The 72,089-nt window shown below is 40.6% G+C and overlaps 3 protein-coding genes across 5 annotated transcripts; 1 reads left to right on the forward strand and 2 right to left on the reverse strand.

Annotated features, from left to right (window-relative positions):
* Window positions 1-16,801: 16,801 nt before the first annotated feature.
* CLN5 (CLN5 intracellular trafficking protein) lies at window positions 16,802-24,037 on the forward strand. The gene is made up of 4 exons (XM_072135366.1): window positions 16,802-17,031; window positions 17,402-17,576; window positions 20,880-21,105; window positions 22,756-24,037. The coding sequence occupies exons 1-4, from the start codon at window positions 16,889-16,891 to the stop codon at window positions 23,247-23,249; spliced, it is 1,038 nt and encodes a 345-aa protein (XP_071991467.1). The 5' UTR covers window positions 16,802-16,888; the 3' UTR covers window positions 23,250-24,037.
* A 2,535-nt stretch (window positions 24,038-26,572) lies between these two features.
* Window positions 26,573-39,998, reverse strand: LHFPL5 (LHFPL tetraspan subfamily member 5). Its single transcript, XM_072135367.1, has 4 exons — window positions 39,719-39,998; window positions 31,634-32,085; window positions 31,211-31,447; window positions 26,573-29,868 (listed from the first exon to the last, which is right to left on the reverse strand). The coding sequence occupies exons 2-4, from the start codon at window positions 32,043-32,045 to the stop codon at window positions 29,852-29,854; spliced, it is 666 nt and encodes a 221-aa protein (XP_071991468.1). The 5' UTR covers window positions 32,046-32,085; window positions 39,719-39,998; the 3' UTR covers window positions 26,573-29,851.
* Window positions 39,999-42,540: 2,542 nt separating this feature from the next.
* FBXL3 (F-box and leucine rich repeat protein 3) lies at window positions 42,541-59,063 on the reverse strand. Of its 3 annotated transcripts, none has more exons than XM_072135370.1 (5): window positions 58,700-59,063; window positions 51,489-51,855; window positions 49,260-49,382; window positions 47,913-48,084; window positions 42,541-46,994 (listed from the first exon to the last, which is right to left on the reverse strand). In XM_072135370.1, exons 2-5 carry the CDS (start codon window positions 51,852-51,854, stop codon window positions 46,351-46,353), a joined length of 1,305 nt encoding a protein of 434 aa, XP_071991471.1. In that variant the 5' UTR covers window position 51,855; window positions 58,700-59,063; the 3' UTR covers window positions 42,541-46,350. The 3 variants fall into 3 exon arrangements, with proteins under 3 accessions (XP_071991471.1, XP_071991472.1, XP_071991469.1); XM_072135371.1 differs by lacking the exon at window positions 58,700-59,063 and adding an exon at window positions 58,623-58,644; XM_072135368.1 differs by lacking the exon at window positions 58,700-59,063 and adding an exon at window positions 53,701-53,732.
* Window positions 59,064-72,089: the final 13,026 nt, after the last annotated feature.

Below are 72,089 nucleotides of genomic sequence, written 5' to 3' on the forward strand. Positions count from 1 at the left end.
ATATTTATGTAGCCGTCTGGTTTCCTAGCAATCCGGACGCAGAGTCATGCGCATTACAGCGCGCCTTAGTTTGCGTTCCACCACTGCGTTCCAGCTTTACCACGGACTGGCGCGCCAATTACATTGGCGTGCGATCGGACGCTCTTTTACCATAATATGTGGATGAGGTGGTGAGAATCCCGTTTTTAACCTTGTTTTCTTATATAATCATTTCACGTTGTTCACAACAATGATGCACTGATAGCACTTTTGCACTACAAGCATACTTAATGTTGATGTTCCACCATTGATTGTACTGTATATGCACTTGCACTTTATAACATAACACATTGTTGTATTAAATGATATGTTTTTTATCCATGCTACACTTCATCATGTCACTTTGGCATTTAACATGTTAATGAAGGGGAGGGACTATCTAGATCATGTGATCACCCAAGTTTGCTATATATATGTAATGTTCACCCTTGTTACTTTGCTTGAAAAAGGCTCCAAGACGAGCCGAAACGTTGCACTTCTTTGTACTTGGCATTATGGAATAAAGACTTCACCTTTAAATTGAACCTTTTTTGGAGTGCTGCCCAATTTCCTTACTCTTATATATATATATATATATATATATATATATATATATATATATATATTTATATACAGAATAAGATAAATTGGCAGCACTCCGAGATTCAATGTGGTCAAAAACGTACTATTTTATTCCAGCATGTGCCATGCAACGTTTCAGCTCCCAAAGCCTGGAGCCTTTTTCAAGCCTTGAAAAAGGCTCCAGGCTTTGGGAGCTGAAACGTTGCATGGCACATGCTGGAATAAAATAGTACGTTTTTGACCACATTGAATCTCGGAGTGCTGCCAATTTTTCTTATTCTATACGTTGGATGAACTGTGATCCCGGTTCTGGGAGCGTGCACCTGAGTAATATTTTCCCTTTTTTTGAGTGCTGCTATACTCTTTTTTACTATATATATATATATATATATATATATATATATATATATATATATATATACACACATTTCTTTAATTCCATGTTAACTTAACTAAATCACACTTGCAGCCAGTTGAAATGGATTAAAGTTGACTCAACTTCTGTCCTGTTTCCTTGTGTGTACCACATTGAGCATGGAGAAAAAAAAGAAGACCAAAGTCTGTGGACTTGAGAATCAAAATTGTGGGGAAGCATGAGCAATCTCAAGGCTACAAGTCCATCTCCAAAGACCTGAATGTTCCTGTGTCTACTGTACACAGTGTCATCAAGAAGTTTAAAGCCCAAGGCACTGTGGCTAACCTCCCTCCCAGTTTACAGGAAAAAAAGAGGCCTTCAAAGAAAAGAACACGGTCCCTACAGTCAAACATGACGGAGGTTCCCTGATGTTTTGGGGTTGCTTTGTTGCCTGGACTGTTGCCTGGCACTGGACTGCTTGACCGTATGCATGGCATTATGAAGTCTGAAGACTACCAACGAATTTTGCAGCATAATGTTTGGCCCAGTGTGAGAAAGCTGGTCCTCCCTCAGAGGTCATGGGTCTTCCAGTAGGACAATGACCCAAAACACACTTCAAAAAAGCACTAGAAAATGGTTTGAGAGAAAGCACTGGAGACTTCTAAAGTGGCCAGCAATGAGTCCAGACCTGAATCCCATAGACCTGAATCCCTGTGGAGAGATCTCAAAATGGCAGTTTGGAGAAGGCACCTTCAAATCTCAGGGACCTGGAGTAGTTTGCCAGAGAAGAATGCTCTGAAATTCCAGCAGAGCATTGTAAGAAACTCATTGATGGTTACCGGAAGCAGTTGTTCAGTTATTTTGTCTAAAGGTTGTGCTACCAAGTATTAGGCTGAGGCTGCCAATACTTTTGTCAAGCCCATTTTTGGAGTTTTGTGTAAAATGATCAATGATTTGACTTTTTTTTCATTCTCTTTTGTGTTTTTTCATTGCAAACAAAATAAATGAAGATATTAATACCAAAGAATTTGTGATTGTCATCATTTTCTGGAAGAAAACGGTATTATCCGACAGAATTGCAAGGATACCAATACTTTTGGCCACCACTGTACATCGTAGTACTGCCTGTGAATGTCAAACACATATTGAATAATTAGTGAAGGTACTTTTTTTGCCCAATTGCCTAACTGTAAAGTGCCAGGTGAAAGCATAATCAGCACTCCCATGACTTCTATGGAGGTCATTATAGTGAATAGAGCACTGGTCACCCCTGTGCACCAAAACTTCATTCATAGGAGGAACTAAGACAAACCTATGGCCATGAAGACAGGGGATATCTGTCTTTGGCGAGATAACCCATTTAAATCTTATCCACTATGCTTGTACTGTACATTACAGTGGGTTAGCCAACAGTCATTCTTCCTTTCCGCAGAGAAAACCCAATGAAGAAGCTACAAGCAAATAGGGAAGTTGGATTGTCTACATGGCCCACAGTCATTTTGTTAAGCTTGTTGCAACATGAGCTAATAAAAAAAACTATTTAGGAAATTACAAATATGTGATTCATGCAAAGTTGTTAAATGGTGTGGGGTTTAGGGGCTACTTAGCATCAAAGGTAGAAGCTTCTGGACCTTACAGGCGACTTTTGTGGTGCTGAGCGCCAAAGCAATAACGTAGGAGTTTGTAGCAATCCAAAACGGCTTTATTCAGCTTTAAAACTATTACAGGAGCAAAAATAACAAATAACTCAGCCTCTACTTAGGGCACTACTTCACTACTTGAACCCTGGCTACCTTCTAGATTCAAGGAACAATGTTGGGGTTCCTCCTCAATGCTCTGGCTCTGCGTGAGCTCAAACAAAACAATGTCCTTCCTGGATCCCAGTCCTCTTGGGACAGACCACCTGTCTGTCTGTCTCCAACTGGTCCCCAGTCCTCATGCTGACTGCAGGACACACAGCACTGGCTTGCTGTGAACTCTCCCTCTGGAGTTGGCGAGGGATGGGAGTGGTCAAGGTCCTTTTCAACCCTGGTTGTAGGTCGTTTTCCAGCGCCCCCTAGGTTTACACTCTTACATATCCTCCCCCTCAGCTCACCACTTATGTGGTGAGCGACCCTGGGACAAGACATGCAATGACGACGTCCCTTTTCACTTAAGTAGACATGTACAATGTCTGTCCACATTTTCTCAACTGTAGCACACATCTTGTCTGGTGGTCTCATCTTCCAAGTTCCTGTCATTCTACTTTTCCTGGTTCTTGGCTTTTCTGTTTCTTTGTTGAGGTTCTCCAACTGAACATTAATAATGACTTCCAACCATCTTACCACCTACAACCTAGGGTAGTGTTGGCAGTTAGGCAGGGACAGCTGAGAAGGGGGTTTACTTTAAAGGGGTTTTTACCACAAAAGAAAATTCTCACATCTCAATCCCCTAGTGATGTTAACACAATAAAGATCATTTTAACCCTTTACTTTACAATGTTACTCAGTTTTATTGCTGTTTTAGCTCCTATCCTTCCTTAGGCTGCTCAGTGCAAAATTCCAGAATGTGGGCGGGTCCTCTCTAACCAGACACCTTATAATCCATCTAGTTCTGCGGGGTGATAATGTGGTTAGATTATCAGGGTGCAGGTGTAGAAACACTTTCATCTGTCTTCTGGCATTGTACTAACACATTGACACATAGACAGAGAGATAAGACATGAGATGCATGGGATTCCTTTTATACAGAGGCATGACAGACAGAGGCTGATAGACCATTACACTGTTAGGCGGTGGACAGTGGCTACATCTCACAGATATGTGCCTGCCTCCCCCTTCCCCCGGATTACTTATCTCCTTGTAGTTTGTAGCTTCTCTATACTCACAATGTCCTGACAGGAAGGGAATCAATGAGTGTCTGTAAGCTCCATGCAGGAGCCATGGCTACAGGCTCAGAGCAGAAAGACACAGAAACAGAGCAGCACAGAGTCACACAGGAATACAAGATTGCGGCCCGACCCTAAAGTCAGAAGTTATATATATATCGTGTCTAGGGGAAACTGAAATTGTATACACCAGGGATGATAGAGACAGGTTGTATTTAAATCTGTGAAATGCTGCATTTTTTGGTAATAACAGTGAACTAGAGAATGTGTTATTTTGCTATCCTGAGTACATGTAAGAACCTGCTCCAGCCACCAGCTCCAGCCACTTAACACCTATGGAGCTTGGAGCCCCTCAGGCTCATTTGCATACAGTCTTTTTCATCCTGAGGGCAGATGCCCTTTAAGAGCTCACTGTCCTTGTCTGTCCTTTCAGTCAAGCCGTTCTCTCCCAGCATTACAAACTGACTGCATGGGTGCCACCTCTAGAACCACAAAAAAAAACAATATTTTTATTGTCCACTACTTCAATATGAAGACATTATTTACAATAAAGAGAAGTCAGTTGAAAATAAATTGCTAAAAAAACTGAGAATAGACAAAAAACCACATTTCTGTTTTCATTCTTTTTACATGAGGAACACACAGTAAATCACAACATTACAACACATGGTAAGAATTGTGAAATTGGAAAATCTATTTCTACACACTTCAGTCAGTAAAAGACTATTGTATCATCAGAAATCTTTGTAAACCAGTATTAAGTAAAAATATCTTTATGTCTGGCTGTCTGGGGACCCTGCATTGGGGGGGACACCTTTCACCATGATAAAACATCTTTAAAGTCAAGGAAAGAGGCTGCAGCGTCGCGGAGGAACGTGCAGCAGGTGTAGTTTGATGCAGTTGCAAAATCAATTCCAGAACTTTAATGTTCCATTTATACAACAGCTTTCTTCAAATGAGCAAGATACACCTTATGGACCTGAGCTTGTGTTCAACTGCAATCGCTGTGCCCCCTCAAGTTACACTACAGGTGACAGGTGAGAGAATTAGGGAGCACGGTAACTTCCATCTGATACCGCAGTTCCTAATTATCTACATGTGACACATAATGGCTTGGACTACAAAATGAAAGCTCAATAAATTGTGACTACAAATGTATTATATACCTTACAGTCCTCCCAAACTTTCTGGGACTGATCAAACCAGCGTCCATATTAGACAGTACTGCTCCATTTGACAACAGAATTTAATATAAAAGACTCTAGAGAGGTGTAAAATTATAGTAATGATGATTTGTGACCTCAAGCTTATACATCTCAAAAGAAAAAAAATATGCTCAGGTGGTGATTAGGAAAACCACAGTATATTGTATATCAACACGTTGTCTACATAAACTCTGTTTGATCACTATATGTATTGTGCAGAATCTAGTGCTCTTCCTGTACTATTTGCACTTGACTATTCTTTACATATACCCGTCATAATTACTGATTCTTCACTGTGTTGTGGTCTCATACCACAATACATTTATGTCAGTAAATCCTGGAACAAAGTTCTATTGTGGAAAGTGATGCCTAAAGTGTCAACTGCACAAAGTTTAGCCTGTTATATTCCCAAGATGGGAAAATATGCAAAGTTTTCCAGGATAGGATAAGGAAAACCACACCTCTTTTAGCTGCCTTGTAAGGCATCTCCCTTGACATCAAGCATGACCTACAAGAGGCCTTATGACATGCTTGATGTCAATGGAGCTGCCTTGCAAGGTAGCTGAAAGAGGTGTGGTTTTCCTTATCCCATCGTGGAAAACTTTGCATATTTTCCCAGAATTCCTTAGTGGAGCATGTGGTGGCCTAATTGGCAGTCTCCGTAAGGAGAACTCTTATTTCCTGACCCTTTTCACAAGCCTCTCACGCAGCCAAACCAGTTCCCTCAGTTGTACTGAGGAGACCCAATCAGGTTGAAACAGCGCTGTCTACATTTGGGAGTCTGTTCCTTTTGGAATAGATATACTGGTTAGATTTTAATCCCGTATCATGTCATAAGGCCTCTTGTAGGTTATGCTTCATGTCAAGGGAGCTGCCGTGCAAGGTAGCTAAAAGAGGTGTGGTTTTCCTTATCCCATCCTGGAAAATTTTGCATATTTCCCCAGAATCCCCCTAGTAGAGCATCCATGGCTTCAATAACACTATACTGAGGAAGTAGTTCCTGCTTAAAAGGGTTGTCCACTTTCAGCAAATATTTGATATGATTTGTGAATGAAAAAGTTCTACAATTTCCCACTATACTATTGATTCCTCATGGTTTTCTAGATCTCTGCTTGATGTCCTGCTATAGAAAGTTTCTATGTTTACTTCCAGTGCATAGAGATCGCATTTCATTAAATGAGGCTAAGACCAAATCATTAAACCTTTCCTGCCCCCATGGCTAGTGACTGGTGTTTTGTGCACAGAGGTTGTTGTAGACATTCCATGCAACGAAAAATTTTAAGTTATTAAAGGGAATCTACCATAAAAATCCATCATGATGGACTGGGGACGCTTAATCGTGGATCCGGTCACCGTGACTGTGGTAATCTTCTTGTATGTGCTGTCCATGGCCTCCTTCCTTTTAGGGTCAACCTTTGAAATTATGCACAAGAAGGGCTCTTGCGGGGATATTACCCTAAGTGCTGCAGACTCACATGCTGTTGCAATGAGCAGCATAGATATTCCCCAACCTCCTGCTCATTCCCTCCTCCCCCTGTCTTTCCAATCTAGCAGGAGGAGGAGGGACCCCAAGTGAAAAGACATAAAAGAGGAGCTCTGGAAAAAAAAACACAGAGCCCTTCAGGCTCATTGGCAAAGTTTTGGAGGTTGATTTCGGAATGAAGGAGGCCTTGGTTTACAGATATTAAAAGAATTCCTTGGTTGCTGTGCCTGTATCTGTGGGTGGGTGTCCCTGGTTTATCATTTGATTTTGATTATAGATTTCCATCAAAGAGGATTGCTCCAACCTCTAGTTGTTCGGAAACTCCGAACTCCCATCATACCCTTCAATTCCTGTCCATGACCCACCATAAGGTTCCTCTGGAGAAAAGAGTCCTACATAGGATAGTAGCAAAGGGAGATTGTCCAACTAGGATGAGCCCCCTCTCTCCATGGACCCATAGCAGCTGCCTGTATAGAAAGTCAGCCATATTGTATAGATCCTGTTCCAAACTACAATATACCAACCACGTATGTACATAGTGTTTCCTGTACACTGTTCCGGCGCGGGCCTTATTTCATGGATTTCTTTTCTCAGCGGAACACAGCAGGGAACTGAACATCACAGTGAAAATTATATTATTATTAGCAGTAGATAAGAACATAAAAGAGAGGAGCTCCACTTTTAACACCAGCCCTACCGGCTGTGTGACTGATAATAGCCGTCTACTAGTCTCCCCATGTATTCACACGTATGAAGGTTGTGTGGAAACCTCCTACTGCCTCATGGCTGGCTAATCTAGACCTAGTCTTATGTGCTGTATGCAGGTAAATCTGAAACCTTTAGATATTGAGGTCACTGAGCTTCTATAAAAAGCATTGGAAGCCTAAACATGGATGATGATATAGGAAATCTAAATATAATGCATAAGCTTCACCCATTAGTAGCAGGGTCTGTATACAGTATATAGGCAGGTGGATACTTTGTACCTTCCTTTCTGCAGATGCCCCCTTCACACCTGTAGAGCACATCCTGCGATAAGGTAGTGCTGCCGGTGCTCAGCTTCTCTTACCCAGAGGTCACCAGGTTTCAGTGCAACCTGCAGTGCACCCTTCTCGCTCCTTTCCCTGCAAAATTTGCTGTAGCTTAGACTCGTTTAAGGCACCGTACTACACGGGACGTTGCCTGAGAAAAAGGTTCCTAGTCGCCTATTGTTTATGCAATTTGTGTTCTACAATTTTCTTGTATCTTGACTGTTGCCTGGATACCCATCAGAACCTGTACTTCTGCCCTAACTTCTGCCTGCATAGGCCGGGGGGTTTGGGGCGGGATAATAATAATAATAATAATCTTTATTTATATAGCGCCATCAAATTCCGTAGCGCTTTACAAATCATAAGGGACATATACAACTATATTACATTACAAAGAACAAACACTCATATGGAACAATAGGAGTGAGGGCCCTGCTCACAAGAGCTTACAAACTATGAGGATGAGGGGGTGACACAAGAGGTTGTATAATGGTCCAGCCATTCTTTATAAGGGAACAATATAAAATAATTTAATAAATAATTTACTAAACAACGATGTTGCTGCTTGAACCAGCCATCAGCCGCCATCTTATTTACAGGGTCCTAGGAGAAAAAGACTGCAGAGAAGCCTGGAGCTTGGTATATATCAGCTGTTTGCCAGATAACAGATGGGAGATAGGACATGGGATGGATTAGTAAAGGGAGAGTTGACATTTCAAGCAGTTAGCGAGTGTGATAGGCTTGCCTAAAGAGATGGGTTTTAAGAGCATGTTTGAAGCTTTGGAGGGTGGGTATTAGTCTCAGAGTCTGGGGAAGGGCATTCCAGAGAATTGGTGCAACTCGGGAGAAGTCCTGGATACGTGCATGGGAGGTTTGAATTAAGTTAGAGATTAATCTAATGTCACTGGCAGATCGAAGAGCACGGGAAGGGCGAGTGATTTGGTAAGCTTTGTGCATAATCTGTGTGCTCTATATAAATAAAGAATTATTATTATAATTATCTAATCATGTGATGTGATGGAGGTCCTCCATCCACTGTGCATCAGGCATCTGGATGCATGGCTTTCATTCACTGATTCATCATAAATGTACTTTAACTGATTGGCTTTAGATAGGAGCTCACAAAACTCCTTTAAAAATTAACATAAAAAGTTGTTACGTGCTCTAATACGAAAGTGATTGTTTTGTGGTTGGTGGGAAAAGGGTTTATTTAAAAGAAAACAACACATAGAAATATATCCATTACAACTGCCCAAGATTCATCAATGGATTCCTTGTATCGTTCTCCCTTCCATGAGTGTAGACAGGTGACTTAGCAGATACAGGCAGTCCCCGGGTTATGTACAAAATAGGTTCTGTAGGTTTGTTCTTAAGTTGAATTTGTATGTAAGTCGGAACCGTATACTTTATACTTGTAACCTCAGCCAATTTTTTTTTGGTCTCTGTGACAATTGGATTTCAAAAATGTTGGGTTGTCTTCAGAACCAGGATTAACAATAAAGCTTTGAAGCTGACACCTTTAATAACAGTTACAGTTGTTTATTGTAGCTCAGGGCTAAAGTACAGTAAATTACCAAAGGTCCGTTTGTAACTAGGGGTCGTCTGTAAGTCGGGTGTTCTTAAGTAGGGGACCGCCTGTATTATATGGCAGCATTACGTTAGCTGTAAATCAGAAATCTCACATTTTGCTATGTATCTTTTTCATACTCACCCTTGAAATTTGACATCTGACAAGGTTCCACTCCAGTTTAGTTCTTATTTTCATTGCATGACGGTGAGTTGTTTTGCAGCATTACAGATCACATAACCATGACAGCTCACTGCTGCTTCATGCTGTGACCATGAGCAGTTTTATGTGTCAGGGCACTTTGATGACAAGCCATCATTGCAGTATTCTGAATTTCAAATGTGAGCTTATTATAAAGTTAGTTAAAAAATATCTGTGATATTCATGAGTTAAATACTGTACATTCTTGGAGGGACTCCAGTGCATCCAGGCATTGGTAGGCCCATTTAAAGGGATTGTCCATTTGCAGAAAATAATTGATATGGTCTGCAAAAGGAAAAGTTATACAATTTCCCAATATACTTTCTGTATCAATTCTTCATGATTTTCTAGATCTCTGCCTGCTTTCCTGTTACAAAAAGCTTTTCTGTTTACTTCCTGTGCATAGAAATTTGTCCATGGTCATGGTGCATACGCCATTATTTTTGGGATAATCTTCTTACTTTTGTTTTCCATGTGCTCCTTCCTTCTAAAATCAACTTTTAAAACTATGCTAATTAGCCTGAAGGGTTCCTAGGGTCATTAACAGAGTCTCTCCATGCTGCAGCATTATAGGCTCCTTCACTATCTCCCCACTTGCTCCTGCAGGAAGTGCTCCTTGTAAACTGTAACAGCCTGTGAATCTTTGGCATGAAGGGGCTCTGGTAAGACCCCCCCCCCCCCCAGGGCCCTTCTGTCCCATTAGCATAATTTTAAACATTGATTCTAGAAGGAAGGAATGAATATGAATAACAACTATTACCACAGTCATGGTCCCTGGATCTATGAGTAAGTGTCGCTGCTTGATTATGCCTTTAAGTGGTTGTGGAATTTCCACTAGTGGGGTCCCTAAAATCACTTTTCTTATATATAAGTCATAAATAAGAACTCACTAAGCACCACAGAGCAAAAATAAAGCAACCAATACAATACATTTACCGTAAAAAGAGAGAACTGAAAATTGTGGTGAACTTACTACACTATTTCTGTTTAGAGCGCTCAGATTTTATTCTTGGAAATATTCAGGACAGCTGAAGTTCCCAGTAATCAAATCTATCAAAGTAAGCATAAATTATTCTAAACTGATTCAGGCTCCCAGTGATTTGCATCTTAAGGATCCGGTGAAATTTGTACATTTTCTGGAAGAGTTCTTTTACAGTGGTATTCTCACAAAGACACACTTCTTAATTATACTCCGGGATAACAAAATAACACACTCTTTTTCAATGTTATTAACAAAAATACAGAATTTCAGAGATATAATTACAACCTGTCTCTATCAGTCCTGATGTTTTATATTTAGGTTACTAAATACAGTGTCTAGCTAACCAGTATTATTTCCACATTCTCAAAAAAACTGCTGTTTTTTTAGCTTCTTGCCTAATTATGGGAAATCTTACTTGTTTACCTATGAAAAAAAAAGTCATGTGAAAATTAGTAGTGTTCCACCTGTATCTGTAGCTTACAGAACCACACATGTGATCTGAACAATGCATTTCTTATCTTTAATTGGACACCAAATTCATGTTTCTAGGTACTGTAGAACATATGATATGGGTGTCTGCAGACGTTACACTTGACTCATCTTAGGTTAAATAAGACTCTTCTCTGATCATTTTCACATGACCTTGGGAGCAATTTAATATGGTTAAATGGAATATGTGTCAATTAAAAGAGGGAATTCTAGAAAGGATATTTCATACTGTACCTTTGGAGGGCTAGTAGTTATATGGGGTAAAAGCTGGTGCCAGAATGTTATGATATGGCAGTACACATGAATGGGCACCCATCTTAACTACAACGAATGAGAGTTAATCCATGCCCTATTTTGAGTAGAAAAGAATATTTTGCAAAAATTTTTTTGCATAAACTTGAGTTTTTTAACTTCCTCACCACTATCAAAAAAGAGGCATGATGATGATTGGATAAAGGCAGGACCACAGGCCTCTGTTGAATTATTACTATCTTTACAGCCAGAGAATTGGTGTGAAAGCTCAGTAATACAGTATGTACTCCAGTCCTCTGCTGCAGTAGATTGATGCGATGTCCACCAAGGCTATGCAAATAAAGCCACTGCCTTGCCGTAGATAAGGCACATGCTTATCTAGGAGTATCAAGACCAGTGTGAAAAATTCAGCCCTCCCCAATGAGTCTCTAAGGTGAAATACACTACTGAGGGCCAGGAAAGATACATACAAAGCCTTATCTAAACATATTTTAGAAGTGTTTGAGTAAATAAAAACATTCCCACAGGTCTCCCATAGATCATTTATCAATGACTCTATTGTGTAGCCACTTGCCCTTCTGGGTAGTCACTGCTTGTCCAATTACTGGCCTCAGTGCTGACCTTTCTAGTAACATGGCTGAAGAAGAGATAGTAAACTAATGGACTGACACTTATCTTATCTGTACAGCCAATTAATTCCATCAGTAACTATCTATCTATTACTAAGGCAGTAATAATGTTACATTTCACTAAAGGTTCCGCAGTTTAGCTTTTCCCCATGTTTTGGGTAGCATTTTGCACTGACATCTAGTGGCCACAATGCAAACTGCTTTCTCATTATTTTATCTCCAAAGCTTCATTCCCACTGGATTTTCAAACATGTTGCATAAAAAAACATAATGGGGCATATATACTTACAAAGTCACTAGAGTTCACTAAAAGTGCATTGTCCGTCTATTATGCTGTGTGGTGCATGTCTCTTCCCCGCACTGGTCCGATAGAGGTTTGTGTGGTGCACCTTTAACATAGGGTGTGCGACACAATTTTCAAGTTAAATACGGCGCTCGGTCCGGTCAGATTGACTAACGGCGCACCCCCTAATATGTGTCACATGGAAGCCAGCGCAGACTGTGTGGTGCAGCGCAGTGCAGCTGGTCCACTATGTCGGAGCAGTGCAGGAAGCACCAGATTCATAAAGAACGTGCGGCACAATTCTTGAATCTGACGCCCTCTGCACTGCACACAGACATCAGCCCTTCCAGAGACCTTTAGGACTGTTGCTAAGTTAGCAGCACTCTAGCTTTTTAGTTTATCTCCCACCTTAGTAAAAGTATTTAGTCAGCCACCAATTGTGCAATTGAGAGAGGCCTGTAATTGACATCAAAGGTAGACCTCAACTATGAGAGACAAAATGTGAAAATAAATCCAGAACATCACATAGTCTAATTTACAAACAAGCAAGATTTGTGGCTTCTATAATCCCTTAACAACATGTAACATATAGTTACATCACGCATCGGCTGCAGGTGCTTGGAGAGGGCTCACAAGCTAAGCCCCCTCCATAGCCAGTGAGCGTTTGCTGCATATTGCAGCAAACACGGACCGGTAACACCAGAGATTGGTGCTAGCACTGATCATGAGTGTTAACCCTTCGATTGTCGACGGCAAGGCTGCTGGTGGCATTAAAAAGCCAGCGGCACGTGTTCGGCGCCATGTTGGGCAAGATCATCACTCCCTCGTGAAATCTCCTTCCAACAGCACAGGCGTTGAAGATTCAATGTGGCTGGGGCTTTTTGCATGACAAGGATCCCAAACACACCAACACAAAGGAGTGGCTTCGTAAGAAGCACGTCAGGTCCTGGAGTGGCCTAGCCAGTCTCCAGATCGATTAACCCCATAGAAAAACTTTGGTGGGGGTTGAAAGTCTGTGTTGCCCAGTTACAGCCCCAAAACATCAAAGCTGTAAAGGAGATCTGAATGGAGGAATGGGGTCAACATAACAGCAACAGTGTGTGCCAATCTTGTGAGGACTTACAGAAAATGTATGACCTCTGGCATTGCTAACAAAGAATATATAACAAAGTATTGAAATCAACTTTTGTTGTTGGCCAAATACTTATTTTCTTCCATAATTTGCAAATAAACTCTTCAAAAATCAGACAATGTGATTTTCTGGATTTGTTCTGACATTTGGCTCCCATAGTTGAGGTCTACCTATGATGTCAGTTGCATTCCCTCTCTCTTCTTTTTAGGTGGGAGAACTTGTACAATTGGTGGCTGACTAAATACTTTATCCCCACTGTATCCGTTAGGGTGCTGCCACACATCCCATTCTTGGACCGTCTTAAAGAATGTGTTTTCAGTCTGTTTAAAAATGGTCCAAGAACGCCTTCAATGGTGTGTATTCTCAATGCACAATTCAAAATTAACCCCTTAAAGGGGTATCATCATCTGGGCATTCACATTCAGTTTCACTAATCTTCCATATATAAACATTTCTTCAATTGGATGTTATTAAAAAAAAATGTTCCTGTGTGAAGATAATTTCCCATAAACATAGCCATGTTGTCCCTTAGAAACAAGATAGCTTCCTCGGATACGACCACCTCACATTTTGGCAGCAGTGGCCAGACATGCGCTATTGAGCCCTGCCTGACCTCCTGGATTCAGCGATCATTACTACAGGACGGCTTCGGCACATACAGTAACTCCCAGACATTTCATATACAAAATCTTTTTGTTTCTTTGTGCAATCCCTCCAGCAGAGGTGGCCGTATCCAGGGACACAGTCTTGTTTCTAAGGGACCATATGACAACATTTATGAGAAATTATCTTCACACAGGAACATTTTTTTTGATAACATCTAATTGAAGAAATGTTCATATATGGCATATTTATCAAACTGAATGTGAATGCCCAGACAAGAATACCCCTTTAACGCTGAAGCCACTTTTCACCTTCCTGATACGGCCCATTTTTTCAAATCTGCCCTGTGTCACTATAAGTGGTTATAACTTTGGAACGCTTTAACATATCCAAGTGATTTTAAAATTGTTTTCTCGTGACACTTTGTACTTCATGTTAGTTTTGCATTTATTTATTCATGAGAAAATCAGACATTTGTTAAAAATTTGGAAAAATTTAGATTTTCGAACTTCAAAATGTTCTACTTTTTCCACACATAGTCATAAAAGCAAAAAAACTTAAAGGGAACCTACCACCACAAATCTACCTATAAAGGTAGATCGGGTGGTAGGTGGATCAATGGGACATGAGGATAGCCCTTTTAAGGGCTAATCCATACGTCACCACACTTTTTTGTTAACTTTTATTAAACTTGTATGCAAATTTACTTATGTGGCTACCGGGGCGTGGAGTAGCCGCATCTGAGGTTACACGAGGCGGCTACTCCACGCCCCGGTAGCCTCTTTTCCCCTCCTACTCACCATCTTCGGCGCGCAGCTGCGCGCCCTCGTCCGGCGATCCTGCCGTCTGCGCATGCGCAGAAGAGCAGGCCCGCGCCTGCACGGTCACTGCTCCGAAACAGGCGCGGGCCTGCTCTTCTGCGCATGCACAGACGGCAGGATCACCGGACGAGGACGCGCAGCTACGCGAAGCTGCGTGCTGAAGATGGTGAGTAGGAGGGGAAAAGTTTTTCATTTATTTTTACAATTTTACTGGAAAAAAACTAATATAGAGTAAATCTCATTTGTTTTTGCATCGCCATCTTTTCGGAGACGTAACTTAAATATTTTTTGGTTGCCAGAGCTAGTTTAGGGCTTATTTTTTATGTGTTGAGTTGTCCTTTCAATTGGTATCATTTTGGCGCACATATCTTTTTTTGATCACTTTTTAGAACATTTTTGTTAAGAGATTTTATGAAAAATGTAAATTTTTGGTGAGTTTTTCGTGTTTTGTTTTTACGGCGTTCACCGAGCGGGCCCAATAAGGTTTCTGAGTTATTGTACGGATTGTTACGGACAATCCAAATATGTGGGGTTTTTTGGCGATTTTGTGCTTTTTTTACTTTATTACATGTGTATAGAGAATGTTTGTGTTTAGGGGACTTTAAAGGGGTTGTCCGAGTTTTGAAAAAAAAATATATGTGGCCCAGGAGCGGGCTGCCTAAAACAATAAAGCTGTACTTACCTTCCGGTGCCCTCCGGTATCCAGCGCTGCATTCAGCTTCCGGCCGGACCCGACAACCTCCCGGCCTCCATACACAATGTGTGTGTATAGGGACGGATAGGCGCGTACACGGCCACGGCCAGCAGCTGAGTGCAGCGCTGCTCCGGTGACCATGTTTGTTTACATGGAGCCCGGACCGGAGCGACAGCAGCGCTGGATACCGGAGGGCACCGGAAGGTAAGTACAGCTTTATTGTTTTAGGCAGCCCGCTCCCGGGCCACATATTTTTTATTTTTTTTTTAACTCGGACAACCCCTTTAACTTTAATTCTTTTTATTAAAAAATGTTTTTATTTAATGTTTTTAAATGTTTTTATTCACTTTTACAGGTTAGCTGATCGCTTGTTCAAGCTATTCTTCACCTTACACAGTGTAATACAGGTGTATTACACTGTGTAATGTAACACACTGAGCATACTGCACATGCTGCGCATGCTCAGTGTGTCACAGCCGGGTCCTGCCAGAAGGCACGATCCGGGCACCAGAAAGCAGATCGCGCAGCCCCGGGGACGCGACTGTGGCGTGTTAGGGGTTAACACCAGTGATCGGAGAGGCAGGTGTCGGCTATAATATATGATGTGAAGTTTGATGTAACAGTACTGCATTTTGCGGGAACGCACCTCCCGCGATGCAGTACTATTACATCAAATGTAGGGAAGGGGTTAAAGGAAATCTACCATCAAAATCAAGCATGGAACAACCAGGGACACTTACTCATAGATCCAGTAACTGTTATTGTGGTTCTTATATTTGTCATTCAAGGCTGCCTTCCTTCTAAAATCATCTTTTAAAATATGCTAATTATCCAAAAGGGTTCTGGAAGTGTTACCAAAGCTCCTCAGTACTGCAGTGTCACAGGCTATTACAATGAGCAGAACATGTCTCGCCCAGCCCCCTGCTCTCTCCCTTCTACCTGTGTAAAATAGCAGAGGGGAGATATGCTCTGCTCATTGTAACAGCTTGGGAAGCTAGAGCACTGGGGGGTGGGTGGCTAGAAACACCAGACAGCACCCTTAAGGTTCATTAGCATAATTATAAAAGTTTATTTTAGAAGGAAGGTGCCCATGAATAACAAATATAAGACGATTACCACCGTCACGGTGCCTGGATCCATGAGTTACTGTCCCTGGTTTATCATGCTGGATTTTGATGGTAGATTTCCTTTAACAGCAGTTTTAGGGCAATTTGGGACACTAAACCCCCACTGTCTAGGTAAATCGGGAAAGAAACTAGAGGTTTCCATGCATTTTCTGCTGCAGTCCTTCCACTTGCCTCTTCCTCTGTAATCAATCATTGCAGCGCTGGAAGCTCAGGTTATCTACAATTACTGACATGCCATGATCATAAACATGATGATCTCTAACCTTACTATGAACATCCCCATAGGGCCACTAACGATAAATGACTGCCATTTCTTCTAGGGTAAATGGTTTATAGGAGAACTGTCAGCAGGGGGAAGATCTTCCCGACCGCTACAACATTACCCAGAGACTGTAATAGCGCCTCAATGACTCTGTGTCATGTGACGGTCACATGGGCACTGTGTCATGTGACAATGATAACAGCAGAGGCCATGTTTGATTGGGGCATATGAATAATAATATAGAAATACTGCAGGGCACGCATGCTGTTCATGTGACATGGAGCTGTAGGCAGGGCTGTCTGTCACATGGCCGTCTTCCTGTCTCGTCTTCCCGGTCATGTGATAGCGGGTGCCCCGGGGATGGCTCGCAGGGTGCAGGCGGCCTCGGTGCTGCTGCTGTTAGTGTGGTGCATGGAGGGAGAGCTGAGGCAGTGGCCGGTACCGTACAAGTAAGTGCCCCCCTCACTGCTGGGCTCATGTATGGGCTTCAGCTGCCCCTTCATGACTGAGTGCTGTGAGTATAGAAAACTCCTGGATTGCCAAGGCATTAGGGAGTGATAATAATAATAATCAGTACTGGCTCTGGCTTTATTTTCCCATATCACTGGGTCCGGTCAGTGGCTTTTACAATCACTGAGGCAAGAACAAGAAAAATCACCTTTCCATGGATCTGAGAACATCCCTATCAGAATTGATATCTGTTGACCTCATTAGGTCACTGTATGTTGAAATAAAACCCAAAACAACTGACCTATAACTGAAGCAATCAAAATAAAATGTATAATTTCCCTCTGCATATTGAAATGTCTTTATCTCCAGGCGCTTTGACCATCGTCCAAAGTCTGATCCGTTCTGTGAAGCTCAATACACATTTTGCCCTACTGGATATGCAGATGGGTCTATTCCCCTAATGAAGAATGAAGATGTCATTGAGGTCTTCCGGCTGCAGGCACCTGTCTGGGAATTCAAATACGGAGATCTGCTTGGTCACTTTGTATGTATTATGTTGCTGCACTTTGCTGCGATCACATTGGGTTCACATCTATTAACCCACATGAAGCCAAAGTTGTGTGGCCCTAAAAAGTAAATGTAATTCCATTGTCGGTGGTAACAACCTGGTTAAAGTCCAGCCAGGTTTCCTTACCACTATGTTGCCCTCAGTTAAAAATTGTTTCAAATTAGAGCATATGACTAGTTGCAAGAAAACCCCCACAAATGGCAACATGTAATTGCTTGACAAAAGGTTACAATCCTGAGAAATTACACACAGAACATGAAAATGGAAAACTGTCTCGCATACCCTGGCTTGTCCTGAAAAGGCGGAGGCTTGTATGGGCGGAGTGCATACTCCGACATACAGAACATACACTGGACGTACATACAGATCATACACAGGGCAATCCTGCCTAATCTAGTTTTTCTGATCTCTCTAGCAGTTTTAAGACAAATTCAGATATTCCCACGCTGCTGATCTCTAGGAGAAGAGCTTTACTACTGAGCATGAGAAAAAGTGCCTCCACATTCATCTCAACTAAAAGCCTACATCCTTATATCAGGAATAGAACACACATTTATAGGACATTCAATTATTTCCCCAAAATTGTGATAAAAATATTCAGCACATACTTGTTAAATAATTTTTTTTCTAAACCCTTGATGCTCTTTGCCGTAGCTATACGGTGCAGAGGTGATGGGGGTGTATGAAGATGGCTCCAGGGCTGAGCCCTCTTCATACACAGGTGGGGTTTGTTGCATGCTGCAGCAAACCCCCACCGCTAATTACTGCGGTCGTGCTTGCACTGATCACGTGGCTATTAACTCCTCTGATGCTGCTGTCAAAGTTGCCACCGGCATTTAAAAGATGGAGGCGTGTGGCTCATTGTAATGAATACTGTGCAAAAATGCCATATACTGCAATACAGGCAGTCCCCGGGTTACATAAAAGATAGGGTCTGTAGGTTTGTTCTTAAGTTGAATTTGTATGTAAGTCAGAACTGTATATTTTATCATTGTAATCCCAGACAGAACTTTTTTGGTCAATGCGACAATTGGATTTTAAAAATGTTGGGTTGTCATAAGAATCAGGATTAACAATAAAGCTTCATTACAGACACCTGTGATAACTGTTACAGCTGATCATTGTAGCCTAGGACTAAAGCACAATAAATTACCAATATCCAGAGGTCCGTTTGTAACTAGGGGTTGTATGTAAGTCGAGTGTTCTTAAGTAGGTGACCGCCCGAACATGGATTTTTGAAGGTGGAGAGCTAAAAAATTAGCGAAAAAGCCTTGCGTCGTTAAGGGGTTGTTTTACTCCATGGACACCAGAACTAAACTTACTATGTGGAGAACAAGAACAAGCCCTCCTGCACACAGTACTAGGACCAAACTTAAAACAAGCCTAATTCATTGATACTGTACCAGAACAAAGCTTACTACTTAGATGTGCTACCAGAGCCTAGCTTACTACCTTAGACCCTATGTCTGAACTACTACATCGATACAATGCCTTTTACATAGATTCATTACTTGTACTAAGTATATTGTGGAAGTACAGTACAAGAACCAAGCTGACTGGATTTACAAGATAAGAGAAGTGTTTCTCTTCAGTGCCCCTATATGTAGTATAAAAAGTGGTGCCCATAAATACTGCACAATAAAAGGATTACTGTGCAATGTCCATATGTATGTGATAAAAGAAGATGTACTCTGCATTGCCAGCATATACAGAATAAGAGTAGATTTGCACACAATCATTACACCTTTTCTGGAAGGCTTCCTTTCTGTCAATGTCATTTAATTGGCCCCAAGGGGTGCCAATGTGTTCAGGGCTGGAGTCATCCACTCTTGGATGATCTAGTTCCACATGATATTAAAGGGAACTTGTCACCAGGGACCTCATTTTCACTAATAACCAGTTGCATTACAGCTGTAGTGCAAAGATGCCTTTCTGCCTTTTCTAAGCATTTGGATTACGATACAAGTATGTATTTTATGCCCAGCGGCATTCGTTCGTGTGAATGTAGCCTTAGGCCCCTTCTACACTGGCGTTTTTCACGCGCGAGTTCTGCGCGTGCATTTGACGCGCAGAACTTGCATTGCACTCTGTCCCATTGTATTCAATGGGTCTTTCTTCATTTGCGTTGTTTTGCACGCGCGTGCTTGCGTTCGTTTGCACGCGCGTCAAAATCGCAGCATGCTCTATTTTTGCGATTCACGCGCATTTTTCACGCCCCATTCAAGTCTATGGGGACGTATCAAAAACGCATTGCACTCGCAAACATTGCAAGTGCAATGCGAGTGCAATGCGTTTTAAACGTAAGGGTTGCTAGGTGACCAGTATAACAGTATTTCCCCTGCTCGCGAACGATCATTTAATTAAAAAAACACAATGAAGAACAGTGAAGAATAGAATAAAAACAGTGAACACAGTGAACACAGGATCATTTAAGATAAAAACACAGTGCAGAACACAGTGCAGAATAGATTACAGATGTTCCGCACATCTGCTTACTTGTCGGGAGATACGCGCGGAGCGGTGCGAACAAAATAGCATGTGAAGAACAATATATATGTGTGAAGAAGACATTGCAGATGTATGGAAACATCTGCAATGTGTTCTTTACACACATATATATTGTTCTTCACATGCTATTTTGTTCGCAGCGCTCCGCGCGTATCTCCCGACAAGTAAGCAGATGTGCCGAACATCTGTAATCTATTCTGCACTGTGTTCTGCACTGTGTTTTTATCTTAAATGATCCTGTGTTCACTGTTTTTATTCTATTCTTCACTGTTCTTCACATCTGCTAACTTGTCGGGAGATAATATACGCGCGCGGAACAGTGAAGAATAGATCGCAGATGTTTGCAACTTATCAGAAGACATTATTTTTCAATTAAATAAAACATTTTATTCCCGAACCTTGGTCCCTTTGAAAAAGTCCCATTGACTTAAAAAAACGCGCGTGAAAAACGCACCGAAAACGCAAAAAAACGCGAACAAAAATGAAACAAAAACGCAGCAAAAACGTCAGTTTTTCACGCATTGCACCCTGACGTGAAACGCAACGCTAGTGTGCAAGAGGCCTTAGGCAGGGTAGCCATAAAAACCATTGTCAAGTAACCCTGTTGTGATTTGGCCATGCTGACAGCAGCAAAGGGGAAAATCTGTTTTACCCTGACATAAATGGGTCCTAGTGAGTGTTGGATCATTAGATTATTATAAACAGTTTTCTTTTGTTGTCATGAAATATATGAATTAACTTTTATGATACATCTGTTTTAATTTTGCTTAGAAAATAATGCATGATGCCATTGGTTTCCGGAGTGAATTAACTGGAAAGAATTACACGGCGGAATGGTATGAACTCTTTCAGCTGGGTAACTGCACATTCCCGCATCTCAGGCCTGGCATATCGGCGCCATTCTGGTGCAACCAGGGAGCAGCATGTTTTTTTGAAGGAATAGATGATCAGCACTGGAGAACTAATGGGACTTTAGTTCCTGTAGCAACAATATCAGGTAAATGGATGAACAAACATCACTGTAACTTGATGTTAAAGGGGAAGTCCTGAACTGAATCAGACAATACAAGGACTGACGTTACCCAAAAATGAGTTACTGGTGACTAAGCAAATTTAATGTGGTGGTCTGCAAAGGCTTTCCCCATAGAGTTTAATATTATGCAATGAAAGGAACGATTTTCCCAGTGGATATTTTTTACAAATATTATTTCTGTGCAGTGTAGCAAGTTGTAGCGAAATTGCATTGTATTTACTACTAAACGTTGTCACCTAATTTTTAGTTTACATCCATCCCATTCATCTGGTTTGTATCACTGATCTTGTTACCGGGACCCAGAATGGTTGAGTTTTATTGACGCGCTAACTCTAGAGAGCGATGGTGCATGCACTTCTCTTTCCATACATGCATTTCCATTTCTCTGGATTGAAATATATGATAAAGTTCTGCTTCCTTCATATCGTTTAGTAGTGTTGTCCATCACTTTCAAAGTGACAACATAAGATTGATGATTTGTTTGAAGAGTTGGTCATCTGTCAGTATCATTGATTTTACTGTATTTCACTGCCCTTGTGAGTAAAGGGTTGTCTGGGACCACTGATATTTTGCAGACTGGCCCTGGGTGCTGTAGAAACAATAAAGGATTTATACTTGCCTTTCTCCAGGGCTCCAGTCCAGCGCAGCGCCTCCTGTCAACCCCAAGCTTCTATTGGTATACCAAGGATTAGCAGTGACTTCACAACACATGCCGCAGCCAGTGACTGTTGTAGGTGTGTGCTCTGATTGTAAGATCACTGCTGAGCTTATGTATAGCAAATGACCAGAGGTGATCAGAGATGCAGTGCTGGACCAGATCACCGGAGAAATAAGTTCTTTCTTGCTTTTACAGCACACAAAACAATAACCCCTTTAAAGGACACCTGTCATCAGGTCTGTGTCACTTGTCCTGTCACTACTACCTGTTGGAGCAGCTCACATGGATCCCATCCCAGCCTTTATCTAGTTATTTCATACATTATTCATTGTAAAATCATCTATCTTTATTATGTAAATGAGGCTGGTCACATGGTCAGAGGCAGTGATGTCACCCCTGTTACCCCTCCCCTCTCCTCCCCCTGCTCATGTCTGTGTGTAATGTATAGTAAAGCATGGCTAGTGTGTGTGCTGCATCTGCTGACATGCTGCATCCTCCTAATATACAGGTGAGAGACACAGACATGAGCTACACATGAATCTGACATGTTCTGCTGTAACATGGCTGCCTGGAGCTGCTGTATCTCTCCTATACACACACACAGGCTGCAGGGGGCGTGGCCACCAGCACCAGGAAGCACATCATTATACAGCCTCACATCATTACACAGGCTGTCAGTCATGCACTGGGGGTGTGGCTGTGCCTCCCACTCATGAATAGAGTGGACAGCTTGAATATGCTAATGCTTCATTGGACATTTCACAGGTCATTTGCATACAGCTTTAGGACCTCATTGCTTAGGTTTACAGGCATGTAGAGGGACAATGAAGGGATAGAGGCAATGCTCTCTAATGGCAGTTTATGAAGATATATTTAGTTTAGGGGGGTTATTTTGCATGACGGGTTCTCTTTAAAAAAAAAAAAAGATGTGTAAATATTTTTCTGGTTTTTTTTAGGTTCTATCTTTAATCAGCTGGCCAAATGGATACAAGAGGATAACAACACTGGTATCTACTATGAGACGTGGACTGTGCAGGGATCTTTGGGACCCAATGCATCAGTGTGGTTTGATTCCTATGACTGCAGCAAATTTGTGCTCCGAACTTACGAAAAGCTTTTTCAGCTTGGTGCCACATTTAAGAGAAATATACAAACAAACTACACTCGCCTGTTCTTGTTCAGTGGAGAACCCGTGTATCTAGGGAATGAAAGCACCATCTTTGGCCCACTGGGAAATAAGTCATTGGCTTCTGATATGCAAAAATTTTACTTCCCCTTTAGGTCCCATCAGTCATATAAAGAACTCGTCTTGAGCATTCTAGATATGTATGGGAAGGTTGTTTTAGACAAGATTTTTTATCTGTACTACAATTTTGAATACTGGTATTTACCTATGAAACCTCCTTACATTAAGATAACGTATGAGGAAATTCCTCTCCCATTCAGATAACGCTGGTAAGAAACCGCACATCTTCCATTATGTGGACTGAACCTTCTCTTTATATCTTTTGAAAAAAATCTTTTAACCGCTTAACCCCTTTTGCCGGTGCATGGAGAGGGCTCCCGGGCTGAGCCCTCTCCATAGTCGGTAAGTCTTTGCTGGATATTGCATACCGGTAAAACCCGGTAAGCACTGACCAATGCTTCCAGAGGCTTCAAAAAGGGGGTCTGAAAAATAGTAAAAATTAAAAAAAAATTATAATAAAAAAAAAAAAAGAAAAATTCCAATCACCCCCCTTTCCCTAGAAGTCATAAAAATACAAATAAACAGTAAAAATCATAAACACATTGTACAGCAGATATAAACTTTCTTTGACCACTTCAAGCTTCAGGAAACTTTAGCTATGAAATGTAAAGAGGATTGGCTTGTTAGTTGTAGTAAATAACATTACTGCAGAAAATATTCTCCCAAATTTGTGTTTTACAGTTTTGTTCTGTAAATAAAATGTTCCTGTAGACATACCCAGTGGAGCTCTAAGTTCTCTTCAAAGATATACTGTATAGTAATAGATTTTATATACTTTTATAATAAAGAGGCTTTCTGAAAAAAAAAAAATGGCCTAATGCAGAGCAATACATGTGGGATACATAACCCCCACAGCTAAATCTGTGCTGAACATTATATCAATATGTAAATTGTTTCACTTTACATAAAATGTAGCTGAATGGAAAAATTTAATATTTAAATGTTTTCTAATTTAAATCTTTACTTGTATATAAACCTATTTTTGTCATTGTTATAGTTGTCGTTTCTCAAATATGAAGGCCATTTTTCTACATCCTATGTTTGCTTATATGGCCAAAGTCCGCTTTAGAATAAAGATAAATATTAATAATTATAAAAGCAGTTTCTGCAATGTGTCCACTGTATCCAAGTCATGAATCATTCTGGAACTAATAGGAATGTGTTTAATCGGTCATTTCATGTCTGGAATAGATTTTGGAGAAACATTAATGGATGCATTGTAGAAAATAGCAATCACTATACCCCTCTCTGTAGTAGCCAGCCAATCAAATGTCACCAAATTACTTGGATTTCTCTGTTTTAGTAATTCAGGGAATCTGCAAATGTGTCATGGCATCTGAAATATTACTCTCCAGAAACTCAAAGGCTCTCCTCCCTTTTGCACTGGGTGTCCATATGTGGGTATTTCTGTACTCCAAAGAATCTGCACAACACAATTTGAGATGTGTTGTCTGATTTTATATGAATGTGTACTTTTTAGCGAAAAATTGTTTTCATTAAAGGGGTTGTGGCAAATATGATTATTATCCCCTATTCACAATAGGCGGTTGAATACATGAAAATAAATTGATTCTGAAACGTAATTGAAAATAGTTTTTTGAATTCTAAGCCTAGAATTAAATGGGGTTGTCCACTTTCAGCAAATAATTCATTTTGTTTTTAATGAAAAGTTCTACAATTTTTCAATGTACTTTCCGTATCAATTCCTCCTTATAGACAGCAAGCATGGATTTGGTAAACCGTAAGGAACTGATAGAGAAAGTAGATTTTAAAATTGTATAACTTCTCATTGCACAAACAATATCAATCATATGTTAAAAGTGTAAAAAGTTTTGAGGAAGAACTGAGCAAGGATAAGTAGAGGTGGGGTGGGGCAATAAATGAGTGCTTGAAGGGAAATGTTAGCTGAAGGAGTTGATGTTGTTTCATCCCTCTACACATAACATAGTTTCATAGTCTCCGGGGTCTGCTATGAACCAGTGTGGCATATAAATGTATTGTTGACAAGGCCAAAGACCTAATGTCTAACAGTGGGGCAGATTTACTTACCCGGTCCGTTCGCGATCCAGCGGGGCGTTCTCTGCGCTGGATTCGGGTCCGGCCGGGATTCATCAAGGTAGTTCCTCCGCCGTCCACCAGGTGGCACTGCTGCGCTGAAAAGCATCTGAATGCGCTGGAGTTCACCGGGCCGGACCAAGTGAAGGTAAGCGCGTCCCAAGCGACACATTTCTTTTTTTAAATGCAGCGGGTTTTTTTCGAATCCGTCGGGTTTTCGCTCGCCCACGCCCCTGATTTCCGTCGCGTGCATGCCGGCGCCGATGCTCCACAATCCGATCGCGTGCGCCAAAATCCTGGGGCAATACAGGGGAAATCGGCGCAAATTGGAAATATTAGGGTAACACGTCGGGAAAACGCGAATCGGGCCCTTAGTAAATGACCCCCAGTGTCTCACATTCGTCAAAAGGCCACATTTGGCAAACTTAAAGGGCTTTTTCCCCAGTTTCAAGCTGCGTTCACATGTGGCATTTTTTTTTATGCGTTTTGACTGCACCAGAAACTGCAATGGGAGGGAGTTTGTCAGAACGCATATCAATTTTCCCTGAGGGTGCAGTCACATGTTGCAGTTAAAGCTGCCTCACAATCAGCTTTACGGTGGTTCTAGGTGCAGTTTTGTTAATTTAACAGGTAAAACACATTTGTTGAATAGGTTTTCACCTCAAAAGCAAATTCAACTGATCAGTTTGTGTCTTTCACCAATTAAAGGAAATCTAACAGATGGGTGCAGTGCTTCTAAACCAAGTACACTTACATGCTGGGGTGGTCCTCCTGAAACAAAATCTGTTGTTCTTTTTGTGTCTGATGATGCAAATGAGCCTCCGGGGCTCCTAAATACATCACAGAAGCCTTGACTAGCTCCATCGTCTGTTAATTTTTCACACCTCCACTCAGCGTTGCTGCCCACCTCCTCCACACCCCGAGAGCTGAATGGAGGCGTAAATAATTATCAGACAACGGAGCCAGGAGAGGTTTCTGTGACACAGCTAGGAGCCCCTTAGGCTCATTTGCATGATTTTAAAATATGGTTTTCTTAGCCATTAGAAGGCAAAAGAAAAAAGGATTCGGGTTCAGTACTTCTAAATCAAGCAGGGTTTGCCCCCTGAAACAATGTGGTAGATTCCATTAAAATTTACAAAACTGCACCCAAAACCACCTCAAAACTGATTTCGATGCAGTTGTAACTGCAACGTGTGACCCTACCCTCAAATGCATGTGTTCTTGAATGAGCAGCAGGTATTTTGCATTACTCAGTGAAAAGGTATATGCATTCTGACAAAGTTCCTCCCATTGCAGTTTTTTGATGAAGTCAAAACCCTAATTTATGGCGCTCCATGGGACTACCATTCTTGGGATTGTCCAAGCTGTCATATTCCCTCTGATTACTGTAGATTGTTTCTTAGTTTGAGGCCTTTGACTTTGTTACTATTAGTATTAAAGAAAAGAAGTGTTTGGTATTGAGTTTAATAGGCTGGAAAAAGATATTATTTTTAGTAAATCCAGTACTAAGCAGCAATACAGTACAACAAAACTGGTATGCAGAAACCATTAGACACAGCTTTAATAAGTACATAATCTGGTCCTATTGGAACCTCTATTTACTTCCAGGAGTTGGTATTGGAACTGCTACTACATATTCCTGTTGTGGTCCTGCATTGCTTCTTTTTAAACCGACCATTGTACAGTATAAGACTTCATTCACACGGCCGTTGGGGGACATATATACGGCCGACGTATATATGTCTCCCATTGGCCGTCAATGGGTGCACGGAGTCGTACAGAGTGGGACATTTCCTATTTTTCCCTGTAATACAGCTCCATATACCTCTACAGAGAGCGGTGGGGGCGAGCAACCCTCACCCCCTTCTCCTCTCCCGTGTGCCGATGTGTGCCCACTGTGCTATTGTACGGCGGGCACGGGGTCGTGTTAATGTAGCCTAAAACTGAGAGCTTGGTTGTCACCTGTTTAGCCATGGCAAACAATAGAATTAACAACACTCATGGTGCATTCAAGGAAATCTCTCTCTAGTGCACCCCTCGCAGCCCTTGAAATAAAGATTAAATACTTTTAGTAGTAATCAGCCGGTTATTATCTTTGATAACAGTATGCCAGTGTGCAGCTATTTAACCTCTACAAAGCACTAGTTGTACTTTGTAGATGGTAAGTCGTGTGTTTATATAATGCATGTTCAAGCTGTGATCATTTACTGTTTGCTATGTTCTTACTGATAATGGTGGTATTTTTCTTTTTATAGGAAACAATCTTTTTTGTTGAAGGAAACCTACCATGAGGAATCTTTTATCAGAAGAAATTGTGATATTTAGATTCCTCCCACCTGCCTTTGCCCTAATCTGTAATTTAATAATCCTGGAACCCAACTTGTTAAAAACTTGAGAAGCTACTGGGTCATGAACTAGCCTGGCCGGGCACTGGGAGATTAGGCTATCCACGCCTCAGTAGCCTCTGCCGTTAATTTACATATTACTAAAATAAAGTTTTTAGCAAGTTATATAGGTTCCAGGATTATTAAATTAAAGGTTAGGGCAGAGGCAGGCAGGAGGCATCTACCATCAGCTTGGGGGCTCCAGGAGTCTTTGCATAATTATGCACACCATAAGCTTCTGCTCCTCCTTCCTAGTCTGTTAACAAAGTAAAGGTCTTACGATTTTAAAACTCTTATTTTTAATTAAAAAATTGTTTCCTGTAACAAGAAAAGTACCACCGTTATCAATAAGAACACACCAAACTGTAAGTGAGTGTAGCTCAACCATACATTATATCAGTGGTTGATTTCCTTTAAGTATTTAGATCTTATAGCTCTTCCATTTTAGCAGAAGTTTGGGTCAGCTAGATTTAAAAAAAAAAAAAAAAAAAAAAGGGTCAATAGGGTATACAGCACCAATCATGTACCAGTTTAAAACCTTGGAGAGTTGTGAAATTATTTTTTGGGGATTCCATATTCATCACTTTTGAACCACAAATTGGGAATTCACATGCAGTGTAAAATGATTTGCATAGCGAGTTTCGAATGTCTAAGCAGAATGTCCTTTTGTTGCAGAAGAATTCAACGTCTGCAATTCAATGCAATGCCCACCACGTCCACGGGTGAAATGTGTCTGCAATAGCTGCAGAATGTCTTCTACAGACGTTAGACAGTAATTATTTGGTGAGTTTTTGGTCTAAGGCCACACCTTCGTACATGGGGAAAAGATAGGTCACCCCTCCTCCTTCCATTGCGTACATATGCCTGGCGGGCATACCTTCGTGGGTATGCAGCCTAAGGATGGATTCACAAACAGCATTATTAGTTTAAAGGGGTATTCCCATTACAGCAAATTAAAGTCATTCTTTTTATGATAAAGTTATACAATTTTCCAATATACTTTCTGGATCAATTCCTCACGGATTTCTAGATCTCTGCTTGCTGTCATTCTATGGAAAACTTCTAGGTTTACTACTAGTGGACAGAAATCTGACCATGATCACACAGGTTTACAGCTCGTTATATCACACAGCTCTGATAATTTTCTGTGATACAACGAGCCGTGGACCTGTGTGACCATGGTCAGATTTCAGTCCAGTGGAAGTAAACATAGAAGTTTGTGCAATATTTCTTTACAGTCAGGGCATTTTTTAGCACCAGGTTAAAATGCAGTATGCTCCGGCTATGAATTTTTTTTTTAGATAATATTTTCTCTAGGACATGCAAAAAATGTTTTAAAAATAAATAATAGAAATTGATATATTTACAGATTTAGTTGTTTAATTTTTATTTACAAACCAAAAAATACTCCAATCTGTGTAAAGTGGTTTTTAAAGGGTTTTCTATAGTTGAGTTGAGTTATTTTAATATGCGTTTTTGAGTTGGCTATGGAAAAAGGTGTTTTTCTTACCTTCCTATTCCTTCCTCTCCCATTTAAAAGCTAACCAGTCCTCAAAACAGCCCAAATAATTTCTCATCCAATCATTGACAAAGGCGGGGTCAGTGCTGTAGTTACTGATTGACCCAGTGGGTATTTTTTATGCAGGAATGTAACCAGAAAGAAGAGATTCCTATTCACAGCCAAATATAAAACCCTTTACTCAACCAACTATATCACAAAGGGCAACTAAAAAAAATTTCAAGTCAAGTGAAATAAGTAAAATCAACTTTAATGGCATTTACCACCAGGATGAAGGTCTGTGTGCAAATCAGCTTGAGGGGCTCCGGGCTCCATAGGTGTTAATGGAGACTGGAGCCTCTCAGGCTCATTTGCATACAGTCTTTGATCCTTGTGATAGATGTCCTTTAACCAACATTTTGAAAAGGGGAGAAATCAAGGGCGGCATTTGCAAACTGGTCTTGATCCACCTTGCCCTGGGACAGTGTTTGCCTAATTTATGTCCTTGGCTAGCAGAAGACTGGAGTCAATAATAGCAAGCTTTCATGTCATGTTATAGCAAGACTTCAGCACAGTTGGATAGCTCACAACACCTCTCTTCTGGAACTGAAGGAGAAATTACAAACTAGTGGCATGTGCATGACCCCCATCAAGTTTATCCAACCCACCATCACCCCATAGTTGGGTAATTTCTGTGCATTATATTTATAGTCAATCCATATTGTATACATTAGTATGTATCTGGATATGTAGTTCACAGATGAAATTATGCCACACATATAGGAAGAGAGCCATTCTTCACTGGGCATCACTTTCTTGTAAGGAGTAATGAGGAATAATGATACACGGTCTTGCAGTGGAAGATCCATTTAACCACTTTCTTCTTCTGCAAAATAAATGTAAAGTAGGGATATAAGTTTTTTTTAATTTCAGAGCAATTATGGATATCACAAAATTATTTACATTTTTCTTCTATATTTTTTGATCAACCAAGTTTATTATCAATAGTATGTAATTCTATTTCCTTCACCCCTCAACAATTAAATATTCTGTACAAGCAGAATATAGAGTGATAAAAGTCTTTATTTAGTTTGATTAAAAACGCCTCAATTCTACTGTGCTCAAGTGTCAGACCCTAATAACCAAAAGTAGAGGAATAGCACTGTTAAAAGCGTATTAAAACAAACCAAGAGTCCAGCACCCATACCCATGTCTCTAAACTGACATCCAACAAAAGCTGTTAAATGAATCTCTTAGGCTTCATTCAGAAGTATGTGTGATTGCTGGAGAGGTGAACCCTGCTGTATCTATCCCTCAGCGTGCACGATGTATGGAGCTACCCGTTTTCACTTCTCACTGTACATGCGTTGCAAACTGCGGCCCATTGCTAGGTAGTAAGCGGTATGGCCTGCAGCATACATAGTGAGAAGTGAAAATGTCTAGTGGAACCTACAATCATTGAAAAATGGCCCTTTAATACGTTATTAACATTGCTATTCCTCTGCTTTTCGTTGTTTATGGTCTGACAAACTAAATAAAGACTTATGTTCCTGTCACCTCTAAAAACTGCACTAAAGTAAGCAGCTCGTATTGCTACAGCCTATGCCGCAGTATTACACTGCTAGCGTTAACGGAAACCTCCGATAACGCTAACAAACACTGCCGCTCTGTACAATTGAAAACGCCGGACTACCCTGTGAGCAGTAGGGCGTATTCATGAGGGGGCGGGATTAGGGGTGGTGACTGCCAAGTGAAGCCTATGGAGTAGGAGGGTGGTCCGAGGCGCTGCCTCTCCCCCGGACCGCCCTCCTACTCCATAGGATGAATACTCATGAATACGCTCGACCACTTACAGCACAGTCTGGCGTTTCTGATAACGCTGGCAGTGTAACACTGCGGCATATGCTGTAGCACTAGCTCCTAATGCAGTTTTCAGAGGTGACAGGTCCTCTTTATACTACTCTTTATTTGGCAGTTAGCAGGAACACTCTAATTCTCATGCTATGAATCCTGATAATACATTAATTCTATACATTATATATATCTCCTATATATAAAAAGATCCTTACTACAGAAGTATGCATGGGCGTTCATTTATTTTGCATAACCCAATTTCATATGGTTCTGTCATCAGAATGGGATGATTATACAATTTTTGATCTTTTTAAAACTAAGCCTGTAAGAAATGCTAACAACATATGTGTGGTGTGAATGAACGAAAGACTAACCTTTGTTCTGAATCTTGAAATCCTCGGGCAGCAAACTATCCTGTCTGTTTCCAAGGGTAAAGGCCAGGAAGGAAAGAATAAGTGCATCCATTATGGCAATGATAGCAAGAATGTAGGCCCAGCGCACCGTACAAGCTCCAAGTGAATATTTATCCGTTTTATCTCCACACATGCGCCTCACTTCAGAAGAATCCCATCCGTCTGGGTATATTAGGCATCCAATCATCAAGCCAGCCGCTGAAATGCAAAAGAAATGAAAAGGTACTGCAGTTTTTATATTCTAAACTATAAGACACAAACCAAAAGGTGCAGTAAATCATATGAAAAAAAAGCAAATAAAATCCAAGATATATATATATTATGCACTGAAATAAATTACTGTAATGCACTGGAAATAATTAAGTAACACTTTTCATTTAATACCTGAAGCCAACTGCATCCATGCACAGACCTTGTACACTGTAGCTGAATTACAGAAAAAGAAAAGACTGAAGCACAGCATGGAACCCACCACCAGAAACATGGACACTCCGATGAAAAACATGGCAGTCTTGAAGGCTCCAGAAGGTATGGATTCAAAGTCCAAGGCACTTCCTTTGCAGATCAGCTCTGATGTCAGTGCATTTCCTATGCAGTAGCTGAACAGACCGAAATAACCTGCTTGAGGGGTGTTTAAACTATCACCAATCCAGTAAGGTTGGATGAAGACTTCCACCATGATGATAGAAAAGCATATGGTAAACACTGCCCACAAGACACCGATGGCACGTGCGTTGCGTACGTAGTTGGTGTGATATATCTTGGCTGCTTCTTGTGCTGGTAGTAGCTGAACCATTTTGATGCGATATGGGTATAACAATTCTCAAAACCAAAACCTGTAAAGCAAAACAATAATTAAAAGAAATTTACTTTCAAAATCAAGCAGGATAAACCATGGGCGATTACTCATAGATCCAGATATCATTACTGTGGTAACCTTCTTGTTTAAATCTTCTTTATTAAAGTCAGCATGAATATACAAATTATCTTACAATTTGCATATACGCAGATATGCTCTTATCCATACAGACTCTATTTTCCATTTTTATGTATCTGTTGTACAAATGGAGTAACATACATTTATTTTATGAATCTCATTTTAATCAACGTAAACTCGGGGAGTTAACTCTTAACAACAAACAACAAACCGTTTGCAGGTAAAATCTGTATTTCCAAAAATAAATTTTCCTCTCGTCTTACATTTACAGTTTTTTATTATGGATATATAGTGGATATGTAACCTGTATTCCCATTTATATATGTTTATATATGTTTAGCTGTTATATACGCTTATAATTTCACAATACTCTTAAATATTGTCCTGGTTTTGAACTTCCTCATTCAAGGCTCTATAAAAGATAGATTTCCTCCAAGGTTCCCACCTAGCATAATATTTCTTTTGCGTGTCATTTGTGTATGCCATTGTCCTTTCAAGATTACATGCCATATTTACCCTTCTAGTTATCTCCGTGAAGGTTGGGATTTTTGTAGATTTCCATAATGAAGCTATAATTGTCATTACCGTAGTTGAAATATGGAATATAATGTTTTGCTCATCTAGTGAATAATCCGTCAATCCTATACCCAATAGGGACAACTCTGGTGTCAATTTAATAGGAGTTTTTAATACATCTGCCAATAACTTCTCAGCCTGTCTCCATACTCCCTTAATCCCAGAGCACTTCCAGAATATATGTAATATATCTCCATATTCCGCCTGACATCTCCAGCAAGAACTAGTGCAGTTTGGGAATATTTTTGCAAGTCTACTGGGGGTATAATACCATCTATATAATATTTTCCTTCTAGTTTCCATATGTAATGTACATTTAGAAAGTGAGAAAGTCAATCTAAACATTATATTCCAAGATTCTTCCTCAATTTGAAGCCCTAAATCCTCTTGCCATTTTTCCAGACAATTAAATGTGTGTTTTAATGATAATTCTTCTATAGCTTTATACGCTATCGTGATACCTTTGTTACTTTTTTCAGGGTTCATAAACCCTCTTTCAAAGGCTGTTTTTGACTCTTTCATAGTGGTGGGAATTCCTGAAATGAAATGTCTCAACCTTAAATACTTATAGAAATCTTGTTTAGGGATGTATAATTTTTTGCTGATGTCTGCGAACGCCATTAAGTGTCCCTTATCCCAAATGTCAGCTACTTTGTGAATGCCATTTTTTACCCAATTTTGTAGACCCAAGTTTTCTATCAATTGAGATGCTGTCTCACATGTTAGATCTCCCACTCTTAAATGTAGTAAATTATAATCCCTGGAATATTTTTCCCATTGTTGACATCCTGCTTGTACTGTGATTAGTGGGCTATGATATGGAGACCGATTGATAGCCTTTTCCCATAGTGCAGTTGTAACAGTCTTTTTTTGTAATGTATTATTCTCTATTTGTATCCAGTGTTTATTTATGGAGGGGAAAAACCATTGTCTTGCTTGGTCTAATATAGCAGCTTCATAATAACTTGTAATGTGTGGGAGACCTAACCCTCCTCTTAGCTGTGGTCTATATAAGACTTCTGCCGCTATTCTGGGTCTGCTTTCTCCCCAAATATATGTGTTTATTAATCTCTGAATTTTGAGTAGATATGTCTTGGTAAGTTGAATTGGTACATTCCTGAATAGATATGTGATTTTGGGCAGAACCATCATCTTTACCGCAGCTACCCTTCCTACCCATGATACATAAGCTTTTGCATATAGTGCTAAGTCCCTTTTTACTTGGTCTAAGAGAGGGATATAATTGTGTTGCATTAATTTTGATATTGGGTATGTCAGTTGTACTCCCAGATATGAAATATGGTCATCTGCCCAAGTAAATGGAACCTGTCTTAAGTTCCTCCATTGTTTTATTATCAATATTTGCTCCTAGAATTATTGATTTATTGGTATTAAGCTTGTAGTAGGATATACTGCTAAAATTTTGAAGTAATGTGTATACCTGTCTTAGCGAATCCTTAGGTTGTGTGATTGATATTATGACATCATCCGCAAAAAGACCTATTTTATGTTCTACTGTTCCTATTTTAATTCCATTTATTCCTGATGATACTCTTATTGTCTCTGCTAGTGGCTCCATCATTAGAGTAAAGATTAATGGCGATAATGGGCACCCTTGACGGGTTCCATTAGAGATATTAAATGGGGTGGAGGAATATCCAGACATGGTTACATATGCACTAGGTACCGTGTATAATGCCATAACACTTTTTAATGCTTCAGACGGAAGTCCAAACTTCACCAAAACCTCTTTCAAATACCCCCAATGCACTCTGTTGAACGCCTTCTCTGCATCCAGTGAGAGAAGCAGAGAAGGCGTCCGAGTTTGTTCTACATGGTTAATCAAATCTATAAATCGCCTTGTGCCATCAGATGAGACCCTCCCCCTGACGAAACCCACCTGATCTATGTGTATGAGTCTCGGCAGGAGGACGGCCAACCTCTCAGCTAGAATTTTTGAATATAATTTGAGGTCAGTATTAAGGAGCGATATCGGGCGGAAGTTCGAGGGCTTATCTGGGACTTTCCCCGGCTTGGGTAATGTTGAAATAGCTGCAAGTAGCATCTCTTTAGGTACCGTACCTGAGGCCTGGATAGAATTAAATACTTTTGTCAGGTGTGGTACTATAATTTCCATATGAGACTTATAGTACTCGTTTGTTAGGCCATCCGGCCCTGGGGCCTTATTATTTTTGAGTGACCTAATTGCTTTAATAATTTCTTCATCCGAAATGGGATTAGCCAATCTTTGAGATTGATCTTGAGTTAGGGTGGGTAGTTCAATATTATCTAAAAAGGATCTAATTCCCTCTAAAGTGGGTTGTTTGGTTTCTTTGTCATTTTTTAAGTTATACAAAGCAGAGTAATATAGAGCCATTTCTTCTGTGATTTGTTGGGGATCATGCACCTTTTCATTTTTTGAGTTAAGCAAAAACGCTATTCTATTCTTTGTTTCTCTCTTTTTTTAATTGATGCGCCAAAATTTTACTGGCTTTATTGCCCAACGAATAGTGGGTGGCTTTCATTTTTTGTAGGGCTTTTTCGTATTTATGGGACTCTAAATTTGATAATTGTGCTTGTAATTCCTTTATCATCCCTTCCTTATGGGGGCAGTATTTAGTCTTATTCAAAGCATGTAACAGTGATAAGCTAGCCATAATATGTAATTTTTTCTCTGTATTTGCTTTATTATACGCTGCTGCTAGTCCTTTGAAATGACCTCTCATAAACATTTTATGTGAGCACCATAGCAGTTCCGGAGAAATATTATCAACATTGTTGGTTTGAAAAAATTCTTTTAAGCTATTTAGTGTGCTCTCATGTAAATTTAGTGGGCGCAAGAGAAAATTATTCAGGCGCCATACTCTAGAGCTGGGTTTATCATATTTTTCTTCTATTTCTAAATAAATGGGTGCATGATCCGTCCAACTTATCACCCCAATTTTTGATGTCTTAATTCTACCAAATAGATTATGGTCGGACAGGAATAAATCAATGCGTGAGTACCCTTTGTGTGGGTGTGAGAAAAAGGAATAATCTTTTTCTGTTGGGTGTTGTAAACGCCACACGTCCAAGTAATATTCCTCATGGGTTAAATGAAATAAGTCAGAGGCATTATCATCAGGCGACATTTTCGTCGTATCCATTACTGGCCACATGGTCATATTAAAATCACCCGCAAAAAGAGTGGAGCCCTGCTTACATGAGTTAACTAGTGAGAAGAGCGACTTGAAGAATTTTGTCTGCTGTGTGTTGGGTGCGTATACCGATACCAACGTGTATAATATGTCATTAATTGTGCAAATTAGAATAACATATCTGCCCTGACTATCTATAACTTGTTTTATAAGGGAAAAAGCAACCGTATTTTTTATTGCTATAAAAGTACCTCGCTTTTTTCCTACCGCCGGAGCTGCTATGATATGGGGAAATTGTCTATGGTGTAACCTGAATATATCTTCTTGATTTAGATGTGATTCTTGACCAAAAAATATATCAGCTCTAGATTCTAATGCCTCTTTCCACATTATCGACCTTTTATATGGGCTGTTTAGCCCTTTAACGTTGACTGAGGTTATTTTTAGTACCATGGTAAATCAGTGAATACCTGTTTATATATATATATACTGCTGTAGAGGGAAAAAAAAAATAAAAAAAAGTTGCATATATACCCATAATTTACACGCAAATGTATTATGAATTTCTATACCTGCAAAAAAAAAAGGGAAAAGAACCTGGAATAAAGAAATTAACAAAGTGACGTATGTCACAACACTAGCCATACTCCAAACCCCTGTAGAGGGTTCAATGAGGGCACTTAACGTGTTTGCCAGACACATTTAAATCTAGCAGTACCGTGCGGAACCTTAGGGCCTATTTGCACTCACCCAATTAGTAGTAAGGTGCAAAAATATTGAATTAAGAGAAAAGAGAAAAATATTTTACATTCAGACGGTTCTTCATTTGCGTCCTTTTAACGGTTTTTCACTTTCCATTCACCGTCTCCCACTCTTTTTCCATACGTGTTGGTGCTGTAGGAGATCTTGCGGACAAAGAGAGTTCTCCCTCCGCTGTCAATTTCCATTCTTGTAAAAGCTCCTGCAGTTTCTTCGGTGAAGATGCTATCACACTTCTTCCATCTTTCTGTATGATCAATTTGACCGGGAATCCCCATTTATAGGAGATATTGTGTGCACGTAAGATTTTTGCCGCATCTTGGAACTCCCGCCTCCTGGCTAAAGTAACGGCTGACAAATCTGCAAATAATGAAATACCTTTGAATCTCTCAGGTAATTCTTTGGGATTTCTTGCTTTCTTCATTAATTTTTCTTTAAAATGAAAGAAGTGTAACCTTGCGATTACATCCCTAGGCACTGATTGTGGAAGGGATTTTGCTTTTGGAAGGCGATGTACTCTGTCAATTACTAATTCTGACTGAGTTGCATTAGGTAGTAAAGTCACAAAGAGATCTGTCAGGAATTCTTCCAGTGTTTCTTGCTGAATCGATTCTGGTATACCCCTGAACCTCACATTGTTCCTCCTGGAACGATCTTCTATATCCGCCATTTTTAGGCGCAGGTCTCTCACCTCCTCCTCTAACGCATTGTTTGCATCCACTAGGTCGTTATGAGCCTCTGTAAATTCCGCCATTTTTTCCTCCACATGTGCGGTACGTTCCCCTAATTCACTGCACTCCTTTTGGAAAACAGACAAGGCAGACTGTATGTCCCGCTGGAGTGATGAGTGTAAATCACTAAGTAAGGCTTTAAGTAAGTCCTCTGATAGGGGCCTTCCTGCTGGAGAGAGCGTTGCTGCTGGATTGATTACCCCTTGCTGGAGAACATGTGCTGGGGAGGCTATGCTTTGCTGGTTAACCTGCTGCCTGGGGCTGTTAGCTGGCGATATAGCCTCCGTAGCAATAAAAGAATGCAGCAGAGTTGGATTGCCGATAGCAGGGGAATACTCTGGTGAGGAGTGAGAAGATGAGGTGGGAGATTGTACCTGCTGCGGGGCTGCTGTTCCAGCGCGTGTGCCGCGGCCGCCATCTTGTGAGCGCGTGGTGGGGAAGAATTCCGTCAATTTTGCCGGTCCCGTTCTTTTTTTTGCTTTCCCCATGGCTCCTGAGGATGAAGGTCGGTCTGAGTGATCTCTCAGATGCCAAGTTTAGCGGTGAGTTGCTGCTTTGTGCCGCTTCTGGGTCCCTGCACACGGAGCTCAGCAAGTATGCGACTTACTCCATGCGCTGCCGGCCACGCCCCCCTACTGTGGTAACCTTCTTACATGTGTTATAAGTGGCTTCCTTCTAAAATCAACTTTTAAAATTAGGCTGAGCCAGAAGGGCTTTGGTGGGGCATTACAAGAGCCCCTCCCTTCTGTAGCTTCACAGGCTATTACACTTTCTCCCCTTCTCCCTCAGTACTTCCCCCTCCCTCTGCATGCTGTAATCTCATACAACAGGAGAGGGTAAGTGATCCTGCACACTGAAACAGCCTGTGAAGCTGCAGCATTGAAGGACTCTGGTAAAAACCCCCAAAATCCTTCTGGCTCATTAGCATCATTTTAGAAGTTGATTTTAGAAGGAAGGAAGCCATAGAATAAAAACCATAAGAAGATTACCACAGTCACAGTGCCTCGATCTATGAGTAAGTGTCCCTGATTTGTCATGATGGATTTTGATGGATAATTTCCTTTAAACAAGGACAGTATGTACACTGTCAAACCAAAAATAAATCAAAATTCTAAAATAATCATGTAAGAACCACATATTCATATTTTGTTTGTAAGTGGACACCTGTTACAGCACCTTTTATGGATGCCAGCAAGCATAAGATTTGCATCTACCGTAGTTTTCTTTTCACTTTTTGGCAGAAATAAGAGCCCTCTTCCTAATGCAAAGTGCTGTTACACTGTGCAGAAGCCCTTACCCCCCCCCCCCCACTGTGTGCTGAAACTTCCTCTGCTGCTGTAAAATTACATCAGACAAATGAGAGGAGGGAGAGCTAAGGAAACAGAGGTGTGTGGCAGTGTAACAGTAGACCCGGGGGGTGGGGGGTGGTCTAAAAATACAGGAGAAAAATGTTCAAATTACCTCCCTTTCCTGAACTGATATAAAAATAAACAACTGAAATCATAAACATGTTTGTTATTGCCGCGTACCAAAATTTACGATCAATCAATATAAAACGTTTATTCTGGGCGGTTAACCCCATAACAGAAAATAACTAACAAATATCTGAATAAACACTTTTTTGCCATTTTGCAACACATACAAAAGGTTGATAATTGTAGCAAAAAAAACGTCATCTCAACCCACAAAAAAATTACATATTATACAGCTCTGACACTGAAGTATGAATAAGTAATTGGCCTCACAAATATGTATTTATTATATTTAAAAAAATATTTTTTTTGTACAAAAGATAAAATATATCTTTTGTACAGCTTCCTAGTACACAGCATGGAATAGTAAATACCATCACTAGTAAGTATAATTCGTTACGTAGAAAGCAAGCCCTTTTGGAGCGCTGTACACGGAAATATAAAAAAAGTTATGGAATTTTGAACGTGGGGAGTAAAAAATGGAAACACGGAAAATAAAAGTTTCAAAGAAACTCAGATGTTTGAAGTATGATTTGAGAGAATTCCGAGCCGAGAGAGAACTTCTATCCAGTGCTCTGTATAAGCTATTCCAAGGGTAAATATTTGATTGTTACATAAATTAAGTCTGCAGGATCGTAATGTAATAGTTTATTGTGCTATGTGCAATACAATCAGACTTCTATTAGTTTGTTTGAAAAATACAATAAAATATGTTCATCTTTTGTAATGTCTGTAAATTTTAAAGCGACAGTTGTACCTTAACTGTTAATTGTAACTGTTTGCAATAGACACTAGATGTAAAAACCTAAAGTAAATATGCATTCTGTTCATGGTTTAGAAGAAATAATACAACTAACCTTACTGTATAAGACAATCCAAGCTGTCAATGTAGCTGATTATAACCAGGATGAGAACTAGCGACCCAGAATCCACGGTACATGTGAGGCTGGAGCAATAGAATGAGTGTAGAAACTTAAGAGGATGGCTTTGCTGGTCCTGTGCTGTAATGTTATGCCCTCTGTATTATTCATGCCCAGAAGGTGTCCTGTGTCATCTGTATGCTCTTTTAATCCGAGGTTGTTAGGTGAGAGAGTTTACGTGCTTCCCCCATCATCCTGGTGCATTATGGGAATGTGGGTAATCTTCTTACAGTTGATTCTCTGCATTTAATATCATCCAAGTCTACAAGATTAGTGCACGTGACAACAGACACAACTGTAATTTAAAAGATGCCATTTACCTTCTACCTGACTTTCTTTTTCAAGAGTTCATCTGGTATTGAGAAGAAGTTGACTATTACAGATATAGTTTAAATAGTTATCTGCAAAGAAGTAGGAGGCTCTCTTCACACCTGCGCCTGACTTCTTAGGCGCCTCCATCACAAATTCATGTACAGATATTTGATGGAAATGAATACTGCATGCAGGACTATGAACCCAGATGGGCCTCAGTGGGTACCCCCGATGAATATTTTCTGCTATCAATCTATTGATTAATTAAGAATGAAAAAAATACATAATATTAAATCCAGTAAGGGCGTCACTTGCTTACATAAGTGACCATAAATTGTGTAATGTTTATCAAATGCTGAGTATATGATGCCTAGAAGACCACCAAGTATCCCTGCGCTGTTCATGTATCAATGTATCGAATGGGGTAGTGAAGTAAGATAAACCCTTTGAATAAGAACGGAGGTGGACAAAATTGTTGGTATCCCTCATTTAATGGAAGAAAAACCCACAATGGTCACAGAAATAACTTGAGTCTGACAAAAGTAAAAATAAATAACATTTCTATGAAAATGAACAAATGAAAGGCAGACATTGCTTTTCAAAAAATAAAACTCATCAAACCGGCTTGGACAGAAATGATAGTTCCCTTAACTTAAAGGGGTATTCCCATTTCGGCAAATGAATGTTATTGTTTGTATTATAAAAAGTTAAACATTTTTTGAATATACTTTCTGTATCAATTCCTCACAGATTTCTAGATCTCTGCTTGCTGTCCTTCTATAGAAAGCTTCTATGTTTACTTCCAGTGGACAGAAATCTGACCATGGTCACACAGGTGTGCAGCTCGTTAGAACACACAGCTCTGATTACTGTCTGTGACATAATGAGCCGTGTACCTGTGTGACCACGGTCAGATTTATGTCTACTGGAAATAAATTAAGACGTTTTCTATAGAATGACAGCAAGCAGAAATCTAAAAATCTGTGAGGAATTGATACAGAAAATATATTGGAAAATTGAATAACTTTTTATAACAATAACATTCATTTGCTGAACTGGGAATACCCCTTTAAAATTTTGTTGCACACAACCTTTTGGGGCAATCGCTGCAATCTAACGATTTCTGGCAATGAGACTTCTACATCTCTCAGCAGGTACTTGGGCCCTGAGTCTAGGGCTAAAGTACAGAAAATTTCTAATTACCAGAGGTTGTTTGTAACTAGGGGTCGTCTGTAAGTCGGGTGTTCTTAAGTAGGGGACCGCCTGTACTTTGACACTTCCTGCTCTGTAACTATAGTAGCGCACAGGATGGAATGCCAGTGTCTCAGCACGGAAGAACACAGAGGACTGGAGTGCATCTGCCCCCAGACCGCGCACCTGGGGGCCCATTTTTATTAAGTGGAGGCTGCTGTCGGTCATTTTTGTTGAAGGCGGCTAATGCTGACGCTCAGTTTTATAGTGTAGAGGCTGCTGCTGGTCATTTTTTTATTGATTGGGGGCTGCTGATGGTCATTTTCATTGAGTGGAGGCTGCTGATGGTCACTTTTATTGAGTAGAGGCTGCTGATGGTCATTTTTATTGAATGGAGGCTGCTGTTGATGGTCATTTTTATTAAGTGGAGGCAGCTGTGTGATGTGTGAGAAGGGGGTGGCAGCATGATGGGGGCCCTGAACCAAAGTTCGCATGCACCCATGGTGTTTTCCCAACAGGTCTGGCCAGCATTGTGCGGTTTAATCAATCCTAGTGATAAAGGAAGTTTACTATGACATCCTCAAACACACATTGTAAAAATAAAAGACAGACTCCAATATATTTTTTAAAAACTCTTTTAGTGCATCACTTTTGTACAAATGAAAGCAAACTATATTGCTAAATAGTACTGACAAATATTATCTAGTACAAAAGGTCCAATAACAGCTCTGAAGGGACATATAACTTTATGATTTAACTGCCCAAGTAAAAGAGCATTATTTGTGATACAATGTATAGAAATGTAAAACATCTCCATAATAAACTTTACGCTTTAACTATAAAAATACAGATACTAAACATATCAATGCAAAATCAGTAAGAGGCTAAATAACATAACAAAACAATCAAACTTTACACCAGTAGCAATTGCCGTCAAGTGCCCAAAGATTAAAGTACACACAAAGTGCCTAATATGTTCATCTGTAGGAATCATATTTGAAGTCACAAATACATTCATATTCCTCACAATTTTAGTAGGTCTCCAATTAATATTGTACTTTCACTAGCGGGAGATGTAAGTAATCACAAGGGGGTTCTGGTCCGGAGATCTGAAGGATTGGGCAATGAAGTTCCACATGCTTGATCCCACATTAATAATGTTAGCGGTAGAGAAGGGACACAACCATATACAAAGGCCATCCGCTCTTGCCAAAATAGTCAGGTTGGGCTTTTTTTTTTTTAGGCTCACACTATGTGCTGACACCTCTTTGCTGCAGAGACTATAGGAAGTGCCAAGGAAGCAGGGGGGGGAGGGGGAGATAGAAAGGTGCCTCCGTAGTGTAACACCAGCCTGTGGATCCAGAGCACAGCGGGCTTCTGGCTCATTAGCACAATTTTAAAAAGTGATTTTAGAAGGAAGGAGGCCATGGATAACAAATATAAGATGATTACCACAGTCATGGTGCCTGGATCTATGAGTAAGTGTCCCTGGTTTATCCATGCTTGATTTTAATGCTAGATTTCCTTTAAATAGAATTATAACATGCCATGGATATGGATAGTAGGAATCTATTTACGTCCACACTTACCTTTTCCGCAGCCAGCATCCATTCACTGGTATTGAAAAACTAATCATTCTATACATACTAACTGAAATACAAGACGAAGGTGAAATAATAGAGTACAATATCCTGAACTGTATATTCCTGCCTGAGAACATGCAGTCCTGTTACTGACTCCTGGAAATAGTGTGAGCATCATCTTGTACACACTGATAACATGTGCAGCAGAGGGCCACCAGTATCGCTCTAAACAATGGGGGGGATTATCAAGAGCTGATGCAGCGTGTGCTATAACCTATGTCTAGAACTGGCTCTAGCTAATGTCACTTTTTAAGGCTCCATTCAATACTCTTTTACTGGTGAATTCCTTTAAGTGATATGGGGACACTGGAAAGTACTATGGATAAAAATAAACATTTTCTTTTTCATTAAGTAATAGACATCAGAATGACAATATTAGATTAGAATTACGGTAAATGCAATTCTTCCTTACATAATTCTAACCTACCTACAACCCAGAGACACTTTGTTTTGGTTTATTTAAAAATAGCCAATACTAAAATGTCACTTACTTGAATGGCTTCAATAATATACAGAATTTTATAGTTAAATATTAAAGTGTTTGAGACAGTTTTCTGTCCGACTTAGAATGAATGTGCAAACCGCGTGCACACGCATTTATAAAAGTGTCTGCGCCAGTTTTTTATAGCAAAATACTATTTTTAGTGTGCGAGCACCCTTAGTGTACTTATGTCTCTCAAAAGGACGTACTTGGAACTCAAACTCTTACTGCTGACCACATGGGATTCTAGAAATAGAAACAATAAATGTCCATCCACAAAACTAAATGTCAAAAGAAAAAAAGCTGTAACCAGTACCCTATATGCCGTCCTTACAGGGCATATGATAGGCATATCAAGGCATTACCCTTTCACTTTGTAAATATGGTAATAACATGAATAACAATATACAAGCCTAAAAGAGGCAAACGATAAAGAAGATGATTTCTGATAAAACAAACGAATGGACACAATCTCTGTGGTTAAACCAAGGGTAACAAATAGAAATTAGTTACATCTATAAGGCACTGGAATAAGCTGTCCTACAGAGTAGATAAGGAGTTCCTTGAGCCAATCTTATACATATATATTTTTTTAAATTTTTGTTTTTATCAAGTGGTCTTCACACCATCTACTTTGGTTCCCAAGTTTTTACTTTAGGTGGATCTCTAGTTTCAAAGTTCCTTCAATGAATGAAGATACACTTCTTACGTCAGAATGGAGAAGGCCCTTTTACACAGACAAATGATTGTTTTGTTCCTACAAATGTTCATTTGCACAATGCTCAGAACAAGAAAGAATTCAGGTAATGAAAATATAAAAAAAGAGGAACACAATCATTTTCCTATGCTACATGTTAAGCAAGTGCTGATTTCCTTGCAGAACCAACTTCGTATTAAGGTTACCTGCACAGAAACAATGCAATATCGGGCTGCAACAGAGCTATGCGTCACTGCTTGTGAGGTCGCTGCATGAGCCGCAAGCTTGGGCAGGAAAGAGACCTGCTCTATGTGGTATACGGCCAGCGCAGGTACAAAACGTTTGTATGCAAGTGGCCTATCACCCATCTAGCCTTCTGTATTCGATATGGTAGACTATTAATTCTATACAGTAAGGACTTCTTTACAGGCTATTTTTTTATCTGTGCATATGCTTTTACTTTACTATATATGCCTGTGAGTGTATTATAATAAAACAAGACTCTAATACCCAATGACATAAAAATTATGAAACTGCCTGTGTATTTTATATACAAATATCGTTTAGATGGCCATAATATCATCACAATGAAGGCTCCACAATCTTTGGGGTCTTTGATATTCTTCTTCTTAACTCCATATGATTGTTGCTGAACCATTTTACAGGGTGGTTTTGTCTTCGCTAACGCACCATAAATTGAGTTAAAAAATGACCCAGATTTTTGCATTTTAAATAAATATTCTATGAGAATGCAAAAGAGTTTGCCCATTCATTCGCATCAAAATGTGCTGGTCTGATTTACAATTTATATTGTTCTAAACCCGTTAATAAAGTACATGCCAGGTTGGTAGGGAAGGGGAGTGTACATGTGCCTGTTAACTAAAAAAAAAAAAAAAAAAATTAATGAACCAACCCCAACACATACACACAGACTTAAAATGATTTAGGTTTAGTGTTTCCGTTCAATGTACAATTACTGTAGATGTATTTATACAAGGGCGGTTCTAATAACTTTATTGTAATCCTCACTTTTTGAGCACTTTTTGCAGTGGTATAAGTAGAAGGTGAATGAGACAAATTTATAGAAGAAACTCAGATGTAAGATAGTGAGTCTTAAGAAAACTGTGCCATCTCCCTTCCCCTCAACTGGGAACATACACCAGTTAAGGGAGGAAATCATTGTGCAAGGAGTTTACTTTTTCCTATTGTAACGAGATCCATTCCCATTTTTAATGGAAATGAACACAAATGATAATAGAAGTCCCAAACACAACAACTGGGCTTGTAGACTATAACTGCATTAACTGGTTAATAGGTTTGTGTTGTCCATTTTGTAGCACATAAAATGAGAAAAAAGGTTAAAAAACTGAACCAATAAAAAAAACAAAAAAAATGTAAATAAATCTACAGTTTAAGAACCGTTTTATGCAGGAGAAATTGGGGGGCATTTATCATGGCTTTCCAGTTTTCTTGGGTACAATCCATGAAAAAGTTGCAGGGAGAGGTGGGATTTGGTTTGGGACCAGACAGCTTGGCACACGTACTATAACCACATGGATACACCAGTTCTTGATCAGATCCCCCATTGCCTTTTAGTTGCTGTTTGTTATTGTGTTAGGTAACATAATTTAGAATTTTATTTTAGTTGTTTTTAGTCTAATGTGCAGGTAAATAAAATATTCACGCATCCTTCCTGATTAAACAAGATGATATTTACATATAGATACTAAGGTGGCTTATGAGCATTTACATATATTTCCTTCCGATCACAGTGACGCCAAAAAATTATTCAGAACGTGAGGACTAAAATAGTAGAGCTTCTGGTAATATCAGCTGTATGCCAAGAAATAAACCTGTGTATTATCAGTTGTCCTCATGTAATAACCAATTATAAAATTGAAGAGCAAGCAGGGTCTTTTTATTGAGTACATAAAAATCTAAGTGCCAAAACCACATCCCTGGAATTTATCAGCGCATTATTAAGGATCAAGTGTGGTACCGGGCAAAATATCCATGACTCCGCTTCCACACCAATAATAAAATAAACATAATTTCAAATTCAGCGCGACAGTCCCTAAATGTTCCAAACCATAACGAGACCGTGGTAAATTATTTCCTGAACATGTATTAAATAAAGCAAAAACAAAAGAAAACTGCAGATTAGTTTATTAGCTTGTCATGCAATTGTATTGAAGATTTAAGGTGCTCTTCCACATAGCCGCTGGTGGTAGACCAGCCTCAGATCCTACCAAGTCGGCATCATGTCTGGAAACCAGACTCTCCCAAGGTGCTTTGAAACTTCCCAATGAATTTGCTCCAAGTTATACTTCTGATCAGGAATTAAAACTTCCTCCATGATAGAAAGCTGGGACAGGCGACCACCACACATCTTTACAAACTCTACGAATGCAGAGCAAGAGACCTCGCACTCCCCGAGTCCAATGGCTGTCAGGCTCTTGCATCGCTCTGCAATGCGAATCAGTTCTTCGTCCAGGGGCCGAAGTCCATTAGCACAAACAACCAACTCCACGAGCCGAGGACAGGTCATCCCGACACGACCCAGGACTTCCTTGCTTACAGATCTCCCAAAGTACAGGTGTGTGACCGGCGTTTCATAGCGGAAAAAAGGATCAAACTCTTCTTCATAGAGGAAAAAGTACATGACCAGGTTCACCTTGGGAGAATGCTTTATCAGAGCATCCCAGCTGCTTTTCTGAATGGTGTGAAAGTGCGTTTGTCCTGGGTTCTCGCTGACCACATCAATGCGTAGATGTTCTAGTCGCACATGTTTTTCAGAAGACAATGCCAGGAGCAGCTCATCGCTCAGTAAATAGTAATTCAAAGCCAATTCCCGCAGACCATGACACTGATCCGCTACACATAAAATTCCTGAAACAAATATTAAGAGGTTTTAAGTTCCTCACAATAAATACTTATATTGAATGATTTATGAGTGTATTTTGAGTCAACTTATTTTTCCTATAAAAGGGTTCATCTAGCTGATGTGTGGGTCTCTCACAGGCAGCAGATAAAACACAAGAACTAGCAATGCCTTACTATACATTAAAGGAAAATATGCAAAGTTTTCCAGGATGGGATAAGGAAAACCACACCTCTTTTAGCTACCTTGTAGGCAGCTCCCTTGACATCAAGCATGACCTACAAGAGGCCTTATGACATGCTGCTGGATTACAACCAATCCAGTATATGTATTCCAGTAGGAACGGACTCCCAAATGTAGACAGCAATGTTTCCTTATCCCATCCTGGAAAACTGCATATTTTCCCAGAAAATATGCAAATATGCAAAGTCTTCTAGCATCCATGGCTAGAAGACTCCACACGCCTACACGGTGGCCTTAATTGGCAGTCTCCATAAGGAGAACTCTTATTTGCTGACCCTAGTCACAAGCCTCTGACCCAGCCAAAACAGTTCCCTATGCCGTACTAAGGAGACCCAATCAGGTCCAAACAGTGCTGTCTACAGTTGGGAATCTGTTCCTTCTGGAATAGATATACTGGATTGGTTCTAATCCTGCAGCATGTCATAAGGCTTCTTCTAGGTCATGCTTGATGTCAAGGGAGCTGCCTTACAGGGTAGCCAAAAGAGGCGTGGTTTTCCTTCTCCCATCCTGGAAAACCTCAATGCCAGGCGGTTCGCAAGGCACTGTGATTAATACAGGGCTTGTATGCCAGACAATTTGCGGACAAGCTCTGATATATCTCCCTTAAATTCCGATTCAATGTTTACTGAAAGTAAAGATTTGCAACATGTACTTAAAACAACATATACAATAATGGGTTTTACCTGCAGGAGAGACATGTGGACAACTGCTCATTTTCAGGAGCTTTAAGGTGTCGCTATTGTTAGCCACCAGCACTTTCAGAGATGGATCATCAACCGGAGTATCATCAATTTTAAGAGATGAGAGCGATTTTGAGTTGACAAACACAACAGTGAGTGCAGAAATGAAGTGTGACTACAAAACAAGAGCAAAACACGTTCTTTGAATGAAGGATCATTTAAGACCAAAACATATCTTTTAAATGAACATTATTTAAACAATCTGTCAAAAAACTCAAACATTGCTACCTTCCATCCAGACAATGATTGTCAGTCATCTGAGTGCGTTGTTTCACCTGACAAATGTTTTGGTTGTTTTGGGAGATTTATTGCAGATGTTTCTGCATTCAAGGCCTGATGCACAAAACGGTGTGCAAAGACAAACTACAGCTAGCGCACCTCCCCATGGCCTTCTACTGGGCATTGTGACCACTTGTGTATGCGGCCTAATACAGTTGAAAACAGTTTTTATTCTGACACTGCAAACACATTCTTATATACAGGTCTGGAACGAATAAAAAGTAGCAGAGTCACTACACTACACTAAAGGGATTGTTGCTGTGGATTTTTCCCTGCTTCAATGCAATTGAAATAGCCTGACAGTAGGAGTCAAGTGTCAAACAGGGCATTAAAATACCCAAACAAACCCACTTGCTGTTATTTAGCAACTTATTTAGGTGTTCAAAAGTTATAACCATATAAAGCGACGCAAGTCAGAATCCAAAAAATGGGACTGAGCTTTAAGCTACAAAATGGCTGCGTCCTTAAGGGGTTAATGGTGAAAAAAAACAGCCATATAAAATATGGTGAAATTACCGTGTATACTTGAGCTACTGGGCAGCAGGAGGCTGCCTGGCTATATACTGAGGGACAGGGGGCTGCCTGGCTATATACTGAGGGACAGGGGGCTGCCTGGCTATATACTGAGGGACAGGGGGCTGCCTGGCTATATACTGAGGGACAGGGGGCTGCCTGGCTATATACTGAGGGACAGGGGGCTGCCTGGCTATATACTGAGGGACAGGGGGCTGCCTGGCTATATACTGAGGGACAGGGGGCTGCCTGGCTATATACTGAGGGACAGGGGGCTGCCTGGATATAAACTGGGGGGAGGGGTGTGGAGACACAGGCTGGCACTAATGCATTTCCCACCCTAGGCTTATACTCAAGTTAATAGGTTTTCCCAATTTTTTGTGGTACAATTAGGTACCATGGCTTATATTCGGGTATATATGGCACTCACTTTTCTATGGATTATGCACATTAAGTCATGCATTTGCATAACACTATAGGAAGGCTAAAGGTCTTTACCTTTGGTAAATCCATAAAGCTGGGTCGAGCAGTCGATATAAGTCCAAGTGTTTTCAGAGAGCAGTTTACAAGTTGTGAAAGAATATCACATGCAGCTTCGGCCGATTCCTTACTACTATCAACCTAAAAACACACAAAAAAAAACTCATTCATGTCACCTACAAGGTATAAAGTGTAATAAAATAAATGTCAACCTTCGCTAGAACAACTTGTTTGTGCACAGAGGTAACAATATCTTTGCAGATGAGACATCTTGTGATACATTAATGATCTAACATTAATTGGCAATGACCATTTAAGAAATATCAAGCCAGAGAGGCCTTGTGTATAGCAATTTACCCAATCCTTATGTATAGTAATTTACCAAATCCTGCAAAGCATAGGTAGGCATTATAAACCTTCTCCGGACATCAATGTAGAATGCTGAGCAAAGTCACATAAATACAAACATACAGTATGAAATAATGACATCACTACAATATTGCTGGGCTGGAGTCACACTGCAGTGTTTAAAGCAGATTCTTATTAAAGCATAACCAACTTTTTTTTCCTTATAATTTCATTAATCAATAGTGTGACAGATAATCTCCCTTCTTCTCCTGCCATATCTATTGCAAAGTAAAGAGAATAACAATCTGATTGGAGGAGGTCTGACCACTTCTGCGCCTTTAGTATGGGGGTTCCCTTCTCCCTATCTGATGGACCAGCAGGGGTCCTGGTGCTGCATCTAATATCTGGAGTAATTTGGGAGTGCCAGAAGTTGCCAAGCACAGCGCTCTGCTGGAACAAAACTTGTAACAAATTTAAAGTGGCTAGAAACATTATCTACTTCTTCTGTCTGTGGGAGTAAGGCCACTTTCACACGGCTGTATGAAAACGGACAAGCCGTAGCCTAACTATACTGGCAGCATACGGCCAGATTATTTTCAATGGGCAATACGGCATTACTGTTTTTACGTCTCGGTAGGGTGGACAATATGGCCATAAAATAAAGAGCATGTCCTATTTTCTTCTGTATTTCCATTCCGTAGGCCGCATAGAAGTCTATGGGAGCTTTTAAAATATGTGTTGCATACGTGTAGCATGCGGTTGTGTGCTGCCTATATAAGTAACCAGAACCAGTGGGAGTTGCATCTGTCAGTCAGCCAATAGTCCGCCATCATTTGCCAACACATATTTTATATTGTACTGATACAGTGACATATGTGCACATACGGATGAAAAACATTGTGTACATAAAGATTCATACGGAACAGAAATCCTACATTTGGTGAAGAACTTATTCAGAGACAGTTATAGATGAAGGAAGAAAGTGTAAAAATAGCACTGGTCAAAGAAGAATTATTTGTTGTATCAAAGTTTACTATAATCACTTATGACTTAATGAAACTAAAATGATAAGGTTAAAAAAAAAAATCATACTTCAACTACTTCTGCTTCTGGCTTAATTTTAGAAGACTGCATTCAAAAACTACATGTGTGTATTCAGCTTAAAACAGATATTTGTTCACCATAATAACCCCCACAATCTTCAAGGTCTATAGTCTTTGTCTTATCTAACCCTAACCCATCCTGGAATGTTGCACATTCATTTGCAGAAGTTTAAACTACACATGAATGCATGTCAGTCATTTTGTAGCTAGTATAAGGCTCCTAGCAAGTGCCTTATTATAAGAAGTTATAATGGTATAAAAGGGCAATAATCTGACTAGGCAGAGAGTTTACATGTCCTATTGTAAATACATACATGTTACACATTACATGGGCCACCATTTCAGTTAAAAGCCAGCCAGACATTTCTGATAAGTGACCATCCTTACAGAGCAACCAGCCCTCCTAGATCAGAGAGACTACCCACCTTTACAACTACAGCACTATACAAGTAAACAGAGTGCCAGGCACACATATACACCAACACTGCAATCACAGAAGGACTTCTCTCTTAGTTGCTGGGGATTCGCCCATTGGGGTAGTTCACTACTCTGAATCTGATGATGTTTTACAATCTGATCTGCAGAAATGTTTTTACTATTTGCTAAACCTGCATTGTCAACGCAAAAGAAACTTTTGCTGCTTATAACTTCCTGCAGGACACTAACATTTCAGCTGCAATAATGGCATCACAAAAAAAGGTAAAACAAAAAAACACACACAGAAAATTTTCTTAAGAAGATTTCCATTTACTAAGGATAGCTACACACAAGATCCATGAGATGAAATGATTGTTACCTTGAAGCTGACATACTGTAGGTGGTTGGAGTGCCTCTTGATGATCTGTTTGATCAGGTCGGGATGTGTTGCCTTCAGATAAGACGTCGCCGGCTGATTGAGCTCAAATTCAAAGCATCTCCAGAGGTCGGGCATGTGAAACACGTGGTTCCAGTTTCGGCACACTTGTGAGGCATGTGCACGATCCAAAAGAGGCAAATACTGAAAAATCTGCAGAATAATATCAGGAAGTAGATTACCCCAGTCATGATCCTTGGATGGATTTGTGGCCTCGTCTCCTGGATTTTTTGGCTTTTTTGACAATTCCCCCTTCTCTCCGACAGACAACCCAATGCTGGTGTCGCTGGCCATTCTTCCTCTTTTCATCCTGCACATAAACAGATGATACATTAGTAACCTGCAGAACAGCTACTATCCGAAAGCAAATTATGGTTCACACGGGAAAGAAGAGGAAAAGTAAATCTTTCAGATATATTATACATTTAAGACAAAATGCTTTCTCCTGTGTTACGAAGACCGTTATTATACCAACATCCTCAAAAGCCATAAAAAACATGAAATGGATGCAGCAAGTTTCTCAAGCGTTTTTATCATCCAAATGCACATATAATCAGAAAAAATATGGAGGAGTTCCTGATAAAATAAAACAAAATACATACATGGGTAATTACTATTATATAAGCTTCCTGCTAGGTTTCCCGCAGGTGGCATAAATAGCAATATACCTATTTATTATCATAAAATAAATCCTGCTACCAACACCTAAATATGGGTGGTGTCACACAAAGCTTTATACTGAAAAAAAAAAAAAACATATCTTCTATAAGGGTGCATTCACACGTGATGTTGAGCACGTGCGTTTCAAAACGCAATGAAACAGCTGAAGAGAGATTAACCTAATTAAATTAATGTTGATATTTGTGTTTACAAAAGGCATTTAGACAATGTATATCTTCACACAGTTAAAGCATCACCCCGTGTAAAAACAAGATGATAGAACAATGGCGAAAATTTCCATAGATGGCTGGTCATTAGGGTCATTACACCCAAGACATTTCAATGATGTCTTTATACAGGGATTGCTATGAATGGTCAGTCAAATCTGACTGACTAGTCATAGCTAAAAAGTTAAAAGAAAGTATCTTGTCTCAGCAGCTCATTCCTGCCAGGAGATCTGAGGAAGAGCTCTATGAAGCGATTTGTGCCCTTCACAGTTAAAACTCAGCAAACACACACACACCTCCCTACATACTTGTTATGTTTCCCAGTTAACCCCTTCTTCTAGAATCTGCTGCTTGCTTCCATTGTTTTACTACAAAGTACATAAAGGGTAGATAAACGACTGAAAAGTTGTTTTGCATAATTTAAGGGGGCAGTTTGACAAAATAGGGGGATTTAAGCAGATTGCAGATATATTGTAAACTTTATATGTAAATGTTCCTGAAGATTTGTATATGTACAATTCAATTTTAAACTTCTAACATCCCAAAATAATAACACCTTATGGGGACACATGGAATTGAAGGCACTGCTATCTGAGTTAAATGCATTTTTCACTGATCTAAAGCTAAAGAAACAAACCACAGTCATCTGAAGGTGTGAAAAACTGACTGAAAATGCATCAAAATCATGTGTAAAAACGGCAACACAACTGAATCCCAGTAGGAAATTATTAGAGTGACATTGAAAAAGTAATCACTGACAGAACCATGATAACTAGTGCAATGCTCGTATGAAAGGAGCCTCATACCTTCTAACCTACCTGCCTAACTACATTTCTACTGCAATCTACAAAGAACCGATTAGAAAAGGTACTGACTAACAGGAAGATCTTCTCCCCTGCAGACATATACACCTGTTCTTTCATGCATGGGAAGGTGACATGAGGACAGCCTTTACCTTAAAGAACCTAAACAATTACAAATAATAAAATGTATTAACAAACCCAACGTGCCGTTGCAGATACTGACCGAAAAGCTAGCTGAAATATAGCTTATAATAATACATCTTTATTTCTATAGATGGGATAGAGATACAAATAACATAAGATATTACTGGATAATAACATGGTCAGGTGAAACAATAGTTGTGAGGGCTCTGCCCACAAGAGCTTACAGTCTATGAGGGCGGGGGGGGGTGATAGTGCTTGTATTATGGTTTATAAAATATACATAAATAAATAACAGGCATAAGCCAGCCATTGATCTCTCACCATTCACCAGAGTCCATGGTGCATGAGCTTGTAGGGAGGAATAAACAGTCAAGGTTTGTAAAAAGGGAGTCAAAGTCACAACTCTAAAAGGGAGTTCCCAAAGGTAGGGAATATAATAGGTCTGCCTTTTTTAATTGGCTAGGGGTCTGACAGTCCGGCATAGAGCATTTCAGAGTATTGGTGCCGCTCAGGAGTCATGAGATGGGCAACCAGTGCGGTGACCGGCACAGACTGGAGGCATTCATGTAAAGTCTGGATAGATAGTAAAGCATTAAGTTTAGAAAGTGGAAAACGGATTAATATGATACAAAGAAGAGGTCAGAGTCAGGCATGACCACCAAGAAAGTGGGCCTGCTGCCTCATCGTTATGGAAAGACCACAGACACTACACATCAGGGTTACAATGGATAGACCCTGGAAAGGCAATTTTACAAAGATTCAGTTTCAGGTAGAAACATGAAGGGACATGATGTTAGATTTTTTTTAAAGCGCTGTAGAATATGATGGGGCTATAGAAGATGCATGCTTATTATTATTATTATTAGATACATCAGACAGATAATCATAGGGGTTCTGTCGTAAGTCAGAAGTATATACCTGGGTATCATCAGCATAAAGATGATACTTAAAAAAAAAAAAAAAATCTGTTGATAAGTTTGTCCAATGGGGCAGCGGGGAGGAAAAAGAGAAGAGCACTGAGGAACCCCGACAGTGACAGGAAGAGGAGAAGAGACATCCAGAAAAGGAGACACTGAAAGTGCACCAAGGATCAAGAGAGAACAGTGTATTTAAGGCCAAACGAGAGAAGCATCCTGAGCTGGTGGTTGTCAGTATCAAATTCTGCAGAAATCCATAGTAAAATGAAGAGAATAGTCACTTGGATTTATCTGTGAGGAGATCATTGGTGAGCAGATCAGTTTCAGTTGAATGAATCCAGCAGAAACCGGATTTTAAAAGGGCCGAGTAAGGAGTTAGCAGAGACGTAGCAGGTTAGGCGAGACTAGACCAGGTATTCCAGGTGTCTGGAGATGGGAGATTAGAGACTGGTCAGAAGTTACCTGCCCAAGACAGGTTCAAGAGCTACAGTACAGAAAGCAGATGAGCTTCCAAGAAAGTCATCCTCTGCAGCAATCTGAACAAAGTTCTGGGATCCTTTTACGTTCCTAAATGTAGGTAAAGCACGAGAAATAATACAGGGATGGTGCACAAGGACTATATCCCCCAGTAATCTGGTCCCATGGCTGTATAGTATGGTCACCAGAGAACCTCATGCTGAAGATATCCTCTATACCCTATAACTCAACACACATTGTACAAGTTCCAATATCACTATTACAAAAAAATAAACAAGGAACTGACAGGACGATCCTAGGTAAATGCTTAGACATACGAGCTGATTTGTGACTCACCACATTACATATACAGTACTTATACATATTAAACATCTAATAATTACATTGAAAACAGGAAGTCATTTACTCGCTCCACACCCAATGCACATGCTTTTACATTATTTCATGGCTGCTTATAAAACAGCGCACACACAACAGCTATTTCAATGTCTTCTAGTTTTAGATGGTAAAGATATATTTTTGCACTAAAAAGTAAATGATGTTCACATGGAATTATGTTTTGGGGGAACTATTTTACAGTACATATCTTTTATGTGGGGGGGGGGCACACTGGAGTTTCCTGATATTTATTATACAAGTCGCTATGTTTGCTGCAGTACAACGTCTGACACCTCAGACCCCAAGATAACAGCGTTTAAGAGGTTACAATAGTTAGAACTTTAATATTCTCTGTTTAATGCCCAATTCTCATTAGCAACATCAGAAATGCAACACACACAACATTGGTATGTTCTTCTGAAACACCACAAGTCAATAAATGGTCCCTGTAGAAGGAAAACTATGTGGAGATTAATGGGGTATTCCCACCTCACCAAGTTTAGTTTAGAGGGCACCTACCATCACGATTCTACCTATAAAAAGGTAGAACGGGTGGTAGGTGGATATATGGGACGTGAGGATAGCCTTTTTAGAGCTAATCCTCACGTCCCCACTATCTTTTTAAAATCTTTATTACCCTAATATGTAAATTTTCAAAAGCGGCTACTTGGGGTTGGAGTAGCCGGACATGAGGCTACACATCACAGCTACTCCACGCCCCAGTAGCCTCTCTTCTCCTCCTACCCTGACATTTTCGGCACAGCTCTTCGTAGCTGCGCACCCTCGTCCGAGAAGCCGGCGTTCTGCGCAAGCGCAGAATGCCAGGCCCGCGGCTGCACGCCCACTGCTCCGAAACTGGAGCTACTGGGCATGCGCAGAACTCCGGCTTCTCGTGGCTTACAAGTTGAATATCAGTTTTCAATATTTTCAGAATTGACTATTTTGGAGATAAATACTGTTTTGAATGAAATTTTAAATATTTAGCATTAAAACCACCCTATATAATCAACCCATTTTCAAATCTGCACCCCTCAAACTATCAGAAACAGCATTTAGGAAGATTATTAACCCCTTTAGATCTTCATGGTAATTACATCAAAACGGAGGTGAAATTTAGAATGGTGAAATTTTGTCAGTTATATAGCCCTAAAATTTACACATTTCCAAAAGATAAAAAGAGAAAACCCATCTTACAATTTGTTATGCAATTTCTCCCGAGTACAGACCCCCCACATGTGGCCGTTACTTGTTTTATGGGTGCACAGCAAGGCGCAGAAGGGAAGGAGAGCCCTGCAGCTGCCAGGATTTTAGTTCTCTCATTGGCCCCTTTTGTAGGCATTTTTTTTGCAGGATGAGATGCTTTTTCCAGTGTTACCCTTTTAGGGTTGGTATCACCTATTGTTGAAAAATTATTAACTTTTTTTTGAGGACTTTTTTTGCATTGCCGTCTTCGAAGTGGCATAAGATTTTAACTTTTTTGGCTACGGAGTGGTTTGATGGCTTGTTTTTTGCGGGACATGATGTACTTTGCAACAATATCATTCTGGAATACATATTTTTTTGATCACTTTTTATTGCATTTTTTGTGGGATTAAATCGGTAAAAATCATAATTTTTGGAGGGTTTTTAATTTTTTTTATACTGCTTTCATCGTACGGGTTCAATTATTTTTTTACTTTTATTTTATGGGTTGTTACAGACACAGTGATACTATATACGTGGGGATTGTGTTAGGATTTAGACTTTTTGTGCATTATATGTCTCTTTATATGATATGGGGCTTATGGGCATTTTTATTAATTTATTTTTTACTGACCAATGCCGACCGTGGCATTTAATGGGTTAAACACCCGCGATCGGAGCACTAGGGGGTTAAAAATGGTCAACCCCATCCCCTAGACTGAACAAGATTGTAGGATGCCATTGCAACCGATCAGCACCCTCCGATGACATAACAAGTTGGGAGGGGGGCTATAGTCCATCCAAGATGGCAGTGCCCACCGGCAGCTCTGTTAGGTGCTGTGGTCAGGTTGGACCACAGAAATTACCAGGTTAGCTACCACGAACGGTGCCAGCTGCGGCAGTTACAGGTGGGTGTCAGCTGTGTTATACATCCGACACCTGCTGTGTATGGAGAGAGCTCAGCCCGTGAGCTCTCTCCATACACCCTCTGCATCACTCATGTGTGTCATCTGTATTAGCTTTATTATGTTTCATACCATTGAAGCATTCACCATTTAGTCCCTATGCTAAAGTTTTTTAAACAGGGACTAATTTGTCAAGCTCTGTGCAGAATCTGTGTGCACTATATAAATAAAAGGAATTATTATTATTAATCAAGATGAAAGATAGAGCTAATGGGGAACATTTATCACAATTGTCTGAGAGCAGAGCTGTTCTAGTTGCCCCTGAAAACCAACAATAGCTCAGTTTTCATTGTCCCACTGCTGTTTATAAAATAAAAGCTGAGCTCCGATTGGTTGTCATGGGCAACTAGAACAGTTCTGCTCTCAGAAACTTCTGATAAATCTCCCCCATTATGTGAGTTCTTAGTGGTTATGAACACCTTATTCAATGCATGTTGTCATTTAGTCAGGGACAAAAAGGAAGGGACTTGAAGTGCTTGTGTGAAAGAGAAACGGTGGTTCTTCTAGGCACAGCAATATGCTTTGTTGTCTCCTCCTGTTGAACATTCAGGTTACTAGACAGATTCCAACTATGGAACAGTCAAGTACAGGGAAGTAACAGAGAAAACATTTCTATTACAACAAAACACAAATCTTTTCCCTTAACTGCACCATAACTAAAGTCCAGACACAATCTGGGAACCACATAGCCAATGGCCTTATTTTTTTATTTTATGGTATACATTAAGAAAACAAACAAATAAAGCAATGGAGAGGTCCTATTGGCTGCTGTAGTTTACTGTAACATTTACGGATCTATAGATAATGCACGTCCCTTATAGCTCACAACCTTCAACCTACATTCATAACGTGAAGCTAAAAACATGTGACGTAAAGTAACCACAAGGTAGATAAACACTCAGCGCTATCAGCCACGTCTACCACAGCCTCACAGACATATATCAATGTGTAGTCCTATGTGTTTGCAGGTTACGGCTATGAGCCCTACACTGCAGCATGTATGGAGAAGACAGCGATGGTCCTGGGAATGACCTAGAATGAACCCTCTGTCTAGTGACTGCGTCTATAGGACACACACCCCTGCACCAACAATCAGGGCCAAGGTTTGGGCGATTTAGTAGCGATAATAGCCTATGGATCATCTACCTGCCACATAAATGGGTGTGTATGGAAACTACGCAGGGTGTGCACATGGACTGGCACTACAGAAACAACATAAACACAAGTCGTCATCATGAGTCAGTACTGTAAGTTTATACATAGGGGCATATACATAATAATCGCTACACACACATCTCATGACCCTTCACACATCGCCCTATACCTGGCAGAGGCCCTGGAGGGGCATGTGACGTCACGCAGCCTATAGACGTCACGTGACGCCCGCGGTATATACGGTACCTGGGTGGCGGGTCGCTTTCGGTGTACACAAGAGTGGTCGCTGTATTATGGCGTCTCCTGCTCGCATCAGCCCGGGACTGCAGTGTTGTAGCTCAGCTCTCCGGCACAGCGCAGGCCGCCCCCGGCACTCATTAGACAGCCAGGCCCTGGCCGCTCACCACGGCCACTAAGCTCCCGGGTGTGTGGGGGTAGACGTGCGGAGCAGCAAGCCCCGGTGCCCGGCTCTCTTCTCCGCGTATTATTATTATTGTTGTTGTTCCGTCTGTTAAGATGGCGGCGGCGATGCGCGCTCCCTCATGAGATGGCTGCGACTGAGGGATGTGATGAGGACGGCCACAGCTCCCGCCAGAGCGCGCAGGAGGGTGTGAGAGACAGAGGGAGGCATGGCCGAGGGCGTCCTCATCTCCTCAGCTGTATGCAGGAAATAATAACACTGAAGTTTCTCTTTGTATGACATTCATGAGCAGAAAGAATAAAAAATGTATTTCTTTTCAACTGCAAGCTGCGTTTGCTGAACACATTTAAATGCAATGTTACCTCAAAATGTGATCAAGGGGAAACTGGGATTTGCAAGGTCCTCTGATCAGGTGGAGGCAGGGCCGGTGTTATGGGTAGGCAAAGTGGGCATTTGCCCAGGGCCCTATGAAAGAGTTGAATCTCTTCTTTCAAATTAATCTAAAATTGTGTTTCTAGGTGTCAGGGAACCAGAGATATTCCAGTTTAAAGTGAGGATTTCAGACGGCATTTTATCAGTTAATATCTCTGGTTTCCTGATACAAATTTAGAAAAAGAAATGAGATTCTCAGTGTCACAAAGTCAGATATAGCCCTCTGAAGTGTACTCTACTTCCAGTTTCACCTCCCAGATGGCGTAAATTTTCTTACCGTAATTTCATTTTCCTTGAGTCTGTGAGGCAGCATGTAATGGGTTAACTCCCTTAGGTGTAAACCAGAAGACAACAGATTGATAAGCAGTATCAGTAGCAATTAGCCAATAGCTATCTACCTCTATAAAGAGGCAAGAAGACCCGTACACCTCTGTCGAATACCATCCAGTAAATAATGTTTATTAGGGTGGGAAATCGTGCTGCCTCATGGACTCAAGGAAAAGGAAGTTTCGGTAAGCAAATTTCCACCTTCCTTATCGTCCGTTCGGCAGCACATAATGGAACTTACAGAGCAGTACTTAGAGGGTGGGATCCTGTGTCGCCTTGCTTAAAGGGGTATTCCGGGAATATGAACGTCTGACACAAAAACCCATGATGATATAAATAAATGAATACAACAATACTCAATGTCATTAGTCACAAAAACGGAGCTTCAATAATTTGATTTTATGATTTACAAAATTTATGGCCTCTCTAAAGTAGGTGGAGTTATTACTAAGATGGCCGCCACTGGAAACTACAAGTTCCATGATCCTTTAGTTCTCGGTAACTCCTCCTACCTCTTATGCTCTGCTAACAGTGATGATATAACAGACTTTCTTGCTCTGTTACCATAGTAATGATGTGTAACTGCCATCACCACAACACTGGTCATACTGGATGCACTGCAACCAACCGACTACAGCCAAACATAGTGGTGATCATATGACCTGCCCAGGCAGGTAAAGGACATGTGATGTGGACATGTGACCAGCAGCCATCTTCTGTCCTGCAACGGACCGCACGGAGGAAATTAACGGACTGATTAAAGGGCCAGTAGCATTTTAATTCTTCATTACAGACTATGTCACCAGCATTTTCTGCTAAGGGGAGCAAAATTTTAAATAACAACCAATTACACATTAGCTTATATTTTGAGTGCCCATTTGTATATGAATTATGCTGATTCCTGGAATACCCCTTTAATTCCGCTTTGCCAAAAGCCGAAACCTCTGCGGCTTGGATGTCCAACCTGTAGTGTTTTATAAAAGTAGACGTGATTCCCACGTAGCCGATTTGCAAATTAGTTGTAATGGAATTTTTCCAAATTCTGCCCAGGACACCGAGGTGGATCTGGTGGAATGCTCTCTAACTTGTGATGGGACTTTTTTTACCTGACAAGATATGGCATTCTTTGATGATATCCTTGAACCACCTTGCAAGCATAGATTTACTGGCTTTGCAACCTTTTGATGGGCCATGGAATTGAAGGAACAGAGCATCATCTTTCCTGAAACTGCTAGTAGCAGAAATAATACTTCTCATGAATGTAGAGCCTTTTGATGTTCATCCTTAGGATCTGGAAAAAATGCTGGCAAACATATCTCTTGATGAATGTTGGTATCAGAGGAAACTTTGGGAACAAAACTAGGATAAGTTTTAGAAGACTGTGCATGCAGCTCGCCTATTCTTTTTGCTGAAGTTACTGCAACAATGAATAGAGGTTTTAGGGAAATCCATTTGAGACTTTCTTGCTGCATGGGTTCAAAAGGTGGTCCCCTAAACCTTTGGAGTAACCGATGGGACAGGCGTCTCCACGGATGGCTTAAGGCTTTGAAGAATCGCGTGATCAGTGAATTGCTAGAGAATTTTGACTTCAACTGAGCATTGAAAGCTATAAAATGGACTTTGTGTGTTGTAGGACAACCTCTTTTTAAACCCCTCTTGTAGAAACTGAAGGATCGAGGGTAAAACATCTATTGGTAGCTTAGATGAATAACAGCACTTTTTGTAAATTGACCAAATTCTGTTGTAAACATATATAGTAGAAGGTTTTGTGGCTGATAAAAGAGTTTTTACAACAGAGTCTGAAAGCTCGGCTTGTGTTAGGATGTTCCACTCAAGCCTCCAGGCCGTAAGATGCAGGTGTTGAAGATGAGGATGATGAAAACTATTTTAAGGGCGCTGTCACACGTTGCGTTTGCAAACGCAGACCAAACCGCGCCCACCGGGCGGTCCGCGGTCCAATCGCATCGGCGTTTCTCTTTGTTTCTATTGAAAACGCCGATGCGATTGGACCACGGACCGCCCGGTGGGCGCGGTTTGGTCTGCGTCTGCGTTTGCAAACGCAACGTGTGACAGCGCCCTAAAGGAGAAGCTCTGGACGGAGTGGTAGTCTCCAGAATCTTCCTTTTTAAAGGAATAAATGTAGGGAAAACCATCCCCGACGGGGCCAGTATGGAATAATTGCTTTGGCTTCCGCTTCTTCCTCCAATATTTTGCGAAGCACCCTGAGAATTATGGATAAGGGTGGAAATACATAAATCAGAAGCCCAACTAATTGACAGCCCGTCTGTTGCCTCGGGATGTCCTAGGGGTGAGTGGGAACAGAATCTGGGTGTTTTCTTGTTGTCTTGAGAGACAATGACATCCATGAAGGGTTCCCCATTTTCTGTGTTATTTGACTGAACATATTTGAATGCGACTCAATATATCTGCTTTGCAGTTGTGAATGCCACGTATATGGAACGCCGAGTTGTGTCGCAGGTTTACTTACGCCCCAGGTCATTAGCTTCTGGCATTCCCTGGCTAGTAAGAGGCAGCGGGTGCCTTCCTGTTTGTTTAGATAATACACAGAGACTATGTTATCTGATTCTACTAAGAAACTCTGATGGTGTGTAAGCGAGTGAAAATTAAGCAGCGCCGGTCTCACAGCTCTCAATTCTTTTAAATTTGTTGAGAGATTCTTTTCTTGATGAGACCATGGATGTTGTATCCACTGACTGTTTACATGGGCAACCCAGCCCCAGGAAGAGGCATCCGTTGTGAGGACTATTGCTTGATGATGAATCAGAGTCCTGCCCATATTTAGCCAGTTGTTCTGGATCCACCAAACTAGGTCTGTCTTGGAGCTGGGAGAAAGAGACATCAAGGAATCTAGATGTTGAGGATTCCTGTTCCATGTTGAGAGGAGATCCCATTGAAGGCACCTTATATGAGCTCTCGCCCAGGTAACTGCTTCCAACGCAGACGTCATTTGACCCAGCACTTTCATCACTTGACGATAGGATACCTTGTGGGCAGACCTTAAGGGACAAGATTCCTGCCCTGAGCTTCTGTCTCCTGACCTGTGACAGTTTTAAGGTCATTAAGTGTGAATTGATTATGAAGCCCAAAAAATGTATCTTCTGTACTGGATATAATTGAGATTTCTCTAAAATTCACTATGAAGCCATGTTCCTCCAGTGTTACCATCTGAAGATGACAATGAAGTCAGGATAAGCCTGTCATCTAGGTATGGCACTACTGTTACTCCTTGACGATGCAGGGCTGCCGTCAGTACCACTATGACTTTGGTGAACACCCTCGGGCCGAAGCTATCCCGAATGGAAGGCACTTGAACTGAAAATGGCGGACTTCTGCTAGTGTATGGAATGCTATTCTGAGAAATTTCCTGTGTGATGGCAGAATGGGAATATGTAGACAGGTCTGCAGATGCCATGAAATGATTCTTTTGTAATAGTGTCAAGACAGACCAGATAGTTTCCATTTTGTAATGCTTCTTTATCAGGAATTGATTTAAATATGTTAGGTCTATCACAAGACACCATTTGTTGTCTGGTTTTGGGACCAAAAAAAACATTTGAATAAATTCTATTTTGTGTTGTGATGCTGGGACTTCTACTATCGCATTCTTCCTCAGGAAGTTCAGCATATGGGACCAGAGATTTTTGTCGCAAGGATTGACAACGTATCTGTTCGAGGGAGGGATTGGAATTCCAGGGCGTAGTCCTTTTGAAATGTAGACCAAACCCACATGTCTGAGGAAGTCCTTAAAGGGGTATTCCCATCTGAGCATTTACATTTAATTAAATTCATTTGCCATATGTAAACATTTCTTCAATTGGATGTTTTTAAAAAAAATGTTCCTGTGTGAAGATAATTTCTCATAAATGTAGTTATGCTGTCCCTTTAGAAACGAGGTACTTTCCTCGGATACGACCACGTCATACTCTGGCAGCGGTGGCCAGACTTGCGCTATAGAGTCCTGCCAAACCACCAGGATTCAGCGATCATTACCACAGGACGGCTGTGCGACATGTAGTAACTCCCGGACATTTTATATACAATAACCTTTTGTTTCTTTGTGCACTCAATCTATCAGACGTGGCCGTATCCGAGGAAGCCATCTCGTTTCTAAGGGACAACATGGTTACATTTATGAGGAATTATCTTCACACAGGAACATTTTTTTTAATAACATCCAATTGAAGAAATGTTTATATATGGCAGATTAATGAAACTGAATGTAAGTGCCCAGATGAGAATACCCCTTTAACCATGCCGCAGAGAATAGACCTCCCACAGGTTGCGATTGGATTCTGGTGTAATCATTCTGAGGGCTTAGGGTTGACTGGCTTCTTCCTATAGAAGTTGCCTCCCTGCCGGGTTTGAAATTTTTTCTACTTTGATCAAAATTGATTGTTCTTTCTAGACCTTGTTGATCTTTTCCCTTGGAAACAAAAGGATTTGAAAGATTTGAATTGTTTCTCAGAAAAGAAAATTTATTTTCTGAGAGTGATTTCAGGATCCCTAACAATTGGGGACCGAAAAGGCTTTCTGACTAAAATGGAAGATTACAGAAATTTAGCTTTGCTGGTAGATCTCCTTTCCACAATCCGATCCACATTCCTCTTCTTGCTGAATTGGACTTTAACATTGCCCTAGAAGCATTTTTGATGACGTCTCTTAAGCATTTTTGAGTAACGACAAGGATTGGAGGATGTTTTCCCTTGGAACCTTATCTTTGAGGTCCTGAGTTAGATGGTTAAGCCAAATCCTCAGTACCCTAGCAACTGGTACAGAGGCTAGAGCTACTTTACAGGCTGCTGAGGCAGATGCATATGTTTTCCTCAAAAACACTCCTGCCCTCCTGTCCACTGGGTGGGCAATAATATAGCCTCTTTAGAGGGTAAAAAAATTTTTTTTACAGCTTGATGACTGGTAGATTCAACTTAGGAATCTATTCCCATTCTGAACTGAATTGGGGTTCCAACTTGTAAGACAAATTAACATTTTTCACCAGGAAACACTTAGAAGGAGCCTTCCATTCCTGTTTTAAGAGCTTGTTAAAGACTGTGTGCCCTGGCAATCCTTTATCCCCTATAGTTGGAAAATAAAATGACTTTTCCTTGGGGGTTTTATTGTCAACATTCTAAGAGGATTCTATAGTAGCCTTCACTGTCTTTATGAGCTACTGAAGATTCTCTTTCCTGAGGGGATGTAGATCATCATCTTTATGCAACTCTTCACCCACCTGACTCATTAGAGGATAAAGAGGTTGAGGGAACTAATACACATGTATTATTAGACTTTTTCTTATTATGCTGATTCTTAGCATCTTGAAATACATCCGACATTTGCTCTTTAAACCACATCATAAATGAATGAGCCTCAGTAGAGGCTGAGCAGGACAGACATACATTAGTTATAGCCTCATCAGGCAGTGGGTGCTCCTGAAAGAGGCCTCCAACAGGGGTTAAGGTGTGGACATTTAAGGAAGAGAATCAAAGCAACATGAGCAACAATACAGCATATTAATTATATTATCAATGCTGAGGCACATCTATCCTCAAGATACAGAGGGTTCTGCTTGTTTTGGCAAATGGGCAGGGAGTGATTGGCGCTCAAACCTTTTAAACTTCAGAGATCTTGCGATTTTCGCCTGATCTCGCACACACTCCGTTGGACATAAGCCTTTCCCCACATGTGTGTGTTACCGTGGGGTCGGAAGATCTTTGTGCAGTCAGAATCGCCACCCGAACAAGCAGGTTGCGAAGTCTCGCAACCATTGCTAAGACTTTGCGCACTCGGCCGCAGCCGCTATCACTGTCATGGCGACTTACAAGTTTGTTAACAACAAAATGTTACATAACGCTATAAGTGTATAACTACATATATGTGAATCGACACTTACCCGGAGGATTTAGGAAGGGGCTCCATGTCTCCCAAGGGGCTGCCCAACCCGTATGCCACATATGGCACAGTTTGGTGGATTTACAACATGACATGGGATGCAAGGCGATCTAGAGATATATAAATGCTAAGAGCACTTGACCGCACCATGCAACTAAGGGAGCCAGGCAGGTCCTTTGGGTGAGTGACCTGCAAGGTATTTCATACCGGATAAGTCACAATTCTAACACGCCAACTGCTTTTCCCACAGTGATGCCGAGTTACCTGAACTCTTCCGCTTGACCTTGAGAAAAATTAAATACAGTGGTGTACGAGTCTTCTTGTCTCTTTATAGAGGTAGCTAGATATTGGCTAATTGTTGAATATTGCTTATTAACCTGTTCTTTTCTGGTTTACTCCTAAGGGAGTTAACCCATTATATCAGTGGCGTAACTACCACCATAGCAGCTGCTGCTATGGGGCCCGTGAGGTTAAGGGGCCCGGGGATGCATGCTCCCTGTGTCCCTGCAGTGCTTTCCCCGGGTCCAGTGGTAAGGGATGCATGGGGGATGCACTACCGGACTACTTCTATGTATATGGGTGCGAGTATACGAGTGTAAAACTTTATGTGTGTGTATATAAGTATATAAAGGTGTGTATATATCAGTGTATAAATGTGTTTAATTGTATAAACATGTCTGTATAAAGCTAAATTAACAAGAACGTATGAGGGGCGTATATCTGGTAGCAAATTTGCTGCCGGATATACTTCCCTCAAAGGCGTCTATAGCTCCTGGGCTCGGTAAGGTGAGCACGAGGAGTACTCACTGTTTCAACCCGTGGCCGCAAAATAGTTAGAGTGTGCTCTATCTTTGGCCATGTGGCTCTATTCACTCTATGGAGAGGGGAGGGGTGAGCCACGATCAACTCTCCTCCTCTCCAGCACACCAGACGTGTGCCTGCCAGGCTATAGCCTGTTTATGTGAATGCAGCCTAAATATGTATATAATTTTTTTAGGGGAAGGGGGGCCCCATGCAAAAATCTGCTATGGGGCCCAGCCTCTCCTAGTCACACCCCTGCATTATGCGCTGCTGAACGGACGATAAGGAAAATGGAAATATTGCCTTTATATGTTACTACATTTTACTACATAATGTTCATGTTTTGAACCCCCTCCTTTCCATAACTAACTAAAAACACACTTGCTCTCTTATTGCCTTTTTTTCGTGATCGTTTTTTTGTGAAAATGGAGTGATGCAATGTACATTTGATCCTCTTCGCCTAAAGTGGCTACATATTAACACTTCGACTCAGAACATGTCCATAAAGCTTTATGAAACACCAAAAACACACACATGTTCCAGAGTAAAATTTATATTTCACACCATCCTCCATTATTTATACCTATGTTATGATGCAAATTCTTATGAAGCGCGGAGGGTTCTGTTATTGTGCGGATAATACATTGGCGCACATCTAAAAGTGACTTTTATTATCTCATTGGCTTGGTTTATGGATATATAGTTATTTATTTGGGTTACCATTGTGTAAGAGAACATACAATGATAGATCTGTGTGAAGCTCAGTGCAAAAAAATGTTTGGCGCCCTCTGTGAATTTAACGTCCCCTTTGCTGCATATTTTGGTGAATATACACATGTGAGGTATGTATGAACTCCACACATCTTACTGTTTTAGGAAAGTATGTTTTCTTTATTTAAGTATTCTGGATTTGTAGACATTTTAGAGGAAATTTAGAATTTTCATGCAATTTTTGCATTTTATTGCCGTTTGCTGCAGTGTGTATGAATTAAAAAGTTATTCTTGTTTACATGGCGAATTCTGGAAAAAATTATTTTGACAGAATAGAAGCTTTTTATTTTGTGAGTTATCTATTTGTGGAAAGCAACCAAATATGTCATGGTTTTTGTTTTAGCATTTTTGGGAGTGAAAATTCTTGATGTTGTGTATTGTGGTATATATAAATCTGCTCACTTTGTTATTATTTTTAAATCCCTATTTGTGCAAAAACCTCCACTTTGATGTGAGTTTTATGTAAAAACATACATTAACAAGGCATTTTAAATGAACTTTTTGCTTAATAAGCTTTTAGGGGTGCCTTTACTTTTTAATCTGTTTTATGGCAAAACTTTGCAGGTTGTGACTTAAATTTTTAGCTGATATTTAGTTATTTCAGTTTAAGTGATATTATGATGATTTATTCATGTGGACATATCAATATAAGGCATTTGTGAACTCTACACTTGTCCATCTATTTAATTAAGGAGATGTCAAGCTAATTATTTTCTGTTTGGAGCACATGTTTTGCCATAAAAGTCAAATTTTAAATATTTTTTATAAAATGTTTCAGTTTGAATCAAAATTGCATGAAGGCGCATATGTCTATAAACTCTTTTATGCAATTTTGAAAATGAGGCAAGTGTCTTCTTTCAGAAAATATGTGGTTTGCTGCAGTTACTTTAATTCTTTTTGCTGTAATTTCGGTCTTATTTGTGAATGTCAAAATTGCAAAAATTGATCTGGTCAATAACGCGCCAAAATATCCAGAAATGCCGGTCGATGAAATGGTTAATACCCCTTGGTTGAATTCCCGGGTAAAGATGCTTATCATCTATCTCCTGTCTATATATCTATCTGTCTAGTTATCTATCTCATATAATCTGACCAATCTGCCAGGGCCACACAAGGCTGTACATACGAAATTCATGGGGGTGAGAAGGCTGTAGCTCATGAATCCATAGGGAGTGGGATGGGGGCTTATTTAAAATAACCATGATAAGGCTGTGTGTATGATAAACTAGGGAATATTTTAGGTAAAAGGAGACTGTTTACTATAAAGTCAGCCTAGCGAGGCTCTGTCGCCCAGGAATCTACTGCAATCTGGAGCCAACCCTGCTTGTAGCACAGCCTAGTGCTAGTGTCACGGGTAGCTTGGTCCAGGCAAATGGGCCTCCTCCATGCCAGACAGGACCATCAAGAGTATGCAAGGCGAGGGGGAGACCATGATGTAATAAAAGTTCCCCATGGGAAACTCCCAGTGTATGTATGGTGATAGGAGGCCTTTGATGTTAGCGGCAGCCAGGGATCACCTGCGGAGACAGGGTTATGAACATGAAAACTCAGTCTCTTTATTCCACAGACTTCCAACACAACAACACGCAACAGGCTGAGGTATAAAGGTTCTTCCTGCTTGGTTCCATGAGGTAGTCCATGGTTGGTTTACAGTCTGGGTGAAGCTCACAGCTCTGATTCTATGGCTTGAAGCTGGATAATTGCTTGGGCACACAAATCTGCAGATCTGGTAGAGGGGAAGCCCTCTGAGGGGAGACAGCAGCAGCAGACTGACTCCAGAACTTCCAAGACTTGCACTGCACAAGGTGGAACTTGGGACAGTTAAATGACTGTCTTTGGAGCTCTGCCCTGCTCTGCTCCATCAGATTTATGAAAAAGGCTTTGGCGCATAAAAAGTCAGAAAATACACATAAAAAGTCAAAGCACATTCACCAGCATTGAATATCATTTTGAGATAAATTGTCCGCCTAAACAGAACATTTTAAATGTGGCACAAAGCAATAGATCAATTGTAAAGGTAATGGGGAATTTGTTGCAGCATGGGTCTATGTGTAAGTGACTTTGAAAAATATAATTTTGGCACACAATTTGGCACAAAAGGAGGATGTGCCAAAACTATGGCAAAAATAAATGTAAAGATGCATCATCCCCACCCAATTTTTTTTAGGGGTATCAGCGAACAGGGGGCTGAATACATGCATGCAAAACTTCTCAGTATTTTACTATTCCAAAACTTGCAAAGCATGTATCATTTTCTTTACACTTTAAAATTACTTGATACTTTGTGTTGCTGTAGTAACATCAAACATAAAAATACATTATTGTTGAAAATTAGGAAAAGTTAATAATAATAATTCCTTTATTTATATATAACACACAGATTACGCAACGCTGCACAGAGCTTGCCAAATCATTCCCTGTCCCCAATGGGGGGTCACAATTTAATCAACCTGCCAGTATGTTTTGGAGTGTGGGAGGAAACTGGGGGACCCGGAGGAAACCAACGCAAACACGGAGAGAACATGCAAACTCTTTGTCAAATGTTGACCGCTGCAAGGCTGTAATGCTAACCACTAAGAAAGTTCAAGGGGTTCCTGTATTGTATTGCATTATACTAGTCATTCAGCCGGGAAGTGGTGACATCCCTTTGGGGAAACTGACTAAACACCTGAAATATTGTGACAAAGACCCAGTGTGAATTACACTATACAACCTTCTGGACATTGTTTTGCATTTAAATGAAGCTTTAGAAAGTCGGTGCTATGAGTCATGTCATTTCTACTGTATTATGCTATCCTAGACAGCCAAAATAACACTAACTTGGTCAATATCCAGATAGTTCTAGAATTTACTGTATATGAGTGTGACACAATGTTCTGAAATTCAGGGCATGTTACAATCTGAATACATGAGTAGTGTACTCCTCCTAATATTGCACCACACAGCCAACAATAGCTGGCAGTGCTCGCCGTCACGTGGCTGCTTGTACTGTACTATAGCATTCACTGTTGACACTACACTATTAGTCACTGTTTTTGCAGATATTAAATATTTACCATTCTTTCTTTAGAAGACAACACTTCCAATCCTGTCAGAAACTAGGCTTAAGATTGAATAACTTGTTTTATCAAGTGAAAAATCGATGCAATTAGATGAAAGTTCACCTTAAAAAGAGAAAAGAAAGATAAAGAATTTTGTATGAATAATTTCTAATTAAGACTGCAGCCGATGGAATGTGGAAAACGTATGTAGAAAAGAATAATATGACTTTTCATACCCTTTGTTATTATGTATGTGATCACAATAAAAAAAAATAATAAAAAAAAAAAAATGTAATACCCATCCCATCTTAGTGTCCTTGGTAAAGCTAGTCTTAAACTTGAAAAATGCAAGATGATGTAGTCAATGTTGCTATTGCTGTCATACAGACACTTTGGATTTTGTTTAATGTTTTTATGGCTAGAGAACAGTGATGGTGAACTTATGGCACAGTTAGAGGTGACATCTAGAGCCCTCTATGTGGCCAAGTTGGCTATCGCCTCAGCACAGAGTTTGCTGCCCCAGATAATCCAGGACATGCCATACTCTGCACCGAGTCCTTATCTGAATGCTTCACTAGTCCCCGGTATTTTCCCGTCCTCCCCTGCAGCTGTTAGCCCCCTGCCTCTCCCTACACTAGGAGTCTCAGAGAACAACAGGTATCCAGAGCCTGACAGGCCACTCCCTATAGTAGGCCGACCCTCTGCTCGGATGGTCCCATTCCCCCAACGGCAAAGTGGGACCCATGACACTACCCAACCCCACATTCCTGGCAGTAGACATGTCACACACATTAATATCATCATTTAAAATATCACCACTGACAGAATTATCAGATGCATTGTCAATTACGGCTGAAGGCTGGATACTGCTGTCTCAGGGGTTTAGTCCTGGATGATTCCGAGGTCACATACTGTGACACTAGCCGCCCCAAGTCCGTTCCCAGCAGAACACTCACAAGAAAATCAGATGATACCCCCACCTCCCAAGGTCCCCCAGTCCAAATACACCTTGGTTCTGGTTCAGTTCCTCCAATTCCGGAAACAGTGAGGGTTTTCCGGAGTATCAAATCCTGTGGGGACACCAGTTAAGGACATACAAGGGTCAACCCAGCCCCAGTGTGTCTCAATCCCATAGTCAGTGCCTGGCCTATGGTGAGGGACTGCAAGTTATCATGTGACCTTTCACCCCTCCCCCCCACAAACAAAACAAGAGATGGTGACAGGGACGGTACTGGGCCCTTCTAGCGCTGTGGACACATGGCCTTGAAGTGTCCTGGTTGCCTGCAAAGATGACAAATGGGGTTCACCCACTAAGGTGGAGAGGGGAGCATGGACAGGTGCCCCCTTGGGTGCAGGGGCCTTACACACTCTCAAAAGGTTTCCTGGTATCGAGTCCAGCTGCTGGTGTACTCATATGCCAGGCCAGCTGTTACCAAAGCCTCCTTTTGCTTCTGGTCACAAATGTGCTGTTGTAATTCCTCCAGGCAATTCCACAAAAACTGCTCAATGGCAAGTTGCTGCTGGAAGGTGGCAAGTCCCTGTCCTGAGGACCACTGGTCCAGTGCTCTGACGAGGGCATTCCAGCTGTCAGCAGAAATCATTAGACCCCTGTTGCAGTGGGCCCTGGGTTCCTTCTGATGCATGACAATTGTAAGCCTCATGTGGCTTTAGTGTCTCAGCAGTTCCTGCACAATGAAGGGATTATTCTATGGACTTGCCTGATACTAATAGTCTCATTCCATCCACCAACATCATGTTGCACCACAGACTCTTCACGAGTTAACTGATGCTTTATCTAGGATTGGTAGGAGATCCCTCAGGAGAACATCTGCCACCTGATCAGGATCATGCCCAGGCATTGTAGGGAGGCCATACAGGCACATGTAGACCACACACTACTAAGACTCATTACCCTGTCTTGAGGCATTTCCACTAA

This window comes from Engystomops pustulosus, chromosome 2 (assembly GCF_040894005.1).
Source record: "Engystomops pustulosus chromosome 2, aEngPut4.maternal, whole genome shotgun sequence".
Classification (NCBI taxonomy): Eukaryota; Metazoa; Chordata; class Amphibia; order Anura; family Leptodactylidae; genus Engystomops; species Engystomops pustulosus.

Coding starts and splice junctions, on each gene's coding strand:
- CLN5 (XM_072135366.1), top strand. CDS start 16,889: ATGGCCGTCTTCCTGTCTCGTCTTCCCGGTCATGTGATAGCGGGTGCC. Junction 17,577..20,879: donor GAGATCTGCTTGGTCACTTT/GTATGTATTATG, acceptor AATTTTGCTTAG/AAAATAATGCATGATGCCAT. Junction 21,106..22,755: donor TCCTGTAGCAACAATATCAG/GTAAATGGATGA, acceptor GGTTTTTTTTAG/GTTCTATCTTTAATCAGCTG.
- FBXL3 (XM_072135368.1), bottom strand. Junction 49,383..51,488: donor TACAGTATGTCAGCTTCAAG/GTAACAATCATT, acceptor GTGTGTTTTTAG/GTTGATAGTAGTAAGGAATC. Junction 48,085..49,259: donor GCTTTATGGATTTACCAAAG/GTAAAGACCTTT, acceptor CTTGTTTTGTAG/TCACACTTCATTTCTGCACT.
- LHFPL5 (XM_072135367.1), bottom strand. CDS start 32,045: ATGGTTCAGCTACTACCAGCACAAGAAGCAGCCAAGATATATCACACC. Junction 31,448..31,633: donor ATGGATGCAGTTGGCTTCAG/GTATTAAATGAA, acceptor TTTGCATTTCAG/CGGCTGGCTTGATGATTGGA.